This window comes from Corapipo altera, unplaced genomic scaffold (genome assembly GCF_003945725.1).
Source record: "Corapipo altera isolate COAL_440 unplaced genomic scaffold, ASM394572v1 0, whole genome shotgun sequence".
In the NCBI taxonomy this organism is placed as follows: Eukaryota; Metazoa; Chordata; class Aves; order Passeriformes; family Pipridae; genus Corapipo; species Corapipo altera.
The window spans coordinates 6,450,410-6,522,498 of NW_020884872.1; positions in this window are offsets into that span (position 1 = coordinate 6,450,410).

The window sequence follows — 72,089 nt, forward strand, 5'->3', positions numbered from 1 at the left end:
CATGACTACAAAGAGAAACTTTACCATCTTAAGTCTTTGGCCATGCTACCATCCTCCCAGTCATGTGTTCTCAAAGCACAGCTCAGAGGAGCTGCACCTCATGAGAAAAAACCCACAGTTTCCAATCCCTTACCACAGGTGACTGTGAAGGCACAACTCTGTAGCTTTCATTTGTGTGTGCATTTCCAAATCTTATTTGAAACACTGCAACCCATAAAATAAGATTTTAAAGTATCATTTGCTTTATGTTGCATTACAGGTGCCCTGATATAGAACAATGCAAGATTGTGTGCTCACCATATTTTAAAAGAGTGCACAATATCTATAAATCCCTGTAATTATCAGCTACCTCTTCTTCAGCATTTGAAATGCAGAAATCAGTATGATGAATGCAGCACAACATGAGTCATAAGAATTTATGGTAAGAATGGCCTTTCTGTTTTCTCATGTTCAAAATCATTGTTTTTGTTTTTAATCAAAGCTAGATATATATTATTTTTTCATAATAATCAATTATAAAGCTACACTTTACCTACCATAAAATATCCATTACTTAGAAGAAAACATGGGACCATCTAGCAAATAAGGTATTAAATCACTGGTAATTCAACTGGCCAAAAATTTCCAGTAATATTTTCTGACATGAAATGTCAACAGATTAAATTATAAAACCTTTTGAGGAAAACTCTTGGTTTAAATGATTTGGGCTTCAAATAAAAAAAAATCCGGTTCAAATTGACTTTGCCTTTTAAAATGTAATTGCAGTAGGGAAAAAGAAAACCAACCACCAAAATCAAATTGGTAAGACTTAAAACAAAATTGTCAGTTGACCTTAACTTCTTACTGTTTGTTTCAGATGATAAGTTACAACCAGTTTTCACTTTTCCAGTTTTCCATTATGATTCAGCATGAGAATTCTATGTGCTTCCAGAGGATAAACAAAAACCCAGGTACCTAGGCAGCCTATAAAGTTTTGTGACTATTGAACATCAACAGATTTTGAAAAAAATATTGCAAACCAGACTGAAGAAACTGATGAAGCACAGAAGGTTATTGATGAAGAGATAATGAAATCTTGGGCCCAAAAAATTGATTTTAAATGGGAATTTAATGGGACCAGAGGGAGTACACCCAAATGCTAACTTTAGCCTAGGGAACAATAAGATTCCACATTCAATCATTGTCTACAGGAGCTCAGCTGTAGCCTTTCTCTGTCCATTAACTCTAAAACATCTAAGAAGGCTGCCCTCCATCAGCAGATACCAGACCCCTTGTACTCCTCACTCATGAGGTCGGTTACAAAGGAACATGTGACTACTTACTGCATGTATGAGTTTTCACTTACAGCTTAAACTAAGGATCACTCATAAAATTAAACCTGGGATTCCTGCAGATATCAGTTCTCTTACATTCAGCCTGACAGCATGATGTCCGCCTTTTTGCTTGAATGGAGAAAGCTGACTGTCTCTAAGAATCTATGTTTCATTGTGCTTGTGGCCCCCAAATATGCCTTTTGCGAAAATGGCTGTCCTGGCACTATGAGCAGAAAGGACCAATGGGTTCACCCACTTCAGCAATTCATTTTTGGCAACAGGAGCACATCAGTAGCTTGAAGGAGTTCCTGTTGTGGCTCCTCAGATCTCTAATACAGTTGATTAATACATGTTTATTGAGGTCTGGCTGCATGTCATGTGTCTTACTAACCTAAAAGAGGAGGGATGTTGATGCACGGGGATAAAATCCATTGTGTTCCATAGAAGAAAACTTTGAAGGGATCTCAAACCTGAGCATAATTTTTTTCAGCCATACACTTTAAGTGGAGGCAAATTATTAAGCTCTGTTTATGCAAACCTTTCTTAGACAAGGCACAGACCAGCTGTAACACGCTGCTGAGCACTTCTTACACTGAAGAATCTGCGTGGTTATTAACACAACAATTCACATCTGGTGTTAAAAATTGATAAACAACTTGTCTGTCAGGGAGTGCAGGCAGGAAGACAGAAGTTAAGTGATTCTAAATCACATTACATGAAGCACAGACACTACCACAGTTCTGCTGCAAAAAACCACAGACTTAACTGCACTCACATCCCTTCCCGCCCTCCCAGTTCAGCTGCCTTCCAACCACAGTGAGCTCTAGGACATGATCACCTGCTATAAGAAGTTGCCATGCAACCTTCAAACCTTTATGAAGTTTTTCAAGCCACTTCCACGCCCCTTGGGAAAGCCCAGTCCACTTGTGTAAGTATGGAATTAAGGCATGAGCCTAATCCAAAAGATATGTATACAGAAATGTTTTGTATTTCTCCTTGAAATCTTCAAGCTTCCAACCAAATTGAAGAAGACAGCTTTTCCTACAGTGGGGGTTTTCATCTGAAGAGTAGAGTAACACAAATTCACCTTCAGCAAACGTGTATCCTGAGACAACAAAGCATCATGAAAAAAGACCTGTAGCAGAACAGACTCTGTGTGAACAAACAGAAATTCCTCTGATAGTCCTGGATAAACAGGGAAACAACTCTGAGATTTCAGACACAGTCCATAAAGAGCTCCAACAACACCCATATGAAAACCAAGGCACCTCAACTTCTGGTCATGCTCTTTCCAGAGGGTTTAAATTCTTAGAAATGCACACAAGCACAGTGTAACCTACACATTAAAAAAAGAGTAACCTCTGTATTGTTTTTTTATAAAATCTAGAGAGGCAGAGCCTATTTCTAGGCCTGTCTGGACTTTCTCCCAGGACCAAGAGACTCTCAAGAGCAACTTACCTCCAAACACTGCTTCAGCAGCTGGAATGTGCTGGTGGTGTTGCTGTGCTGCCAGTGATACTCTGGCACAAGCTGCCCAGGGGCAAGGCTTGTGAGGAGGGGTACTGGAGGAAAGGTGCAAAAGTGCAAGTTCATAGTGTGAGTCAGTGGGTGTCAGCCCTGATTTTAGTAGACCTGGACCTGGACTACCTCAGATGTGGAGGCAGTCAGATCAACCGGAGGAGTCCCTGGAGAGGCACTGCAGGGTCTAGAAAAGCTCAGGTGTACCCAGGTTCCCCAGCATGGCTGGATGTCATGGGCAGAGATCTGAGCCCCCAAGGGGACACTGGCCTCATTCCCACTGGGCGGGTGGCCAAGCCACTCTAGCAACCCCACTTTGGCTCCCAGAGGAAGGTGTCTCATAACCAAGTATGCCCATTCCTACCCCTGAAAGGCTATTCCTAATCTGCTCCTTGCAATTCAGATGTTAATGTCTTAAAACACATGAATGGTAGTTATTGTAAGTCTGAAGAGCCTTCTTACCAGACAGAACTCCTGTCAGTGCCTGACCTTCCTGGCACCTTGCAGCAAAGAGTTCCATGGTTTAATTATCTCCCTTGTGAAAAGTTTTATTTGATCAGACTTGAAATTGCTGCTTTTCAATTTACTTGAATTTTTTCAGCCACCAGTGTTACACTAGAGAGCATTTAATATATCTTTATCATACTCTCCTTCATTGGTTTCCTTTCTAAGGTGAACAGTCCCAGCACCACCTTTTTCATATGAAAGGTTTTCCATACCTCAAATAATTTTCTTTGCCCTTCTACGAACCTCTTCTAGTTTTATTTAAGATAGAGCAGCTATCACTGTACATACATTTGAGGTAAGGCTGCACTGTTTTTCTTATTATTCTTTCTATTCTTCATCCATTATGTAACATTTTCTTTGTTTTTTTCTGGGCCTCAGTGGCATACTGGCAGTGCTGGTGTGGTCAGGTACATCTGTGTGCACTTGGATCAGTAAGCAGAGCTGTCCCTACTGAGCAACCCACCCAGCACAACACAAAACAGATTAAAATAAATTCCCATGAGATGCTCAAGAAGCCAAAGAATTCACTGTATGTACTCTCCCAGTCCCACCTGTTGATCCCATAGTGTTGGGTCTGCCTCAGCTCTGTTGTACTCCCCATAATGACAGCCAAGGAACAAAGAGGCCGCTCAAGAAGGTCAGAAGTTGAATTTAATATCCTGCCACCAGCCAGAGAAATTGAGTCTGGAGCCCATGGATTTTTATTCTGGACTCTAACCCTTCCTGAGTGTCTCTGATGTATCTTACATGAAGACATGAGTGGAAACAAAGGTGTTGCCCATGTGATGTAACTGAGCTGTGAGAGCATAGGATGAAAGGAAAAACATAAGTTGGATATTTTTGTATGAGTTCAAACAATATCCATCTGGAAGAAGTAGTAAGAGTTTTTCCTGGCAAATCATCTCCTCTAGAACTAGTTTGACTCTCAGCTAGCTGATCTATGAGAGCAAAGTTATTTATGGCTCTGTCATAAATGAGGTTGAAATCCTCCAATTTAGAGTATGAGCCAAGTACTGACAGTGGCACCACTTTCCACAAGTGATGTGGTTTTGCTTTACATTACCTCTATTCCTTGGGTAACAGTCAGATTGTCAATGGTATGTTAAGTAACATATTCCCTCAAGCCAAGAGAAAGGCAGCATGCAGAAATGTGGGGAGGATTTGGGTAAATATCACCACTGTTGGCAGCTCCGGGGAAGGACCCTGTCTGTGCATCTGTGAGCTGCACAGAATTCTAGAGCTGGGTGAAGCACCGAGGGATGTTTGGAGTGAGGAAAGGACAAGGCATGGGTGTCTGCCCATGTTTAGTCTCTTTGTTCACAGGCAGGTCCTGATTACAGTCCCCTGCCCATCCAGCTCAAACCATAGGAGAAAGGAAAGGGGCTCTTGGTCTGTCAGGTATCTTGTTGGTCATTCTTTGGTAAGATTCCTTTTTTTCTCCCCCTCATATTCATTCCTCAAACAGCTTGTATCTGCAAATAGTAATCTCTTGGCAGCTGATGATCTGGGCTGGAACTTTACAATGCCAGCAGGATAGAAAGAGATAAAATAGGAATTGCTGTGCATCTCTAGTACTGTAAAATGGTGCTCTGCGCTCACACATAGCCATGGGCAATATCCCCAGCCTGAGTACACTTAATAACAAACGTGGTTTGTTCTGATGAGGAGGGTGACTAGAAGTTCAACGAGTCACTTGGGAACAAAAATAAACAATTGGACCAAACCTGCACCATATTTTCCATCCCTCTGTCTGAAGGGTGAAGGGGAATCAATCACATCCTCCTTTGGATGCCCTCGTAGAGGAAATGCAGTGGCCCAAACATCCTAGTGCTGAGCCATACCCAGTCCTTTCCTGGCTGAGCAGGGGCAGGGAGGTTCTGAAGAGGAGCCAGTCCTGGAAAACTTGTCTCTCGCCATCCCTTGCTGCTAATGCTGGGATTCAGCCAGCGGGTTGAGGAAAGCAGTGGAAGGGATTTTGGGAGTTACTTTTGCTTACTCACCCCTTCAGATTATTTTTTGCTGTGTCCAGGTCGTCTTGCAGGGACAAAACTGGAACTTGCATTTGCCACCAGTGCAGATACACTACCTTTGAAAAGCAGGCTGCAGGACACTGGAGGCTGTGGTCACATTTGCCTTTCCCTTGCATGCCCTGGCTGAGTTCAGACAGCACAAGGCCCACCAGCTCTTACAGCAGGAGATACCATGATGATCCACAGCTGTCCTTGCTTTTCAGGGGGGGTTGCAGGGTTTCAGACCCCTCTCTGTGCATCACAAAGGAATCCTCTGAGATGTTACTTTGTCCCAGAGTTTAGGAACAGTATTACAGAATATATAGCAGTCTTGTATACATTTCACTGGGAAGGTGTCATTTCCTAGTCTTCCCCACTGAAGCTACAATCTCTCTGGGAAGTCTATTGTGCAGAGGAAAGAGATGGGGAGTCAGGGACCGTCTGAATATTTGTATCATGTAACCTCATGGGGAACATGTCTTCTGAGGTCTTTTTTCCCTCCCATCTTGTCATTCCAATTCCCTTTTAGGAGGGATCTCAGAGATTCTTACCTGCCTCAAATCTGTTCTGTGATATCTTCACAAGGGCATTTGAAAAAGGGTGCAAGGCACCAGATCACCATTCCCCCGTGCCTGTCCAGGCTATGGAGAAGTGCATCCTCTTGGAACCTCTGAAATGCAGCTCAAAATTCTGTTCTCTGTATTTCCACTGCTTCACTGCTCACAGGTGTATCAGCCAAAACATCTCAAAGGCAGATGTGGGGCTTTTCCTGCAGGGAAACTCCGGGTGTGGCTCTACACCCATTCTGGAGGCCACTTCTGCACAGCCCTGCAGCCCTGCCAATCTGGCCCTTAGTGTCTGGAAGACCATAAGCAATGTTACATGGCCAAATGAATCTGAAACACAGGTACTCCCTTTTCCAGAAGCATAAATTTATGCTAAAAGCCAAAGAAAATTTTCAGAGCCCAGAAAAGTAGTTTAATTTTCCACCCCATTCCTGCTCATTGTCTGAGCAAATTCAGGATTCTCCCAAAACCTGTTTATACTTACTTGTTGTAGCAAGGTTTTCACTTCTCTTGCTGTGATAATGCCTAAAATGTTGCTGCAGCATATTTGGGAGGGTATCCCCAAAGCTGCATCCCTCTGGTTGCCAGATGTTCATCTGCACGATGTTCAGCCTCAAAATAGTTTCCTGCTGCCTTCTTTGGCTCACAATTTTTTCTCTATTATGATCCATGGCTGAATCATGGAATCATTTAGGTTGGAAGAGATCCTTAAGATTCAGATGCAGTGAAGGTGGGCACTTGTTTAAATAGTCTGACATGGGGTTTGATTTCTTCCCAGCCCTTCATAGCCTTCGTCATTTACCTTACTACATTCCTACATTTTATTACCCAAGTCGAACTGCTTTAGGTTCACTCATAAAGCACCACCTATCTGATGGTTTTCAGCTTAGAGTTGTCCCTGAGAGCATGTCCTGTTGGCCTTTCATGTTGTAAAACTATTGTGTGCAATAATACTAGACCACAAAGAACCATGATGGATAACTGGCTGTTAGTTTGAGTTTTCCCAGCTAATTTAGTTCCTCCAGCAACATGAAGAAAAATGCTTTGAAGGAATGGTCTCCAAACAACTAGTGTCCCCTGTTGGCTTTCCTCAGTGCTGTAGAGACATTTATTACCCTCTCCTAGAAAAAAATACAGTGTCAAATACACAAGCAATGGTTCAAATGATCATAAAATGTATTGGGGCAAACTACAGATTTAATTGATTTCAAAGCTTAGATTTAGGAAAAAATTATAGTTAGGGACTTTATTTTTCCAAAAACTTGGCTTAGTTATTTAAAATTGATTTTAAGATTATGATAAAATACGTTCCTATTGATTTCTGTGAGGAAAAATTCATCACTACAAGAATGTCTGGTTCTGTCTATTGGGTGGGTGAAGATTTGCACAGATCTTTTTGGCTCAGGTCTTTGAAAGCTTCAGTTATGAAGGACTAGAGGAGAGTGGAGTGTGGGAGGGTGAAGTGGAACCACTGAATTCACAGGCTTCTGTCCCTCAAGACAAAGCAAAGTGATCCAGGAAAAAAAGCAGAGACCATTCTGGCGTGCTTTGGATTTTGTTAATAAAATGTGGTTGATTGGTCTCCTTTACAGCAGAACAGAGAGTCATAACCTTTACATATCTTTGCTTCAGTCAACTTACCAATCTATTTAACTATTCTACCTTAAAATATATGCTGTTACAACATTAAAAATAGTCTTATAAAAGAAGTGTCACTTAATTACTTTCCTCTGGGCTAGACTGTGATACTTTGAGTATCACAGTTGTTATTTGACATAAACTGGGACAGCAAGTTTTTGTATTTCCATTTTTTATAATACATTTTGCAGGATGCCAATTTCATCTGGATTCATGTGAAGTAACCCCTGATTATGGAAATAATTCTCCTTTAATCAGTAGACTGGCAAATGCCAGTCAACATAAGTAAAAGAAATCATTTTTCTTTCCAGACCCAAATGAGTGTAAAGTGAGTTAAACAGGGAGTACAACTGAGCAGTGACAGGCCAAGCTAAGTTAGGAGAATATTCTGTCTTCCAAAGCCAAAAACATCAATGCAAAGTAAAGATTACTTTAGAATGATGAACTATTCAAAGGGTAGAAATGTCCAGATTATGCATTCTAGCAACTTCATCTCTGCTCTGCACTATATTAATGGGCATATAGGAAAAGAGAAATTATAAGTCATGCAGGTGTTGAGCATATTGTGATAGTGCATCATGCTTTTTAGTCCATTCACTCCTTAAAGGTAAAGATTCTATTAGAATTCACTATAAACTGAGCCAAACTAGCTGAATTTATCTGACTTTAGGGATGCTTTTCTTCACCAGAGGACAAAAAATGAGCACATCCATGTTCCTACTTGTATATGTCTTTATAGAAGAACTGAGTGGACACTGCTCACATTAAATTCACCTGTTGCCTTTGGGGATTGCAGTCACAGCATTATTTTCTACTGTATTTGTAAGCTGGGAAATAAAATCAAGGTATCACCTTGTGACATGTTGGCTTGGGTATATGTTTACTGCAGTGCTTTCCTGCATATAATATATTAGACCTGCTCACGTATCCCACCATTCCCTGTGGAAGGGAAGTTAATGAAACTCTTCCATTAACCTATGAAGTACAAGTTAGAGTTTTGGAGATTTTGTTTCTCTGCCTTCCAGGCCACCCATGGTTATTTGACAGCTAGAGCAGTATCAGAGCACTGATCATTAGCACTGGCAGGTCCTCCAAAGGCTTATGTTTAGAATTACCTACTGTTCAGTGCTTTGAAGCAAATATCACTGTTACTTATATTGATTTCAAATGTCATAGAAATCTGGTCTATGACTCTTTAAGATCTGAAGGTTAAACTTTATGCCAATGTCTAGGAATCTTGATAGCAGTAGCACAAGCGTGAGCAGAATGAGTTAAGACCGTCAGGGACTCCTGAGCAAATCAGCAAGGAAGGGAGGCTCCAAGCGAACTCAGCACTCGGATAAGAAAAGGCTTAAAGAAGCCGTGTTCTCCCACAGCTCTATTTCACTTAAAAGGCTTATTAGTAATCAAAAAGCAAGGCTATCCACAGAGCTGAGGAAACTGTAAAGCTCTCCTAGTTTCTTTCTACGAGAGAAGCCCAATCCCTTGTTGCTGTCAAGGAAGGAGTTCCACAAACCTTCACGAGTTCTGGCTGACGCTGCAAATGGCTTGAGAACTCCATGGCATTAACTGCTGGGGGAAAAACATCAGTCTGTTATAGTCTGTCCTCACAAAGCCAGAAAATATCAACCAATTTACAAGTAGCTCATATCAGCATATCCTCAAAAATCCAATTAGTGACTGTAACCTTGAATTTATCCTTGTCCAAAAATACTTTTTTTTTTTTCACTGTAGGTTTGCACCCTACCCCCTCCCCAATACATGTACTTCAGTGGCTGGCTTTTCCCATCCATGCCAAATTGAAGTCTCTTTTCTGTGAAGTAATTTTGTCTGAATTGCCTGTGCACCCACCCATCCCATCCCAATTTTAGTCCATGGCATCTTGTTTTCAAATTAGTTGCTATCTTAAACAGCTTACTGCCTTCAATCTGTTCATTTCAGGATTTCGTTTACCTCCCTGACAATCTCCCATTTTACCTCATTTCTTCCTCAGGCTGCAGAGGCCAGCACAGGGTAATCCCTCCTCATAACTAAAAGTCCAAACCTCTGGAGTATATAAGATTTTCCTCCATGACACCTTTTCAATTTCAAACCTCTAAGCAATTTTACTAGTGCCCAGAATAGTACATAATATTTATATTTTTCCAAGTTTCAGTACAGAAAAATAACCTTTACTTATGGTGTATAATACCACTGATGGAGATTTGGGGTGCTTCCTTCATAGCTGCAGCTCTGTGACTCCTGTAAAAAGCATATACAGGTACCATTTTGCTACTTGCTCTTTCAATAGACCTTTTTGTCATTGCTCTGGGAAAAATCTGGTTCTCTGAGCACTCCTTCCCCCAATCTCTTCTTTTTCCTGTTTTTCACTTTTTATGTACAAATGTCTATAGCTCTTTCCAGACAACCCTGCTTTGTCCTTCACAAGCCCCAGAGACAATAAGTGCTGATTGCAAGTAAGATATCTACTTGAAATGAATCATTCGTTCTACTCATTTAGTCCTTTTCTCTTCTTAGGTGAAAAATCAAAGTCCTCTATCACATAACTCACAATGGATGAAATTCACTGCTGAGCAGGCCAACCCAAAGGCTGTGCAATGCAGAATTGCTTTAAAGTGCTGTTTTGAAGGTTTTTGAGAGCTTAGGGAAGTGAAATGTCACTGTGCCAGCCCTTCTGTTCAGGGCTGAATTTCACTCTTTGAGAACTGCCTGGGAGAACAGTTTGATTTTTATTCATGTGCTCGTTGTTTGAAATTACTTGAAACATGGTTCATGCCTATGTATTCCATAGGTACACTGCCATATCATCAGCAAAAAAATGCAGAAATACTGTTATGCTGGGCTTGTTTCCTCAAAGGACTCTGTTATTGATTTACTCGTAGATCATTACCAGAGATAGTGGTTTAAGTTGTGAATGCTGCACTTTGCTGTGGGAGCAGTAGACGCAGGTCCCTCTCTTATTTCTCTTTCCTGATGGGATGATTCCCAAATCTACTGTGGGTTTTAAAGCTGAATCCCTCTAGAAAGACATACATTTCAGAAACTTAAAGATTCTGGACATTTTTGTTGTTCCTAACATTTTTCAAGCAATTTACTTCAGTGGAATTCTGAGAAGTGAATAAAAAGGGCATAAACTTAAACCCAGAGCATTGATTCACACAAACATTTTTGATTCATCAGCGTATTTTGCATGAACAAACAGAAGATATTCTGCACAGATATAGTTGCAGGGATGATAATGGTTTGCACATTGTTGTTCCCACCCACTCCATGGATGTTTTATTGTTAAGATGACAACTGCATGAACTTTTCACTATCCTATTCAAGCTCACAACTTTCTCTTTCAGGCAAATAAATTCATTATCTAGGAACAGCGATGAAAGAAAAAGACCCCAACAGTATAACCCAGGGTTGGGACTGAGTACACAGGACAGCAGTGACAGGAGAAAACCCTGAAGATGAGGGTCACAGTGCAGGCCCCAAGTGGAAGGACAGAGGTCAGGGAGATCAGCAGCCTAAGGATTTTCTTATCATGTCCACCTAAATGTGTGGAGAATAGGTATTTTTCCTCAGGAAAAACATAGCAGGATAAAATCTAAATGGGAACAACTTTGGAGTTTTCCTGCTCCCAGCTCCCTTACAAATGTTTGCTAACACCTCACATCCATAAAACTGAGCTGTAAGGAGCACTACACAGTTCATATCATTATTATCTGTTAAGACAGCTTTCATAAATCAAGACGGACTTTCAAATTGCCCACATCCATTAAAAATATTACTAGGCCTTCCACAGAGAACAACATTAAGTATTTTTTATCTCCAGCATTCTCAAAGAGGGATGTTTGTGTTGACTGTGAGTCAGGGGTTTTCTCTCAGCCTTTTTCCTCTTCTTCAGGTCGAGAACTACTCCCAGACAGCAATTTCGCAAGGAGCTCTCCTTTTTTAAGAGCCAGAGACAGTTTATTGGTGTGGAGCAGGTCTGTCCCTACCCATAAGGCTCAGCTGCCCTTGCAGGTTCTGTGGCAGTTCCCCCTGACAGATGCTGGACTCTGGGGCAGAGTTGTCTCAACCCTGCTCATGCAGTGAATGCTCTGCCACATTTCTTGGATGGGACAAATGCTGGAGTCTGAGGTAATCTTTGCTTTTATTACCACAGTCCTGTTGTGAATGACTCATTCATAGAGTGAATCTTCCAAATAGTTTCCATGTGGCTTTCTGACGTCAGCAAACATGTAAATATGGCATTAACACACACTGCAAAACAAGGTTATCCCTGCTCTTAGTTTTGTGACAGATGACTTGGAGACTTCTCCATCCATTGCTCCATCACCCAGGTAGATACTCTGTCCTGGAGTGAACACTCCATTTGGTTATTCACTTCAGTGTCTTCTCCCTTTTGACCACTCGCTGTCTTAAACCCTGCTGCAATACGAGAGTACCGAGCACCTTCCAGTACAATGGAAATAATTTACACACACTATGTCCCTTCATCCTTAGTATCAAACTCATTGCTTCCTTCAGGGAAAAGATGCAATACACCAGTGGTGCAATGGAAGGCATTTGACATGACAACCAGAGTTCAGCAAACTAGAGTCCTACAGCAATATGGATTATTAATGCCTGGGAAACTCAGTCTGAAAATCTTTTTGCAATCAAAATCTCACACTGCTTTCATCAAACCTTGTTCTGCAGGTCCTAGACACACCACTGCTGTGGTGCAGAAGTAGGAGTGGCAGGACCCTGTCTTCCATGGCAATGGGTTCCAAAGCTGAGGGTGAGGAGCACTACAGTAAGGAACCGGTCCCACTTTTATTCCACTTAATAGCATACAGCACAAAACCACATCCACACACAGTTATAAGGACACGAATATCCCTACTATACCTCAAACTGTAAACTGAAGCCACCTTGTGGAAAGGCAGCTTCCCCATTTGAAGGGATGTGCCAGAGACTCAGACTGTCAGATCAGGAGTATTGCATAAGGATAGACAGAAAGGTTGCTTTTTCTCAGAGATGAAATGAAGGTTTACCATCCATTTTCTTAGTGAAGATTGGAGAAAATATTTTGCACAAAAGAGAACAAATGGCCTATAGCACCTCCAGCAGCCTCCCTGAGGCATATTCTTCAAGCCCTCCAGACCAAACTTGGAATGACTGCAGAACGGAGTAACAAACAATTTTCCTTTTTCCTTGTGATATTCAAACAATTTCTTATCTCTTGTGACTTTGGGGAATTTTCCCGTCTTAGAGACAAGCTGACATTCCAAAATTATCAGTGAAGCTGAAAAAATGAGCTAGTTTTACCCCTTTCTTTTTCTTTCTGGGCATCAGGTATTGCCAACCAGCAGATTCCTGGCCCATGCTGTGTCTTGGTTTGCTGTGAAGCATCAGTTCTTTGTCAGTAGTCGCAAGTAAAACTTTTAGGTAAAATCACTCATATGTAGCTAGAACTTGACCAAAACTTCCTGTAAAACCAACGAAGATTGATTTTAGACTTCAGTTGGTGTTTGTTCAATTTATCATTCTTCTTAGTGTTCACTTTGTAGCAATATTGGATATCTAAAAGCACCTAGTATGTTTTTCCTAGGTTAAATATGTATTACTGTTTGCAATATTGCAACACTTTGGAGGTTTTGATACACACTACTTTTAGACACTGTGGGGAACGACCAGAAGAATACTGAAAATATTTGTTTGTTCACTGTATTGATTTCTGCAATAAACAAGTCAGTGAAAGCTGATGAAGGAGCTCATATATGCTATGTATGAGTTATAGAACCTTCCAACATTTTTCTTTCTAAGTCACACCTCAATAACATTACAGAAAATGTATTGTGTCAGTTTCATTAGTCTTTGCCTTCTCCTTCCAGAAATATGATGCAGATATTGATTTTACCAAATTAAAATATAATCCAAATCTCTGGCTATATGAATTTATCTATATATTTTTTTAGAGTGCACTGGTTTTCTAACTATCATCAATTTTGTCCCCTGACCTGTACTTCAAACACAAGTATATAGAAATGATCTGTTGGTTTCTTATATAAGTGGTTGTTTATAGACACGTTATTGTCTCTGGAGCCTGGAGTTTGGCTAACTCTTATTAGGCTGGTTGGGCCACAGCTCCATTAGTCTGATTGAGCCTTCTGCTAAAAAGGGGGTTGTTCATTTTCTGACAGTAAATAATGAGAAGAAACAAATACAATCTATAATAGAATCAAATGTGAGTACGATGAGTCCACAATTCAATTTGGATTTAATATAGTTGCTTAATCCTGTTAAGGGGTTCCCTCATGAGAAAGATGCTTTAGCAGCCCAGAGCAGAGTTCAAAATGTGAGGAGAGGCAGCTAAAGCTGAGTTGGTGATGCAGGAGGGGGTGAGAGGGGACAATAAGCTTTTGCACCATGTCACAGAGCCAAATCTGATAGCACCTTCTGGACAGACTGGAGATTGCTGAAGGGAGTTCATGGAGAGCATGGAGAATGCAACAATTACCAGTGCAGGAGATTGTTTTATATTTTCTGCCTATTCTGAAAATTATCTTGAAAGATCCAGGGGGGCAGGAGAGTTATGGTACCCATCTCTTTGGATGCACTTCACATATTTTGTTTTGCTGTAATGAAAGGATCTTGCAAGAAGCCAAATTTATCATTATATGAAGCAAAAAAAAAAACTTCATTTGTGGGAGAAACAAGAAGAGAGAAATACCAGAAATGAGTTGTCACTATACAGAAGGAGAAACAGTCATTAATTTTTGTGGAACCATTGTTTCATCTAGGAATAATTAAGTCTTGCAAAAGACAACAGGAAACCTATGCAGTTATATAATAAATTCTATTTTTCAAGATACAGTCCTTACACGTAAGTCACAGTTTTCCTGCAGGAAAAGCACATGGGTTTTTTTATAGGCATAGGAGACCTTCCAACAGAATTCACTGTGGGGAACAGGTGGCATCTTATCACTCCAGGAAGATAAGGACTTACTGTGCCCATAAAACAGACTATGGAGCCAGCTAGGAGGAAATTATCTTGGTTATTAGCATCAGGATGTGGAAAAACACACATCTCTAGAGGTTGGCACTGCAGGAAAAAAAACTAGGTCACAAAAACCAGCCCCTTGCTATATCCTACCTCAGTTATCCTACAAAGATATTGTTTTTTCCTGTCTGTCTTCAGATTAACTCCTCATATGAGAGACATCAGCTAAGAAATATTTGCCACCAAGTCCTGGAAATGCAGGTTTCTTTCTACTCTTCGACGCTTGATGTATTCCCCACTTCCTCCATTTAGAAACAACCTCTCCTGAATAATCCAGCCAGTCACATTCTTGAAAGTTTTACTAAACTTTATTTGCAGTAAAAGACACTGACAGAACAGTCCTTGTCCAGCGTATTTGTATATTTATATCCACTTTGCTGGGGCAGTGGGTTCCAATCTTTAATTTTTTTTTTTTTTCTGAACTCTAAAACAATCCTCAGATGTGTCCAGGTTCCTCTATAGAGATCTTAAATCCATTGACAATGTCCTGGTTTTTACTTCTGTGGTCCTCTTGTAAGTAGTCTTTATGTGTCCAGAGTTTCTATGGCTCATGCACTGAAAATAACTGAGGTCTACTGACTTCTAAATCTGACTTTTTTGAAGCAGCAGTGCTTAAATGGTGTGGTTGTAAGGTAAAACTGTGAAGTGAAAGTTCATTCCCTGCTCCTTACTGTCCAAAACGGAGAAAGTTGTCTCCTCTCCATGTGAGTAGTGATGAGTAGAACATATGACCCAGTTAACAAGAACATATGACCCAGGAGCAGACTGTGGTCTTCTTTACCTGGGCACATACTCCTGAACTGTCTCAACAAGCTTGTGGCTGGTGTCCTAAGTGTTCCAAATGCAGTTCTTGAATGTGGTGCAACACTAATCATGATAAAACTGACCTTCTCACTCAGTGGACCTGCTGCTTTGAGCAGATTGCCTGGCTGTGGAGTGAGTTGGATTCCTACCTTGAATCCTGTGACTGGGGATCTCTAATGGCCCTTGACCACTCAGATGCTCAAATTAGATGCCTAATATTGGATTTGGTAAATACTTGTCCATTTCCAATGCATGTCAGGCAAACTCTCCACTGAAGGTCAGGTCTGCCTCTGTGTTAGCCTAATTTTTACCCTGTGTCTTTCTTTTGATTTTGGTGGGTGATGGTGACATATATCTAGAGTGGAAGATGACAAAACTGGTCCTCAGAATCAGAGATAAGTTACCGGGAAAGTCACAGAGTTGCAAGCATTTTAGCCCAGTTCTGCACTGAGCAATCTCTAGGGGAAGTCACTGGGTAGCGTTACCATCAAACCTCGAGAAGCCACTTCTGCAATGCCATTTTTCAGAGCAAAGTCACCCGTCAACGCCACTTAATTTTAAAATGTGTGTTGGTGAGGAGGTATAGAGGAAAGGAACTGCATCTTGCAGCCTGGAGAGGTCATGGTAGAGCTGCATTTTGGGACCTTGTGTACTCAGGTGACCATATCTTCAACCAAGTTAAGAGCTCAACAGAATTACTTGACATTATCGTTACACTGAAGTATTTAGGTAGCATCCTAAATACACATGCTGCTTTAGAGAATACAGATAGACATACTGTCTGCCCTAAAGACCTTAGAACCTGAATAATGAAGTAAAATTATAACGAGTACTTAACCTATTGAATATCTCCCACTGCACCCCAGACCCTCAGCTACTTTAATAATAGGGTTGTATAACCTAATCTCGTTCACTGAATATTTAGTGTTGAATCCAAGAATTGTAGCCATTGAATGGTTAATATAATTTCCTGTGCTTCTTCAGTGTTCCTCAGTATTCCTCTTCTTCAGATTTTGTTATTTGACTGCCACCTAGATACACCCCTACTGAGCTTGTCAGATCGTGGTCCAGGCTCCCAGCCAAGTGGAAGCAAAGATTCAATCCATGTTTCCAGTCGTCAGGGAGGGTGAATCGATCTAATTGCTCTGCTTCCTCAGTTAGAAGTGTTTTACTTCTGGGTGATTTTGAGGAGAATGTGCTGTATTATAGAACATTTAGTCCTATTACTTTCCTATGTGTCGTTTGGTATCACTGCTGGAAGAAGGTTGAACAGAAGTAAATGGATTACAAAAGGCTGGAGATTTCAATCTGTTTGATCTGAGAGAACATTAGGAAACTATCATTTGCCTTTGAGTTTTATATTTTATACATACACTGAAATAATTTCAACATATTCTTCTAGATTAAGAAATATACTTACTGTCAGACATCCTAGTACAACTTTCTTGTCTGTTATTGTGAATGAAGTACAAATATTGAGAAATACATGCAAATCATTGGTGCTTTAACCAAAGAAAGATGCTTGTGGGTTTAAGACTGCCAGAAAACAGAGAACATCATCTTTCTGACTCCTCTATCTTACTATCCAGGGGAACAAAATGCAGTTCATCTCTTCTAAGCAGCAGGACGGTGATCCTGTCCCATCCCCTTGTGTCATCTCCCTTATAGAGAACACTAAGCCCCTTCAAAAAGTCTCTTCCTTGGGGGTGAAAAAGCCAGTTCTGATGCCAACTCTGATGCTGCATTTAAGAGAGAAGATAATGTTGTTTCTGAATGATTCCAGATTGATGTAATTACTAATTGTGTTCCTGTGTGCATCGATTAAAAATATAATCATATATTTTAAAGAAGGAAATAATTAGAGTTGAAATGAAAGTCTTATATTTAGCCTACTTTGAAGGAAGAAAAACAGACCTTAAGGGTATCCCTAATTGTTACCACTAATGTAACGAGAAAAAAAAGCTGTTGTCCCAGTTTGGACATGTCATAAAATGAAACCATCAAGTCTTCTGCTGGTGAGTTTCATCTGTTGAATGGAATTTCCTCATAAAACAAGACACTGAGTAATACCTGTTTCCTCACTAGTCCTCGCTAGTCCAGTGGGAAATTTTCAATATCCTAGTGTTTCCAAAACATATCCTGAAGGACAGGTCTTTTTGACTGCTGTCAAACATCGTTTTCTGGAGATACACTAATTTGCGATTGTAGTGTGAGATGAATTTGTTGCTTCTCAGGGACACAAACAGGGTAAAAGCCTAATGGCAAAACAAAGAAAAAAAATTAAGTTAGACCTAATGCCAAGCTTTTAAAGAGAAGACTGGGAAAAACAGGTAAAGGAATAGGAGAAATGGACAAGAAATATGATCAGTGTAACTATAAACTGGAAGTTCTTTTTGCTTAGTATTTCTTCCTGAGGAATCTTGCGATCTCTAGATTTCAGAGTTCTAGGATAGTTGAAGATTTGCAGAAATACTCTCTCCCTTTTCTCTTAGGTTTGTTAGGATGCATCTGTATGGCACTTTTCCAGCTGTTATGGCACTAAGTAGTTATTTCTCCTTAGACAGCCACGTGGTATATGAACCATGAAATGCCATTCTACATGGTAGCCAGCTTTTTCTGATACCCAGATCTAAGATATTTTTTAAGATAGACTTTATTCATTCCTAGTCAGCCTATTAACCTTGCCCCTAGCCCTTTCAGAAGTGTTCCTTATTAAATATTGTTGAATATTTTGTATCACATATAGATTATACTTACTTTCTTTTGGGTTCATGGCTGCTGGCAAGCAGGGGTTTGGGGAGAAGGCAGGACACCAAAGTATCCTGTTGCTTGCTCAAGTTCCCCAGTCACACCTGACCATCCTGCTGCTGGCAGGCACTTGTCCATTTCTAATTAAAAAATGTCAGAGCCTATTCTTGCTTCAGGTAGAAACAGAAATATAGGTCAAGGCTTCCTTTTACTTCACAGAAGAGAATTATTCCTTTCTGAGCAGCCCTATTCCTGACTTAGGCTTGAATTCACCTCACTTCACTTTATGACTTTTTTTCTGAATCTACTGACTCACACAGGGGATCTGGGGACACACTGAACTGAAGGAAGGCACCTCTGTCAGATGTATAAAGCTAAGAAGGAGAGGGGGAATCCAAGTTTCTCTATTTAGAACTGCTGAGAACAAACCACGTGTAATGTGAGCTCCTGTGTAGCCAAGACACAGTTTCTCCTGGGGCCCTGTTACAGTAGCACAGAAATATTAGTGATGAAACTGTTGTCTCCACTTTACCTCTGTAGCTTCTACTGTGTAAGATACACAGATTCCTAAAAAAGAGGCCTTTATGATGCCAGCTCCAACAGGTACAACCAAAAACACCAGTCTCTGCTTCTGTTTAAGTAGAAGTGGAGATGAGAGGCAGAAGAAAGTAAAACAAAAGCTAACTCGAGTGATTAGGACATTAAGGGAGTGTGTAAGGGAGTACCTGTGGGTACCTTTACCACTCCACCTCCCTCTCTCCCATTCGAAAAGTAGAGAGTCTCGGTACTTATGTCACACCACTGGCTAAATAGTCACAATTCCACCCAGAGGAAAGCACGAGAGTACAGCTTTTTGCCAACACTGGAGTCTTGCCAAGCTCTGTGGTATTTAAGCAGTCATGACTTTGTCTTCATCTGCACAGATTAAATATGAATGTGTATATTAATTATGTAAATGTGAAACTGCAGATCTCAATCAAGCAGAGCCAAGGATACACTATCCTTTGCAAGTGCTGATTGATGCCACGCACGCAAGAAAAACAGAGACCATTCAGCTCATTGCTATGTATATTCTGGAGAGGGGAGGGAAGGAAGAAGGGAAATTTGGAAGTAAACAGTGTTTTGTAATGAGAGTGAAACCATAAATGCCACAAGCTTCTAGAATTCCTAATAGTCTCTACTCAGCAAAGCAGATGCTTACATAGCAGAAGACAGCTTTAGAAGATGGTGAAAACACATACTTAGAATGAGATGAACACTATGAGCTTTAGTCAAGACACTTGTAACCGTTTTAGTCAGGAGCTGAGACTGGGCTTTGGTGCAACCTGATTTTTCTGTAACTTCGTGTAAACAGCAAAGATTATGGCAATCAGTGGTACTGTGTCAGTGTAAGCTTGATGTTCTGGGACAGAGGATGGATAAACTTTCCAGATTTGGCTTTGCGACTGATAGCACGACAAATTTTCACCTGCTTGTCTGAATGCTTAGTTTTAAGCAAAAGAGTATGATGTGGGCTATCAAGGAAGGTGAAGTGGATTGTGCATGTGAAATTTACAAATTCCTGTCAATGCACACCAAAAAAATGGTGTGTTGTTAGAGAAATCTCACCCTGAGCCAATGACTCACACCCATCTCCATTCAGAAGAGCCAAACCCTAGCACTTCCACGTTTCCCGGACACCGCTCTCTCACCTGACCTGATTGTGGCCTTCCAGTACCTTGAAGAGAACCCCCAAGAAAGATGGAGACAGTCTGTTTTTCAAGGACATGTAGTGACAGGAAAAGGGGAAATGGTTTTATATTGAGAGTACATTTAGATTACATATTAGTAAATAGGTTTTGTGTGAACGTGTTGAGACGCTGGAAAACATTGTCCAGAGAAGCTGTGGATGCCCCATTCCTGGAGGTGTCAAGGCCAGGTTGGACAGAGCTCTGAGCAATCTGGTCTAGTGGAAGGTGTCCTGTACTTGGCAGGAAGGTTGGAACTGGATGATCTTTAAGTTCCCTTCCAACCCAGGCCATTCTATGGTTCTTCTGCCATCAAAGACTGGTATTGAGTGCTCCCTGCACAAGACCACCTACTCAGCACAGGGGGTCTACTCAGAAGTATGACATCCTCCAGAGCCATGAGTAGTTTTGATTCCTACTCATCTAACACCTCCTTCCAAGGGCTTGAGTTAATCTGATTTTAGGGTGTCCTTGCAACAACCATGAAGGCTGTATTGAATGGTTCAGATTAAGTAACACACTTATTCCTCCCTTGGTTTTTCCAACTGACTCCGTGTTTAATATATCCTGACTGCTGGCACCAAGGTGCCTGTCACTCTCTTTAGAGAGTTGTATTGGGGTTTTCTGGTGCTATGAAAGCAAGAGCAATTTTTAGATGAGATAGTTGCAATGCATCTTCTGAATAGATCAGTTAGGCAGGAGAGTGACCTGCAGGTCAGGAGTGGCATCCAGTGCTCTCTCTGCTGCTCCTGTGCTACTCTTGGAGTAATCCTGAGTAATCCAAGCCTGAAATATAAGGCTGCTCTGCCCCCACTGACTTTGATGAGTTGAGTAGGGGATTCTCTGCCTTGCTACATGTGGTTGTAGAGTTGCTCTGTGTACAATAAGTGGTGTCAGAAAGCCCAGGAATATCTAAGTAGACTGTAAGAACATAAATTCCTTTACAATAATCATAGATCTTGGACATGGAGAAAACTGTCTTTCTACACACATCTCCTTTTTGACTTCTGTTTTAGCTGACTTTATATCACAGAAATGAGATTTTCCTATTGAACTGGCTTGGGTATTGACAGCCAGCACATCTTATAACAACTCTTCTCTCCTGAGAACCTGTGAGCTTTCTGTTTCAACTTTCAAAAATTTTTCCAGGCCATATGTGAGAGTAGAGCTAAAGACAACATTACCTGGAGAAAGAGTAGGGACAGAAAGGTGATGCCTCTGTTGGCTCTGCTCTGCACATGGGCAGAGCCCATGGCCATGGGGTTGGAACTAGATGGCCTTTAAGGTCCCTTCCAACCCAAGCCATTCCCTGATTCTGTGATTCTTGTAGGCTCCCTTAAGTTACTTTGGCCATTTATCTGAAAAAGTCTATGCTGCAAAAATTGGTATTCCCGTTCTTGAAAGGAAATTTCTGTTGATTTAAATCTTATATACTACTTACTGACATTTCACTTTCCTAACTACAGAAAGCCATCCTCTACACCAGGAGCTCCAACCTTCCTGTGATTTGATATCACTATCAGAGCCTGCATTGGCAGCTCCCACATTCATTTATTTCTAGAAGGAAACATTTGGACCCTCAAGCCATCAGCTGCATGCTTCAAGAATCTTTACCAGGTATTATATTTCTGCCTTTGTTCTGGTAGGTTGTTTATATGTGCACTCATCCATTCATTTACTTGTACCTCACTGATTCATTCACATTCTTATAACTGAAAATTGGCTGGTCTTTCCTTTGGCTAAAATGGAAAATAAATCCTGACAGGCAGATTAAAAAAAAGTGGCATAGAGAGACATGAATTACTGTTAAACACATAAAGCTTTAGTGTGGGCATTTAAAAGTCTTCCTAAACCTGAATAAATTGCTTTTAAAATAATCTAAACTTGACAATGATGTTCAAATCACAGAGAAAATTAGCCTTGCAGGATTTATAGACACAGACAACAAAACACATATACGTATACATTCATTCACTTTTAAATTTACTTCCTGCCTAACTGGACCACAAGCTTTAGTCTAACTTTTACTCCTAAAGTTTGGAAAATTTGGTTTAAAGGTCAACCTAAAAAATCATTAGGAAACCTGATCAAGTGATAACCTTGAAAGAATCTGTATAGAATATCTCTTTGACCTCTGCCCATGCTTCTTGCAAACTTTAAAGCATTGTGTCAGGTTTGAGATACAAATGTAAATTGAATGAAGTGACAGTGATGAAGAACTATGTGACAGCATTCCTTACCTGTGAACTGCATTACAGATGAGGGGTTTTAGCAATCAGGTTTCCTCAAGAAAGGACAAGCTTGTTTAATGTGTTAACCACAAGCACATTTTTTGAGCCTCAGGTCTTTCATAACGTGTCTGGTTCACTGATCACAGTTCAGTTAGAATTTTTTGGACTAAGTGGACTGGTCACCTCTGCTGCATGTTTTGCATAATTAAATTCTGCCTTCTCAAACCCCATCTTTCCTGATTTAGATGTGATATTTTGACTGGAAAGTATAGGGAAAACATGACAACAAAACCAATTAGATCAAGAGTTACTTTTAATTATTTTCTGATTCCAGATTCCACCAAAAGGGTTTTGTATGTTCAAATTAAAAAATTAAGCTTAATTTTCTGCTGCCACTCTGCAGAGTCCATGTTAGGTGAGTGTCCATCTGCCCTGCCCCCATACTGTTTTAATTGCTCTCTGGTTTGGATCTGTCATCTATTCCCTTATGAAAAGATTCCCATTAACAAAAATCAAGGGAAATAAAAAAAGCAGAAACCTGTCAAATTAGTGTGACTGGGGACCTTGTTCACAGAGCAGATGAAGAAGCCAGGACACGGGGAAAGTGAAACCCTTATCTTCGTTTTTTCCTTCCAGATCAAACTGTCTTATGGGACAAATGCTGGGGAGAAATTGTGTATCCTGCTACCTCAGGCCTTCTTCTGAGGAAAATAAACACTTCAGTCTTCTGTGCTTTCAGTTTACAAAACAGCTGAAGACTTTTATCCTTGAAAGGGTTTGCAATAGCTGGAATGACCTTACAATATTTCTTATGCGTACTTATAAATATTAAATGTTTGTGTGCAATGTAGTTTGAAACTGTAGTATTGATTATTATGACATTAAGAAAGCCAAAATTGGGTTAGGAGAACACATGACCCCACACACATGCAGTTGAAATCCATGCCAAAAACAGAGCTGAAAACATTTACCTGGGAATTCTGGAGCACAAATGAGATATTGTGGCTCGTTACCATGGAGATGCAAATGTTTCTAAAGCTTTTTGCTTTCACTTAGCCATCTATATAATAAGTGTGGGAAAGGTCACAGAGATGTAGAAAAAGAGAGGGAAAAACCTATGGGGAGTGTGAGGAGTGCTAAATTGTTTGGGAAAAAAAAAGTGGATAAAAAGATTTTGTTTCCTTATAATAAACAGCAAAAAGTGATAAATGGAGATACCTCTCCTTATTTTTACGAAAATATTTTGTAGTTTTTCTTCAGAGATGTTTAAATAAATAAAAATTACCTGATACTAGGCCTTAAAAGAGACGTGAAATAGGGAGTATAAGATATAAACTATGATATTTTCAATAGGTACATGAATAGGTAAATAAATTAGAGACATAAAGGGCAAATTTTGACACGTCCTGGTAAAGACTGATATGAAAGTGACTGTTAAAATCAAGGTTATTACTGTGTATGATTGCTCAGTTTGATCAGATTTGTCTACAACTTCACACTTTCACTTGCACGTATATTTAATATGTGCATCCTGAGAAGTTTAAAATTTCCTCTCCATCACATTTTAAAAAATCTTTATAGAGAATTAAATTAAATTGTGTTGGGGTTAATCAAGAAGTTAATCAAAGATAAAATCCAATCAAGATTTACTTGGAAATTATATCTAGAATTTACCCAGTTAGACTTGGGATATTTTTCTTTATATCAATAGCTTTTTCATTCCCAAACATATTCCACAATACCTGGACACAACAAATGTTCTGGAACAATGTGATTTCATTCCTTCATTTCTAATAACACAAACAAAAACAGTAAAATGTGAATAGTAGGAGCGTCGCCTCTAAGTAATAAAATGTCTTTCTTCTGTTGTTTTCTAAATCACACTTATTTCGTTTGTTTAAAGTCACATATTGAAAGTGAAAAAGTGTCAGAAGTCTTTGCGAATTTGAAACTCAACCCAAAATCTTTTAAATACAATTGCTACTACTTACATCACTTTCTTGATTCCAGAAAATTTACTTTTCAGAACATGATAAAGCCTTGAAAACCTTTTTGTGGCAGTTTTCTGCTACTTTCACATAGCTTTCTCTTTGCAGAAAAGGGGTAAAGATAATTTGTGTAAATCAATTCATGGGAAAAAAAAAAAAAACCAGAACAAAACAAAACTCAAAAAAACCCCAAACCAAAAACCCACAAACACTATAAAGATACACCATATAATGATATCATGTCCCGCTTTTGTATAAAACAGCCTTTTCTTGACGCTATAACCAGGTCAAACACAAGTTTTACCTCTTTGGTCGTAGAACTCTACATACTGTATTTCATGCCCAACTGTTAGAAGTAAAACTCACAAAGTTCATTGTTTTGTCTTGTTCAGTCAGGCCATTGTGATCTTCTTTATTTTCACACAGAAGATGAAGTGCTTTCATCCCTACCAGACAAGGATTCACCCACCTGCCAAGCAAAGAGCTCCAGTTCATTCACTAGATACCTGTGTACTACAGTTCTGCACACAAAGCCTCCAGTGTTTAGTCTCATGCTCAAGGATTTGCCATTGTAGAACTTGTTGTTTCTTGATGTTTATTAGGTTTATTTTTTGGATTATCTTGAGGCTTATGATTTGTTTTATCTTGATAGACTTGAGACTTCAATATTAACGTAATGACTACAGGACAGGGAATTGTATTTGTAGACAGAGGAACATGTGAACTTCAACTAAGTTGCTTCAGAAATGTCTGTTGGCTGCTAACAAGTTTTACCAAATTGGTAGAACTTCAGACCTTCATATCAAGGTTTCGTGTCTTTTCAGGCATTAACAGGTTTTGCATGGCTGGATCTTCTTGCTCTACCCTTTTCTAACTCTGTGAAACTATCTGTTTACAATCTCAAATCTTCAAGTGTAGCTTAGCTCAGCGGGGCCAATAAATTCACATCTGTTTTCAGATATAATGTGCTTGAAGCTCAGATATGCTACTAAAGGCAAAGCAACTTCATCCAAGATCTCATTTCTGAGATAAAGACAGAGCAACTGGTTAAGACTGCTCTAATATACTATTAGGTAACTGAAACCTCCATATCTGCTTGTTTGCATGCTGATTAGACTAATTGGAGCATCTGCAATTAGTTCATTAAAAGCCAGATGTTTTACCTCTGTTCTCTCTCTATTATTTTTTAATGTGGCCTAAGAGCACTTTTTTTAGGAAGCTCCACATAAACTGAAATGTACTCTGATTGTATCTCTTCACCTTTTCTCATACTGTACTTAGACCTTAAATCATTGTCCTCCACAATGAGACTCTCCTGTCTAGAGTTAACATATGCTCTGTGCAAGGGTGAGAAAGGTCATCCTAATTAATATATTTCATTTTCTAATGCCCTTAATGACTAGAGTTTTGGACTCATTTGTGCTTAAAATTTCACATCTCCTGAGGAGCAGAACATCTAAAGCATTTTAGTCGAGGAACAGCTGAAGAGAAAGGTTTGCAGTCGGTGCGTGTTTTTGTTTGTGCTTGTGTGTGTGTGCACGTGTGTGTGTGTGTGCATAAAGTAAGGAAAGTTTAAGAGAAGAGTTTTGTACCACATGAGAACAATATGGGTTATTTGTTGTCAGAACAACACTAAAATGGGAGCAATATTCAATTGGGGAAGTGTGGGGAAGAACGCTTCGGTATGTGTGCGGTTAATTCATCTGTGCCAAAACTCTGCTGACATGCACTCAGATTCATACTGCTTTCAAGCTCTGTTCCCAGGTATGCCCAGAAAAAATTGTCATTTCTGGAGTTTTCTGACTACATGCAGGTTCTTGCAAGATCAATCTGGTTAAAAGCAGTTATTTCTGGGTTCTGTACCATTTTGAATTTATCCGTAACATATACTGACAAACCAATCACTGGAAGAGCATCAAATGGCCTAACAAACTACTCAAGATCTGAAATAAACAATTGCAAATCAATCCCTTTTTCTACTTTAGCTAGACAATATATCCGTTAAAAATCTGACGGCTCACTCAATTTTAAGGGGAAATAATGTTAATGATGTTTGTAAACTGCCAGGTATTGACGTGGGAAAGGCTTACTAAGCATATTTCATGATCATTTCTGAATTATTCAAATAACATTTCTTGCTTTCTTGTCCAGGGGATCTCATCTTGCTGCTGCCTTTTCTGCTATAGAGTGCCAAGGCATAGTAAGCCTGACAGTCAGCCAGTTTATACCACTCCTTGCTACTACTTTTGGTGTTTCCTACACGGAGCAGGACAGTACGCGGCAGGAGGAAATACTTCTGTGGAAGCAGAGCAAAGGTTCTTCCTGTGTGTTTTCATACTACAACATGTAGAATTCCTGGGGTAAAATTCACCACAAATTCTGTCCCAGTGAAGAAGAAATTCTGCACTAAGTAGGGCTGCTGCTGACACAGGGTGTTCAGAAGTTCTCAGTTGGCTGAGGTGTCAGATCCCAAACTGTTGCTGGAGAAGGAATTAAATTAAGGAAGCATTTATTCTCTTGAAAATGCAACACTGAGCCTGGAAGGAACTGACCAGCACACAAGGGTGGAGGAGGCCATGGATGGGAAGCTGTCTTCCTTCCCATCACCCAGCAAGGAGGGTGGAGAACAGATTCAGCAGGATGACGAGTTAGGAGCACTGCACACAGAAAGCAACCACCTTTTCAAAACCAGCAAAGCATGTCCATTTGGCTTTTAATTGACTCCCCAGTGACTGAATGATGAGAAATTCGTGTGTCTTTTCTTTAAAGCAATGCAAAGACAAAAGGGAAAGCAGGAAAGTGGGAAAAAATAATCTCACAGCTATACACATCAGACAAGGAAATGTTCCCAGGGTATTGATATTAGTGAAGAAATTCACCACATTTACACCATCCAGCTGTTATTTCCTTTTGCAATATATACATTTTGATGATGATGATGATGATGGTTATTGCTGTCATTATTATTCATTCCCAGGAAACTATTTCAGTTACTGATAATCTGTGCCAGATGTGAATATGCTTTTCATTGTTTCAGTATTGGGTATTTGGTAATTATAACATCTATATTCAGTGTTATCAACACTCTCTGGAATAGATTTCTGGTTCTTCTGTACAGTCAGACCTTCCTACAGTATGTGTCTACATTTCCACTAAATAAGAGCATTGTCAAACTAACCACTATTCTGAGTCTCTTCAGCTTAAGTTCCACAGAAATCCTGTGTGGTGTAGGAAAAACTACGTGTTCTTTCTCCCTCTGCAGAAGACAGTTTGTGCTCTTTCTCCTTTTTACCATCTCTTAAGGTTTTACTGACTAAATGGAATCCTATGATGCTTTTCCTAAGTCAGTTTCCAATTGGCTGAAAAGTCTTAAATATTTTTTTAGCTTTCTTTCCCTCTTTCCTCTTCCTTCATTTCTCTCTTTCCCTCTTCTCTCTCTCTCCCTCTTTGTCAACAGATAATAATTCATTTTCTAATAGATAAAACTTTCTTACAAGCTAAACAAAGAAAATACAGAATTTCATTTACAAATACAACAAATGTAGATTTTGAGGAATATTTCATTGTCAGCAAGAAATTCTTTGCATCTAGGATGAAGTTAATTGGGGGAAGGGAGGAAGGAAGATAAAGAAAAAAATGCAGAATGGAGACAAAACATATATAGAGCACAATTCAGTGCCTGCTTCTTAACGCTAATGTCTTTTCCTTTGTCTTTGAGAGATGCAACACACCAAGGATTTTACCAAAGCTGATGAGAATTGGCCTGCTTCAATGTTCAGGACTACATCCTACTAATTTTGTAGTGTTTTGGTTTTATTTTTGCGTCACAGAATTTGTGTGGTTTTTATGTACCTCCCACTATGAAAGTTGAGATCAATATATTGGGCTTTTTCTACAGCATAAAATGAAAAATAATACACTGATATAACAATTGTAATCTAATTATACTAACGTTTTAAAAACAGTTTGCATGGAAATTATTTTGGTTTGATACAGAGTGATTCCAAAGACTTTGTGGATCCTCTACAGAAACCCAGAGTTCCTGCCCACTTGGCTCAGTCGTTTTCCTTGGGTCACACTATGTAAGACTGTGAGCTTAATTTATTTATTATATTAAAATCATTTGTTTTCTTATTTTCCTGTCCCTGACATAGCTGAATTCCTAGGAAACATGTAGCTGTGGCTGCATCAGTTATTTTTTCAGCTGTCAGATGAATACATCTTCAGATTAATGTGGAAATTCCAGAAGATGTATTATGTATACAAATATGTTACAAACTGTGTCATGACATATAAAGAATAAGATCTGCCTGTTTGCCTGAGGTTCCCTCAGCCAAAGTTGTTTACTTCCTCCCAGCTCTGTCTGGCTCTTGCAGTGAGCTGGTCTTTAATCTACATCCAAAATACCCGTTGTTCTGGATGTCCTCATTCCCCTACCAGAGGAGGCCTCTGCACCTCCTCTCCCCGCATTTAACAGCACAGAACAACAAAGCTCATGCTCTCTGAAAACTGTGGAATTAATCTGTATGAATTTATGAATCTTTTATGAGGCCTCATAACAAGAAATGTTTATTTAGACGTATTACATTTAGTTTAATAGCTGAACAACAACAGCAAAAGAACAACCTATCACTAAAATAACTAGAAGATACTTGCTGTTGAACTCAAATGACTGGTATAGAAACCCCTGGAGATTTTCTCTCACAGACAGCAACTCAACACCTGATGACCTGAACAACACAGACTGAATCCATGAAATTGATTGCATGAGGATGTGATACAGCAGTTAATTGTAAACCTAAAAAAAGGCTGTGATGATGCATCAGCCATCAGGACTTGTGTTTTCTTCATGAAAATGAATGTGACTCTTTTACCTTGTCTATCTGAAACTATAAAAAGACCATTTTCCCAAGTTTAAATATCTTGCTAGTCAAACAAACTGAGAATGTACATTAAACATAAAAATGTTAATGAATGTTAAGAATATTTTCTGAATATACCCTTCCAAGAAGCCACCACAGTACAGACACAAACAAAAGGACTACTTTGACCTAGAATTCCTCCCAGCTTCAAGGTTATATGAAAACAAGAATAAGTTATCTGACTAATAAGTGAGAAATAGGGGGGGAAATAGAAGCAAATGGTCATTAATAGGTTTTGTAAGTTTAAGAACATAGAACTTGAGTTGTTGAGTCTGGAGAAAAGTAGTCTCAGGGGAGCCTTATTGCTCCCTACAACTACCTGGAAAGGAGGTTATAGCCAGGTGGGTGTCAGTCTCTTCTTCCAAGTAACAAGAGACAGGACAAGAGGAAATGGCCTCAAGTTCTTCCAGTGGAGGTTTAGATTGGATATTAGGAAAAATTTCTTCACCAAAAGTGTTGTCAAGCATTAGAACAGACTGCCCAGGGAAGTGGTAGGGTTACCATCCTTGGGGCAATTTAAAAGACATTTAGATGTGGCACTTGGGGACATGGTTTATTGGTGGACTTGCCAGTACTGGGTTAATAGTTGGACTCAGTGATCTTGAAGATCTTTTCCTTTAGTTCTATGAAATATAACCATCATCTCTGCTGTAAAACAGGATTCTAGTTTTGATTGATAAAGATGGCTCTGTTGATATAGTACATTTGGATTTCTTCAAGGCATTTGACTTGGTAAAACATGATACTTTGGTTAAAATGTTTGTATTATAGGGAATTAACAGAACACAGATGGCTTAAGAATTGGTCGTGACACATCTGAAAAGGTAGTTGCCAAGGCTGAGGTATCAGCAAATGAGATTGTTTCCTTCGCTGTCTTAGGAAATCAAATTTTGATCCAATACTGCTTAATATTGTCATCAGTGACTTAGATGATTGTTGTTTATTTTATTTTTTCAGACAAAGAATACACATACCCCCTAGAAAACTAAAGCTGACTGGCATTAGGACTTCTTTTCTCGTTTAATCTTTCTTTGTCCCCTGGGAAGGAGTTCACAGACTGGCAGGTTTAGGACCTTTGACTGAGACAACACTAAATCTTTCCTTGTAACATTTGTGAACAGTACCTGAACTGGTGTAATACTTAATAATGAAAACAGATCATTGGCACAGTCTAGTCAAATTTCATTGGTCAAATAACCAGGAACCACCAGAGAATATTTAATGTTAATGTAGTCAGGTGCAAGAACAGGACATGAGAACCAGAACAGAAATGACTCCTTCAAAGAGGAGACTGTTCTGGAAGAGACACCTGGGTCCCAACTTAGAAACTCATATCAGTGCTCTGTTGAAAGAGTTGACCTGTTATTTGGTTTTGTAAGGGGGCTTAGAGAGCAGCAGAAGGAGGGAGGATTCTTGTTCGACAAAATTAATTTCTGAATGAGATGTCTGACACTACTGACTGGTGCAGAAAAACCACAACGTGTCTGGCTAGTGCATTTTATTGTTGTGTTTGGGATCATACTCACTATCACATTTGGGAGGAAAAATCGTGAGTTAAAACTCTGTTTTCTCATACTGTTTTTGGTTCCTATTGTTAAATAAGCAGGCATCTGCTACAGTGCTGGCTCCCAGCCACATCTGTTCCAAGGATGATTTGCAAGTGGCAACCCCAGTTGGTGGGATAACTCCTTTATAGCAAGTCTCAGTGAGAGACAGGGAAAATGGCAACTGATACCACAGAGTGAGTGATTTATGTAGAATCTATTTCCTGTCATGAAGAATTCATCGACTTCACTGAGGTCAAAAAGACAGCTAAGTCCAACACCAGGGCACAGGGCAGGAGCCTCCAGCAGAAATGCTAAATCACTGTTCCATTTCCTCCCATCACCCAGACTGCATTTTCAAGGCCTTGTTGCGGGCTGTAGTTTTGCCAGGTTGCTCCTGAAAGCTCCTCATATGGTCCTTTCTTAGAGCCTGCTACAGCCTCTCTTCTCCTCTGGTGCTTCCTAGACCAATTATTGGTGATCAACTGCTCTCCTCCCCAGCCTGCGAAGAAAGTGAAAGCTGTCACGGTGATGAAGAACTGGCTCCCTTATAAAAAAATCTACTAAAACATAACCTAAAGCACAGCTCAGGGGAACATGGGTACCCAAATGTAACATCTGATGTGCACAGGGCTACGTTCTCAAAAGAGCCAGCAATCTCTCTCCTACCCTAAAGAACTCTTTCATCTATCTCAACCAAAGCATGATAACCAAAATTCTTTGATCTGGTTACTCATATTAAGCACTTTCTTTGATCTCTGAGAATCTTTCTCCACCTCTGCCTGCATAAGTAATTTCTGGAGAAAATTTGTTCAGAAAACAGGTCTAACAACCAGTATTATGCTCATATCATACAAAAAGAGACAGATGCACTTACCCAGGCTGCTGAGCTGCACACTGATCATTGTTTTTCACCCACTGTGTATGTCTCTGTTTGGGAAATAGATCTAGTGCATTGTAATTCCCTGTTAACAATGCTTTGTATATTAATGAGGTTAGAGTTAATCTATCATTTGCAAAGGGCCCGCTGCGAATCAATAAAGTTTTGATAGGAAATAACAATCCAGCTGAGATATTATTAGAGAAAAAGTCAGAGGCATTTTCAGGCAGAGTAGGATGATAACGCTTCTGACTCCCTTGTCACTGTCCTAGTGGCAGGGAGGTGGAAGGGAAGGTGCCAACACCCATGTCCCAAAGAAAAGGGTTTCTGTAAGTTTATCACTAAAGATCAGTGTAGTGCTAAAAGTCCGCTTGGTTTTAATCTCACTCTTAGGTATTATAGAAGTTTTGAAAATTTATTTCTTTCGAAAATCAAAATGTCATTTCATCTTCTGTCTTGTTTTCCTTTTCACAGGAATTTTTTCCTCAAAATAGTCTCATTTTAATTAGCAACATGGTCTCCAAAGGTAGGATCCCTCCTCAATTTCATGTAGTGCTGCAGCTGATTGACAGGTGTAATTCAACAGAGGAGGGAGCACCACATGGGCAAGCTGTAAATAGAGGAGACATCTCCAAGTACTTGATCCTATTGAGAAATGTTGAGCTCACCACATTTGTCTTCAATTTCCTAACTGTCATTTCCTCTCATGCCCTGACTATTAATACTGAATTGGAACTAGCTGGCTACCTGTTGTACTGAATATTAGAGACAAAAGACTGGTCTGGAGAAAGTTGCCGGTCTTTTATTCTTGTTGCAAAGGCAACCCAGCACTAAAGAAAGGCAGAAAGGGTAAGAGAACCAGGCAGGGTTGGAACAACATCACAAAGACACTGAGGCCTGTGTTACAGTTCAACCAAATAGACAGTGGTTTCACCCAGACTTGAAGTTACCCTTAAGAGTTCATTTGGTGAAACTGAAACCATCTGTTCTCTTTAACAAGGGTGCATTCAAGAACTGAGTAGCTTGAGTCAGAGTGACATGCATATTAAAAAGAAATATACTGCTTTAATATTACCAGAATTGAAAATAGTCCTGCTGAAGACTATGTGCTGAACAACGCACATGTAAATCACCTTTCCTGGTATCCTGGTATCTACTGATGCTGATCTGAATTCTGAAATCAGACTTGCTTCTGTAAGCAGTAATTAGGGTTGAACCACTTGGAAGCCTAAGAGTATGTATAAATAGGCAGGTGTAGACCAACCTTTTCCCTGTAGTCTGGTCAGTAGAGCAAAGTAGGGATCTAAAAGTTGGAAATGTCAGACTTCAAGTTGCTTGTGAGTGCTTCATCTATTCCTACATGAGTGTGTATTAAAATACAGTCTCTAATTGCAGGGTCATTTACTATTTTTTCTCTAGCCCCTTGCCTTATCCAGTACCAGAGATCGACATTGCTTATTTAACCAGCAGCTCTTCAATGTTTTACTCTTCTTTTGCCAGTCTATGCACACTGTTAGACTGTAAAACATGAACACTTTTCCAGTCCTGTCTGGAAGTTATAAACCTTAGTTTTCTAATGAGGATTTCTAATGTGCTCCTCATTTCATCTTAGTGCTCCAAAAACTTCCTTGCACTATCCCCTATTTATAAACCATGAATTGATGCAAAAACACTTGAAAATAAAAACTCTGCCTTTGGGTGTCCTTGTTTGTTATATCTACATGGTGAGGAGTGCATGTTCCACACTGGAGTCTGTTGCAGGGTTTCATCCAGATTAGGCAATCCCCTGGAGATCCCAGAAGATTCCACCAGACTGTTTTCCAGAGGAAACATCTTGCCTAAGGAGATACACCTAAGTCTTTTCCTCACAGAGGGCCAGGGCATTGCTGAAGTGCACAGCACACCTGGAGTACAGTGTTAGCCGTTATGATGTGGGGTTTCTTTACTTTTTGAGTGAGTGGACTTAAACACAGCTCCAGATACACCAGGAAGTAGCTCCCTTTGTGTTGGAGTTGTGAGTCCAAAGCTCTCCTGCAAAACTGACACCAAGGCACCAGCTAGGCAGACAGCTGGGGAAACAAAAGCTCACAGTTGATGATAATCTGTGTAAAAGCAGCTTCACAAAGTTATTTGGGCAACCAACATGCAGAAAAACACCTACCATGATTTCCAAGATCCACTTGGCAATCACTGTAAGCAACCATCTCCTCTCTGAGGTACCAAAGTACTCAGAAATCTGGTCCTACGTGGTTTGCTAGCATTGTATATGAATTCTGAAGCAGAAGAAAAAAATCTTGTTCCTTAAGACAGTGTTGAACTATTCTAGCAATAACAGACCACATAAAAAATAGGTCTGAAAGGGTCCTTGACTCGTACTCAGTTCATTCCGCTGCCTCCAGTCTTTCCTCCCACAGGGCAGGATCAGCTATTTCTAAATTGTCTCTGGTAGCTATTTTTGTGACCTGTTGTTAACACAGAATGACTGTAAAGCTGAACCATTACAAAGAACAATGAAGTTAAATAAAAGGTTTAAGAGCAGAAGCGAGAAATGTGTTTCAGGTCCAATCTTGAAGGCAGCTTGACTATGAAACATTAAATTGTTACAATTTAATGAGTACATGAAGTCCAATCTATATAGTATTCTTTCGCATTAATCAGATTTAGTAATCCGTGCTGTTGCACTGGACTTGGAGTCTGCTTTCCAGTGCCTTAAAACTATATAATACTTAATTCATATTAGCCTCTACATGGATAAGGCTTAGAGGCTGCAAAGCATTTTAAGATGTGGACTTCAGACAAATCTCATGACTGGAAGTTACCTTTGTTTAATTTAAAGTTGCTAGAGCATGAAGATTATTTTTACAACTGAGACAACAAGTTAAAGGCCTTCAAAGAAAAATCAAAATATCTGTACAGTAGGGGTTGATTAGGTTGGGAGGAAAAAGCCAGATGAGTCCCTCTATTAGCAATGTTGTGTGTGATGAAGGCCAAATAATGGGACAGTAATAGGACTGCTGAACAGCTTTTTTCCCCATCAACCCATCCAAGTCACCTGCCTCTAGTTGTGCTGCAACATCACATAGGTTTTACTTGCAGTGGTTTGACTGACTGAATTCAGAGATGCCTGCAGGGCACTTAGTTATGGGGTAGTTGTATGTAGCTGGGGAGAAAAACTGCTACAGCAGAAGTGCCAAAAATTGGCTAAATCTAAGGCTACAAAGACAAGCACCGAAGAGTTCATAGATACAGTAAGAAAAGTCATATATATATATCTATACATATGTATGGATACACACACACGGTCCTATATGTATTGATTCTATCTTATTGTCTGCAGAAGATAAATAGTGAACAGCATTTCTTCCTGCATTTTTATTCTACAAAGTGCTTTTACTGTTTCTATAGCAACTTCTGCTGTTTGTAACTTGAGGTTCATGCTAAAAATATCCTTATTTAAAAGGGAGAAAAGTCTAAAAAGTTAGAATAATTAGAAAAGATGGCAATTTTAAAATGAAATAAAGTCATAGACTATGCTTAATAAGCAGCCTGTTCACGCAAGAAGCACTGAATGTGACATCCATTATGCATCTTATAAAATAGAAATGGGGCTTTTATTAGCGTGTCTCAGGTTCTTTGTTACGACCTGAGTTACTGCCTTTGGAATGACTATGTAGTGTTCTCCATCAGAAATTCAGCCACTTGGTAATGACTAGTAAAGAGTTCCACCTCTAGACATACCTGTCTTTCTGCCATGGCACCCCATCATACAGAGTTTGGAGCAGTAAGTGCAATTAACGTGCTCCATTCCCACCCACAGAGATTGCAATAGGTGTCCCACATCACATGACACCAGATTTTGTGAAGAGGAGCTTTAGCAATGGTCAGCAAGATAAACTGTGATGGATACCACTGTTTTTCTCTTTCTTTAAATGATCAGAAAGTTTTTTTTTATGGGTCATCCTTCATCTCCAGGTGATAAAGCTCTGAAACAGTCCTTCCCCTTGCCATTAAAACTTTATGAATACACAAGAGCTTTGAAAGGCACTCAGTCTTTCTCTCCATGCTGTGTTGTTGTAGTTTGAGGAACACAGAATGTTTTACAGTATTTTGTATGCACAGAGAGACCCACATTCAATACTAAAACCAAAGTTGTGAACTTTATGGCTGCAGCATTGCACTACAATGAGCAGAGAAGGAGGAATGTCCTTACAGGGGGCTCATGGCCTTCAGTGATTTCTCTTCTCTTTCTCCGCATAATGTCCCAACAGTGGCCCAACCTTTGCAAAACAGAAAGGCTTAGTGTAGGACATGGCCAGGGAAGGTCCATCCTAACCTCTGGTCTATACCTAAGGACTTCATCCTGAGAAGGAAGAGAAGAACCGAATTGGAAGAAAAATGGGCAATCCTGGAGGTCAAATTAGTTAATAAGCAACTTCCTTTTTGTGTGCAACAGCCAAAAAAAATGGTGAATGCAAGAGTGAGCCAGTGTAACATCTTTGGTTTAAAACACGCTGAAGGAACTCTGAAAGACCTCAATTATTTTTTTTTTTCTAGCTAAACTGACTACTTGTGAGGACAGAGACCACAATGTGTTTGTTCTGAACAGACTACGGTTGTCAGCTACCAGTAAATTAAACTGTAATAAATGAAGTCATTCTGCTGCCATGCAGTTGTGCACAAACATTCTTGCTGGGACAGTTGTACACAGGTGTATGCTTCTCCTTGAACTTAATTTGTTATCTGCATCTTTCTCCAGGCTAATGATTTTCAATCATTTCCTTGTTGATCTCAGAATTTTGCCCGAGGAGGTGCAGAAGGCATCTTTCTTCCCCCCATTCCTCATCACATTTGGAGACTGCTTTGTTTTTTCTTCCTTTCTGCTGCTCCAAGCCATCTTTGCCTTTTAAAATTTTGTTAGTCCTTTCCAAGTTATTCATACCCCATTTCAGCATGAACAGATTTTTCTTGCAATGATACGTAGCTATGACAAGAGATATGAGTAGTTATCAAAAAGGTTACACAATTAAGACTTTTGGCACTCAGGAAAATGGTTTCCCTGCCTGTCCATTTGATTTTCCAAGTAAACATAAGTCATGTGAATTAACTGTGGCGAACTACAGATTAACTGTCCCTCTTGTCTTTCCTCTTTGCACAGTTTGCAGTCACCTCTGAGTCTTTCTGATGTTCTTTACACCCCCAGTCCTAAAAGAGACACGGGGAGTTAAAAGGCTGCTAAGTTTTCATCAGCTCTAGAGAGAAGAGTATCTCACTGCAAATATGTTTTTCTGACTCCTAGTCATTTTGTTCTTTCCGCATTTCAGTTTTTCATTCTGCAATGCCAGAAGCAGCTGGCTCACATTAGTTCGAATTATCCCAAGAATTATTACCTAAAGAATTAAAATCTCAGGAGGTGCCCAAAGATTCAAAGTACATTTTTCCTTCACCAGCTTTTGACCAATCCCTGTGCCAGATATTCTACAACTGATGCCAGCTTGTTTAGTCACTTGTATCTTAAATTCTTAAGTGAGACACAAGGGCTAGCAGCATTTTGTTTGCTCACAGACAGCCATTCTCAGCTGATGCCAGTGGATACAGTTCCCAAGAAGCTGATGTGCCATACATGAAGTGGTCAATGAGCTGCCATATACAAAAGTGTCCAATTCCTTCTGATGCTGGAAGATGGTTGAAAAATTCTGAAGTTTATTTGAGATGTGCATGCTGATCCTTTGGTAATGCATGGAGAAGAAAGCCAGATGCCTCTTGTTGTTTACCTGCTTGCAGTGTCATTATCTCTTTCATGGTGACAAATATATTTCATAAAATGTATTTATATTAAAGGCACATCCTGTTTCAGGAAGGTGTTCTTTCACCTTTAAAATGTTGAATTTACCAAGAAAGTAAGTTTTTTTATTCAGAATATGACCAACATTAATAGTAAGGTAGCCATTTTTTTGCTCAGGGGCATTTTTGGCATGCTGTGCAGAGCATGCTGTACTTTCCTAGAGCTGACAATAACTATTCAGAAAGGTTCTTCTACCACACCAAATTCAGTGCAGTTGCTGAGGACTGAGGCTTTGGCGGAAATACGTGATGATTTTTTCCTGTGTTTATCTCCAATTATTTTTGACCCACTTATATTCAAACTTATCTTTAAAAAAATGCCACATGCTCATCATGGAGAAAGAGTGGTGTCTGATTCCTCTCATCCTCTACCCTAAGAAAACCAAAGGTCCTTATAACTTACTCCTTGACAGACAGCAGGGGGAATTCTCCCTGCATCTGTGGAGAGATCTGAGGATGTACCACCTTGATATCTAGCCTCTCCTCTCAAAGAAATGAATCCTGGTTTCACAGTGAGCCCAGCATAAGGTGGAGCAAATTATCAGGAGCTTAAGAAGCATGGGAAACCAGGCAGTGCTCAGATATGATCGTATAGAACAGCACCAACCTTTTAACTTCTGAGAGTGCTCAGATTACATGAGCCACAATCACCTGAGCAGACAGGGAGACCCCCCCAAGAGTTTTGCAAGGAAGCAACCTTTACTGACTCCAAAATTACTCATCTTGTTAGGGAGCTTAGAGGCTTTCCAATGGAAAGGCAAACACATCTTCTGGGAATCCTTGCTTGGAAAGACAAGAGCTACTTCTGTGTCTCCAAGACAAACGTAGCATTCAAGAAGGATGTTTGTGTGCTCTGTGACACCTCTGCCTGTTCCTGCCCAAGGTGACATGCAATTTCCACACAAGGAAACCACACAAACTCAGGTTATTCAGCCATGATGGGAAAGTTCCAGGTTTGATTAGGGATGCTAGATGTACACAAGCCAGTGTTCGATGAAACCCTGCCATTTACTTAGCTGGCTATACGCTGTTATGTGGGCATTTATGCCTTGGTGATTGCAGGGTGCACTTGCTTGTAGAAAGCAGTTGGTTCCACACAGAAATAGGAGATTGTACTCAGCCATCCTCTCTGCTACATCCTTCCTGTGAGAAGTTCTACCAAATTCACTGAACGGTGGGAAGTTCTCTCTTTCCTCGACTGTCAGTAACATCCTTGTATTCATTAGCAGAGTCTTTGGCAGGGGAAGGTTCGTTTCCTTTCTTTCCCTCTACTTCAGCAAATCTTTATGCTCTTCAGTCTCTGGCAAAGAAGTGCTTTTTATGTGCAGGTTGTAATCCATCTAACTTTAGTCCTAATCAAATTCACATCTGGAAGATGTTAGGATGCACTGCAATTTTTAAAGCGTGGGTGTTAGGACTAAATTGTTTACTTTATATTTTTTAAAGTGATATCCATGCTCTGTTCGAGACCACTCCTGGTGTTTTTTGCTTGAATGTGTATTTTAATTTCTGTTCCATTATGTTGCCTTTTTCTTTTGGGAATGGTTTTCTGCTGGCCTGTGATCTGCTTCATAATTCAAGTGGAAAGATTTTGAAAATAAAAGAGACTTTAATGCAAGAGAAAAAGTGGTTGTAAGTTTAAAAAATAAAAAGTATCTGTATCTTTCACTGAAGTGCAGTGATTTAAGATTCTGAGGGAATGAGAAAGCCTGGTTATTTTAGAAGGTGAGATGGATCTTAGAAACTGCCCTCTGGTCTTCTAGAACCCTCATGAACACGCATCTTGAGGATTTGAAGGTCCTAAGTCACATTCATTTGCAGAGGAATAATATCTGAGGGCAACTTCTGACAGATCATTATGCCAAGGAGATGTGACTTCCACAGGCATCTGGCCCCTGGATTGCTTATTCTGGGAGTCACTGCTTCCTGATTCAGTAGGGTCAACCAGTCCTCATTCCCAAGTCCCTGTACTCTAAAGGATACAGGAACTGCACAACCCAAAAAGAGAACAAATATCTACTTTGGACAAATCCCAGACCTGGATAACTGAGGGACCAAGACTGCAGGGCATGCCACAAAGCACATTACTCTACAACCTATAGATGATCTCAGGCCCTTTCAGCTTCACTGGAAGTTTGAGCATAGAGTAGCAGTCTAAACAACCTGGTTTCCACCCTACTTTAGTTTTAAAGGAAAATAATGCAGAGGAAGGGCCACAACTGAGTGTACAGAGGGCACCAGGGCAGAAAAACAGAAAGCGGCTAATGTGAGCACGTGGAGGTTATCTCCAGGTGGACAGCAGTGTCCCCTTCTTTGAATCTGGGCCATGTTAATCCCCCACTACTGAATAGATTCATACAGCAAAGTTTCTTAAATCTAGAAGCTTGCTTAGCACCACTTCTAACCAGATCAGTTATTTTCATTACCATGGCTGAGGGCCGTCAGTTAGAATATTTTTTAAGTCAGAAAACAACAGGGAAAAGAGCCTCAGAAATCATGTCCTCCAAGGATGAGTGAGAGTGCTGTGTTTTTAAATTGTTGAATACTGGGTGAACTTAAAAGGAGAGACCATTTCCATTCTTCCTGAGGCAAGAATCACTGTTGGTTTCCTTTGAGCATAGTCCCTTTGCACAGAGCGTGCAAAGCAGCTGAAAGTGTCTCTGCATGACCTCAGTCAGCCTCTAAACAGACTAAGCAGGGTGTGAAAGAAGCAGCAGCCATTGGGTGTGTCTTGCCTATAAGAAATTCATAAGGCCTTTGGTTTGCAACTGCCTTTAAACCCATTATAAGAAACTACCATATCTTGTTTGGCGGCCCCCTCCTGATGCAGTAATTAAGTCCCTTTTAAAAGCACACCGACAGAAAGCACAATCAAATTCTCATTACAGCCAGTGGCAAAACTCCTGTTGAATTCACAGGACTTGCAGCAGTGGATGGTAGCATCCTCTAGGCCAGACTGGGAACAAAGAGGGAGTCTTCTCCAGCTGGAACTGCAGCCTGGTAGAACTGAAAGTGCAGGTTGGTGAGATATTTTCATCCTAAGAAACCAACTATTTTCGTATTTTCTTTTTTCTTTTAAGTTGAGCAACTTACGTAGCCTTCCTTTCCTTAAAACTTCTCCTCTCAGACAAATCCTTTCATTATTCAATATGCATGCAAGTGATGGAACACTTAGACTATGATAAGCTGGAAACTCATCTCTGTGATTTGAACACTGGCACTTCTAATCCTCTGAAACGTACAGAGTGTTGTGAATTCAGCTTCTTCTCTTTTGACTTCTACATTTGCATTTGCTAACCTTTGTATATTTTTTAATTCATGCACCACTCTGTTGGCCTCCATTCCTCATTAATGTGCTTTACCCATTTTCTTTTTGTCCAGCTGCACAGCCTTGCTTATTTGTAATGAAGGGTCTGAGGCAGAGAGTTTTAGGAGGCCTGTGTATCCCCCTTGCAGACAGGATGCCCTTAGCTCTGGCATGGGGAGGTGGTTAGTGAAGAGCCAAGTTTTGCTCTGTGTCAGTATGGTCTATGCAAGCCAGCCAATTTCCTCTAATATTTTATGAGAATATAATTTCTTTCTGGAGTGTTGAGAATACTTCCTCTCATATAGATGGTTTTAATGGATCATTTCTCCAGGAACAGTACACAATACGGCAGGGCACTTGACATTTATATCAAGGATGTAGGGCAAAATTCTATTGTACTATACAAATAGCTGTGACTATGCTGTTAGAAACCAAGGGCCAGATAACATCCACTGCCAGGGCACTTTGTCCCACGATGGTTCATAGGGTGCGATTCTCAGGAGCAAAAGTGACATCTGTAATGTTTATAAAATCTGTAAGATGTGTTTATCTCCCTCATAACACTGTGCTTTGTTGGGCTGTAAAAAACAATCTGTGAGTGTCAACCATGAAAATATCCTCCCTACGAAGCTTGAACAAAGGACAAAAGCCAATAGTTTTGAGGCCTAGGCCATTGAATTTTCCTAAGGTTTTTTCCAGCTTGCCCTTCATGTGTTTAACAGCTTATAAATTGGATTCGGTATGATTGTCCCAGAAACCAGATTCTCTTCTATTTAGGTTCTTATCTCACCATCCTTGTCTCCTAGAAGAGCCTAAAGCAATACAATTAATAGTCTACTCCTGAAACCACTGATCTCAACATCTGATTATTTTAGAAAGACAATGATACAAACGGTTTTTGAATTTGTCATCCTGTCCTTGAAAGAGTAGAAATACAATCCTAGTACACAGAGACCTTCTGTTTTAAAGAGGGCTTGAATATTCATGTGTTGTCTGAAATCCTTCTCTTACCAATAGTACAAGAGTTATATATTCAATATGTGTGGAAGATGTTTTCTTTAAAGTAAATCCTCACCTTATGCTTATAAAGTTAGTCACAGTAAAGGCTAATCATGGTTAAAAATGAATAGTGTGGAGGAAACAAGCTAGAAATAAACTGCCAGGCAGTAAACTCTACACATAGCAGAACCCTCTTGAAGAGCTGATGCAAACATCCCTAGACTCCTAATTTATCTGACTTCTCCTATTTTATTCACTTTCGTGCTTCTTATAAACATCTGTCACATATCTGCTTAGCTGCACTAAGCTGCTGTAGAAGGAAGACTTTGAAACAGAGAATTTAAAATGTTGAAGAGGCCAGTGATCACAGGACTACGTAATTAGCCAAAACAAGTAATTCTTTTCTATGGTATTACATGTAAAATAACTCCCCAATGGCATTGAAAAAAAACCAAACCAGAATACCAGCAAATGAAAACAAGGCTGGAATATTTCCATATTCTCTCAGTTCTCATTTCTTTGTGCTCTCTTGTTCAGAAGAGGCATCAGAAATGAAATCTTGCCAGAAAGGTTTCCTGCTGACCATAGGACTTGCTAACGATGACCCACTGTAGAAATGTTTTTAAACCTGTAAGTATCCAGCTGCATATGAAAATCTCCACATTTCCCACTGTTGAACATCAGAGCTCACAGAAGCTTTGGAGTCCTTAGATGATGTGTATTTTCATTATGGTTGGACTCGATGACCTTCCAGGCCTTTTCCAACCTAAGTGATTCTATACCATCACAGCTTTGAACTGAGATGTGAAATGGAAAATCATATTACCTTGGGCAGGATCTCTTACCAGCATAACACTCACATGAATTAATTTGTCATTATATCCAGTTTTTGTTGAATTTTAGACAAACAGTACTAACTCACTCTCTGTGAAGGAATCTCTTGGTAGACCTGCTGGTTGTTGTTATGTTCCTCATCTGCCATTATCCTTAGTGACTCCTGTGGCATTAAATCCTCTGAACTTCTACACTGGCCCTGTTTCCCCAAGTCCATACTGCAGAGAATCAGCCCAGGTGGCTCAGCTGCTCCTTACCACTCAGTGTCTCTGTGGACAGGCAGCAAACTATAATTTGGAAAAGGGACATCAATTTCAAAATTTCTGATTTCTCTTCAATTTCCTGAAAAGACACGATAGACTTGAGTCAGATGCTTAACAGTTGTTGCCAGGAAGGATGGAATGCTCATATCTCCCTCTGTAAGAACAGACTTTAGCAAAGCCAAAGGATTTTTCATCTGCCACCTTCCTATGTGACACAGCTTCTTAATTTTCCCTCTGGATCACCAAACAGGACAAGTGAACATTTACCTTCCTGTCTGATGCCTGGTGCTTCTGCTCTTGTCCTCAGCCCAGTCCTTTTTTAGCTCAGGCTGTATCTCTTCCTGACTGCAAAATCACTGAGGACCAAATCCAGCTAAGCCGTGGGGGTGATTCACTGACCAAAACATGTTGGCTAAAGTGGCACTGCAGAGTGACATGTGGTGTCTTCATTGGCATTACCATCATTCAGCATTCCCCAGAACTGATTTCTGAGGATGAGCCCCCAGAGCACTGGGGCTGGTGTCATGGACATTAAATGAAAATAGTGACTCTGAAGTTTTTATCTTCTCTCCATCTCAAAGCAGAGAACAGAGCCCTTCACAGCCTAGATGGAGAGGAAAGCAAAGATCACTCCTCCTATTTTATTTCCTTGAAGATGAACTTATCATGGAGAGAGATTCTATTCAGGGACAGAAGCTTCAGTTGCAGCTTTAAAGTAAACACTTGTGTTACGAGGCTTTCATTTATTTGAGAGAGGTTTGTTTTGTACTTGCAAACTCTTTAAAAGGATCTTTTAAAAGGATTTTTCAAGGGTCTTTTTTAATGGAAGATAGTCCTGCCTTAACCTCACTTTTGAAGCTGATGACGATGCAGGGGGAAAAAAAAAAAAAGAGTCCACTGACATTACACACCAAAACATGCTACATACTGTGACGGTGTTGAATTCCAAATACTCACAGAATCAATGGTAAGTGATGTCTGACAGATATGGTGGCCACTGTCACCTTTTCTATCTCAGCAATCCCTCTAGATGGTCAAACTTGTTACTGCGTAATGTTGGCATGTTGATCACTTCCATTGAGCATTGTGTCTTTTGGACCAATGCTGTTACTGAATTTCATGTGTGAGTCTGCTAAGATCAGGAATTCTCTCACCCAAGACAGAGTTTTGAAGTGACCAGAGTAGGGGTTTCAAGTCTATTCAGACACACATTAAAATGTAAAACCAATATTTCCTACCTTTCCTTTCCAAATTATTTTATGAATCCTAAGTAATGAACCCCAACAGCATGTAGCTTCATAAAGAACAGTAATTTTTGACCCAAGGGAAGAGAATTCATCCTGGCCACCAAAAAAAAAGCTAGTGTCAGAATTAGAGGCTGCAACCAGCAGTACTAGATTCTAAACCTGAGAGCAGCTCATTAGATTTTGCCTAATTGCCAGCCTAAATTAGGCATTAATGATTTCTCCAACTCCCATTTGCTTACTGCAGCAGGATGAAAATCAGAATGTGAGAGGCAAGAAAATGCCTGTGCTGGGATTCACAAAATTCAAAAAGTTATTTTCAAAAGCTTTTTTTCTTAGATGTGCTGGTGACAACTGCCCTCAGAAAAACACAGACAGACAGATGGATAAGGAATACTTTTTTTATGATCTGAACGCAACATATATCTTAATAGTCTTAAGTCACGTCTCCCACAGTAAAGGAAGATAAACAGAACAGGAGAAGATAATGAAATAATTTTTCCCAAGATCTTTCTCTTAAGGAATGTGGAGGGAAACAATGAAGGGGTTTCCACATCTCTTTGCTTAGTTGCTCTGAGAGGAGGCTCCTACCCCCATTAGCCTCCTCCAAAGCATCCATTTGGGTGTCTTTGGGGAAACAGAGAAATGGTGCCATGTGCCAGAGCCAGAACACTGTTGTCCAGCTCTCCCTGCCCTGCTATCAGCTGCAGAAATCATACAGGGATGTGACCCCACAGAGACCAGGAGGCTGGAACTGGAAGCATCTACTTTCCCACTGAGACAAAGGAGTATCCAGTCACAGATCTCTTTGCAATGGAGAGGATATCAAGGCCTCCTGCCAGCTCTTAAAGGCTAATTAGACTGGAAACTCTTGGCAGGCCTTTGCAGGGACTGTGCTCCTGAGACTCTTCAGTCATTTCAGTGCTTCTAATAAGAGGACTTGACGTATAGTACCTGCAGAATTCTTTATGGCATTTCCCTGGATCCCTTTCTTTCCTCCCTCCTTGCATGGCAACCTCACTATTGCATGCAATATTTATTCTGGTTTTCAGACTTCTGCTGCACCTGAGCACAAAGAAGACAGATCTGCTCCCATACATCTGCTGCTTTGCAACTCTGCCATGGGCAAGTTTAGCTTGCTAAGTTAGGGAGCATACTTTAGTTCCTATGTGCTCACAGATGGGCCAGCAAACATAATGGGAGCTGAAAGAAAATATCTCAATTCATTGTGCCAGGCAAGAGTTGCTGCAGCAGATTTTTAGGGTGACTGTTTGTATTCATGTGCAGGCTCCCAAAGCATTGCTGAAGTGACAGCCTGTTTCTTTAAGAACTGCTGCTACAGAATGTTCCAATACACTGATACAAGGAAATTGCTGCAACTCCCTTCGTGTTTGATTTCTTGAACTATCAGTAGAAATACTCCATCTGTGCCTTCCCATCTGTACTGCACGTTTTGGCAAGACAACAAGCCAAAACTTCTCCTTTCCCCTATCTCCCTCCTCCCCCCTAGGTCCTTATCACTCCTCCTCCTCCAGCTCTCTGTTTTTTAAGAAACACAGTGGAGAAAACCAAGTCCAATACAGGGTTGTTTCTTCTGTCTCTTGTCTTCTGATTACTCTGGAGGAAGAAGACAAACCTTGTCATCTCCCCACTCTGCCCTGGAAGGGCTTCATAGGCTACAAAATCCAAAGGATCTGGCCCTGGGAAAAACCTGTGATGGAGATAGGATGACTCTCAAAGAGAAAGATTATGTTGTCTTTTAGCTGCAGAGATTCCCAGAGAAGAAAACCAGAGTTACTGCAGGAGGAGACACGGGGCACGAGGCCAGAGGGAGAGGAGATTGCATGGAGCTGAGCCCAGGAAGCAAGAGGAAGCCCTGCAGGGCCAGTCTCGTACTGCCAGGGGAGAGACAGGGTCAGCACTGCTGCCCTTTGCCTGCCCCAGAACCGCTGGTCCCCCCAGGCATCCCAGCCCGCTGTGCTCCCTCAGCCAGCAGCCTGAATTTGCATGGCTGTGCCACGGGCAGACAAAGCCCACGGCTGGTTGGATGCTCCCAAAATCTGCTGCTGGGGGTATGTTTACTTTGTCCCTGTGATGGCTGTCCAAATGAATTCCTCTAGTCTGGATATTCAAGGATTCCTTTGGGGTTTTATTCTCACACTGTCTTCTGACTACTGCATGCTAGTAGATGCGTCTGCTAATCCTGGAGTTATAACTTATTTTATCACAAGTGGGTTTGTTTGTCTGGATTATTTTGGCCTGACAAGCAGAGGAGAGGATTAGACTAAGTTTTCTAAAAATTTGTGAATGTTTTTGAAAAATACTGGAGACACACTGTGTTTGTATTTTTTGTTTTTTACACAACTCAGCCACCTGGCAGAGAGCACTAAAAAGAAAAAAGAAAAAAAAGATAAAGTGTGTTTGCTTGCCACAGACATCAAACAAATAATGAACAATCAAAGAAAAGCGATTACAAGCAACCCAGAGGCAGAAAACAATTCAGTACAGCAGCTCAGATGAACTGTCACAAGCAAGGAGAGCAGTCACCGACAAAGCACTAAACCCTCAAAAATGGCCCAGTGGCACACATCAGGTAATCCTGAAGGGAGTCTGACCTGTAAAGGCTTTTAAAGCTCCTTCCTCTCCCAGACTGACATCTAATAAATCTTTTGAGAACATTGGTATATGTGAATGGGAGTAGCTGTAATGGAAACTCTCATATGCTTGCAGCTAGCATGTGCTAAATTACTTCACCGGACCAACTATGTAAACGTGAGCAAGACAGTATTTTGCACAAGGTAGATACAAGCAGTAAAATGAGCAGGAGGCACAAATTTCTTTTCCCTGGGATTCCTGAAGCATGCATGGTATTTAATTGATGGTTACGGTTTTTCATTCCTACTTCACTCTCTCACCCTCCCTTCTTCCTTCTTCCTCTGTCAGCATGAAAAATTCACACAGTTACACACACAGAGAATCTCACAGTGTCCTGATCTGACCCCACCACTAGAAGCAATATGGGACAGCATTTAGCTATGAAAAAACCTATAAAGCGATGTGAAAACATCCGCAGCAGGCTTTTTGTTAGGAATTGACAGATCTTCCTCTCAGAAGAGCAAGTCACTGTGTTTAACACAGGTCTGGCACCATCTTCCCTGACGGGGCACCTTGGTGCATCTCCCCACAGGCAGCCTAGATAGATGCAGGGCACCTGGGTCTCAGTTCAGGAGTGGGAGCAGCCACCACATCATGCAGAATGCTGCTCCCATGAGAAGGTTCTTGGGCTGTTTCTCCACCAGTGGGTTGCCCCTGGGGTTATTCCTTAGCAGCAGCCTGTGCACCATAAGGTGTCGTTTTCATGTATGAGTAAGTAACAAGTCACTAGTCAGTCTTGCTACACCAGTGTTTAACAGCCTGCTGATGCTATAAATAAGTTCCCCTCTCGCACTTGCTCCCTGGCATATTCACACCCTGGTTAAGATACTAGTGTCCAGCAGTATTGCTTGGCTCTCTGAACCCAGCAATTTTTGAGTCTGGCACATCAGACTGTTTATCATCCTAAATCAGGAAAAAATTATAACTTATGGCATTTGCTTAGGGCTTGACTGCGCATGTCTTTAGTGTGCTGTTTTGAACATGATCCTCTTGGAGATGCCCGGCACATGTTCCTACAATTTCACAGCTGCATTTTCATCACAAGAACTCCTCCTTGCATGAAGCACTCACCGGTCTTTTAAGGCACTGCCCTTTGCCCTCTAATAGTTATTGATTCCCTGAATGCAGGGGAATATGGGTTCAATTAGCTGGTCATAGCACTGTAGTTCAGAGCTACTCAGCATTTCCAGTGTATAAGCTTCTGTTTTCAAGGTTTATATAACATAACCATAAAAATTCAGTCTCCATTAAAGGTCTTTTTTCAGATAATTAGTTCATAATGTGCACTAATTACTCTCATTATTTTACAACCATCACTTAATGCAGTGAGTTTCCATCAAAAGTTTCTTAAAGATGGGCACTTCCAATCGAGGTAGTGCTAGGCAGCCATATTTAGAAGGATTTATTTTTTTGATTGGATGAAAAATTGCTCACAGAGACTTCTGCAGGCACTGCAGACTGCCACACCAAAGCACAAAGCTTCCCCTTTGTACAGAATGGAAATAATCTAATCGCTTCTGAAATCAATACCCCTTTAATACAGATCATTACTTACCACGTTGTTTTCTGATCAAGCTACTTACTGCTATGTCTTTTCTCCAGAAACATCAGTTTTTCAGCTTTCCTCTTCATTCTCAAACAACAGTTGGACACTATTGTTTTAGCAAAATCCTTAGGCAGTTCTTACCCATATCCTTACCTCAGCTCTAAGAACATGGACATCTCCCCATCTGAGGAAAGGACTCCCCTCCCCACATTGTCAGGTGTGACTACACTGCAGCCTGTGCTCATGTCACTGCCAGCTCTGCAGTGTCCCTGCCTCCTGAACCCACAGCTCTGTATTTCTGCCCCCTTTGCACCAGCAACACTTCGCAGACAGGTCTAGGGAAGGGTCAGGCCTCAGCCACTGACAGCTGCACTGGCTAATGCAGTGGCCTCCTCCATGGCAATAATACACACAGTTCAAAAAGCCAGCTCATCCAGCACATTCTCACATTTGCAAGGTAACTTGGATCCCAGTGGTATCTTTCCAGCAAAAGCAAGGACTTCTGGATGGAAGTTCCTCCTGAACTGGGGCTCAGGAGTAACTGTGTGATGCTGGTGCTCAACATCATGCTTGGAATTCAGTGGGATCCGTGATTCAAAAACCTTTGGCTCTCAGTGAAGCAAGACACTGCCAAGCATCTCACTGGTGATACTGCAGCACTGTGAGAGCCAGTCAGCCCCAGTTTTCCTTCTCCAGCTGAGCCAGGAATTCAGCAGAACTGCTGTTCCTCATCATGGCAGGATAATGCTCTTGTAGGAGATGCTTTCTCCTGCTTCTGTGGTCCCAGGTCAGAGCAGACAGGATCCTCCATGTCTTGCTGTGGTGGGCTCTTGTCCACATGAGGGGCAGCTGCTCTTCTCTCCCAGCTCATTTGGAGCTCAGTGGCAACCTGGTGAATCTCAAACTATAACCCCTGCCCTTTCTTTTCCTCCTTTTCTGGATTTAATGGTGCAATGTTTGAAAATGAGGAGTTCCTACTATCTTCTAGAATCTCTTAGTTGGAGGTTTTTTTGCTCCCTTAGCTCTAAACCTTCCTCATCTTCCTCCCACACCTTGTCATTACCAGAGCAACACTTGTCCTATCCCTCAGAGGTATTCCCTCACTCTGTTCCTCCTCCTACCCTCCGACAGACAGCTGAAGTACACTCAGTATTTCAGTGCTTGGTATTCTCAGTGCACACCATCGAGTTGCCCTGTGTGGAAGGTGCAAGTTTAACATTCAGGACAGTTCAACCCAAGACCACTTCCCGTCATCCAGTCTGCTCTGCCTGGGTGCATGTCTTCACCACACCCTGGCAGAAAGCCAGGTTGAGATGTGGGTGGGAGGAGTGGACACAATTCCCTTTATCCACGCTATGTCCTGTTTGGTTTCCACCGGAGGAAATCCCACTGAATGAGTAGGATAGGTTGCAGCTGCTGGGCAGCACAGGGGCAGGATGATATCACCCTCAGAGCATGGGCTTTTGAGGACAGGTGCCTATATTTAGGACATTTAATTTTTTTTATCTTTTCCCTTTCTATAGTCTAATATTCTTTTTCTAGCTGCAGCATATCTCTTACTGCAAGTATTCCAAAATACCTAAAATAGCACAAATGTTTATAATATACTTAGTATAAGGATGGCATATTAAAACTTATTTACATCTCAGAAATTCTAACCTGAAGCAGACTTGATATTATCTAAATAATTTGCTAAAGAGGACATAAAATAATCTCCCCCTCTTCTAGGGGAGATATAATATTTACAGAATCTTATCTTCACAAACAGAATTTGTATTTTAAGCTTGCAAATTACAATTGGCATGTTAAGAGGAGTCAAGCTGAAAAGGAATTAGGAATATGTGAACAGCAAAATAAGAAAAAAATTATATGTCACCATTTCTACGTTAATATATGGTAATCTTATGACAGGTAAATGTATAAAGACCTATTTGCCAATGCAAAACACTCTCTATGGAACATTGCTTTAAATATAGCTGTGTCTTCCTCTCTTCAGTGTGTCATAATGTAGTAGTAGTAGTAGTATGTCCTCTGATGTCCTCTATTTTCACAGTTGATGCAGGAACCAGCTAGAAAGATGAGAGAAAATGGGTGGGAAGTATAGTAGCAGACTGCAGCCATTGCCTTGATGAATGCACTGGAGTAGAACCAGTGCATTTCCGAAACTAGTAAGAATTGTTATTAACATCATGCTAGAAATATGCATCCCCTAGTCGCTCAGCTATGGATTAAGGTGACATGCATTGCAGCAGCACAAATTGACAGGTATCATTAAGGCTGAGATGCCATTTCTATGCCATGGATGGTATCCTCTCCCCTCCTTTTCTTGTATGTGTGTCTGTATAGGAACTAACATAATGACAACTCTGTATTCAGATTGTCACAGTATGAGCAACAGTAATGTCCATAAAGGACCTCTAATGCTGTGTCAATTAAACAATATGCATTTTAAATGTGCTTAAGTCTGAAGCCACATAATAGCTTGCAATCATTCAGAAGAGCTTTTAATAGCATATTACTTAAATCAATCCATGTCAGTTGTCCTCAGACCACTGTAGGGCGAAGGTCTTTTCTGCAGTCTTCCTGGCTGGATGTGCACTCTATTTGGTTACTGCAGATTGCTAAGAACAGGATGACTTTCTACTCCAGGACTTCCTCAAGTGCTCTTTCCCAATTGAAATGCAGGCTCACCCCCTGTTTACTATACTTTGACCTTCACTGGTATTTATTACTTTCAAACCATTTTTAAAAGCTGCCCAGGTAAATATAAAGAGGCTTCAAAAGCTGCCATAGCTGCAATATATTCCCTGTAGGTTAGATGACATTTTAATTCATTGGAAGTTGTGTGCTTGTAACCAATCTGTCACTGGGCCACCCCTTCTTCTTACCCCAACCCTGTGAGGAGAGGTCGGACCTTCCATCTTAACAGCTTATCTTTGCCTGCCCGTGGCCAGACAGTGAGCTACACTGCTCCTGTCCAAGCTGTCTGAGTCAGGTTGCTGGAAGTAGATTAAGCCTTTGGTCTAAGATGACACCTAAAGATTTGCCTGAGACTTTGCCTACGAGCGCCACAGAAAACATTTGTGCCTGGATCCAAGATGGCAGTGCCATGATCAGGAGGCCTCCTTGGCCTCACACTGGAGCTGTCCCTGCCTGTGGGACTCGGGTGCCACCCTCACTCACTGGATTTTGTAAAAGTTGTGTAAAAGAGGCCTGTGAAACCTCTGGCATTTTCTCACAGCTGTGGAGGGGAGCACCCTCTGAGGCACAAGGACACCCTGCCCAGGGCAGCAGCTTCTCCAGTAGCTACAGGGGCTCTGGGGGTTTCTTTGTCCTTTTTTCTGCAACATTTTATTGAAATGATAATGGCGAGGTGTCAGACTTTTCTGAGTGCTCAGAACAAGGTCCTTTCTGGATCTTCTGTCTAGTCCGCCTGTCACTCCAGGGTGTTACAGAGAAGGTGAGAAGAGGCAGCAGCAGCTGTCACACACAGTGTTTTATGAGGTCCATGGTTTCTAGTTCCAGCAAAAAAACCTAAAGTGACTGAATTTGGGCTCCTCCTCAGCCAGGGCAAAGGCAGCAGCTCCGCTAGTGCTTTTGCCATGCCAGACTCGATGCTCTTCTCACAACTCCCAGAAAGCACATCCCTCTCCGACTGCAAACATTGACCATCCCGGAGCAGGGAGGGAACTGTGTTTTGTAGCATAAGGAGGTAAGCCAAGCTTGACTTTTCTTTCATGGGTTACATTTCTGTGGTATTTCTTTTCTTCATGTCAGGCAGTATGTGCTACACAGTTAAATTCGGAGAAACTGCAGAGGAGGCTTGGCATTGATGTTCCTCAGCCTGAGCCCAAGCTGATCCACAAAATGCTGGAAAGGGGCTGATGGCAAAGTGTGTTTCCAGTCAGAGTTCATGAAACCCACAGAAAGGCACCACTGTTTTTAGTTAAGTACTAGATTTGCAGTGCCTTGCATCTAATCAGTGGGCTATCCCTAAAACACTGAGGACTGGAAAATATGTGGGCACCTGAAGTGCAGCCCAACATCTGAGTTGCTCAATATCAGCAACATTTTGTATAATTAAATTATTCCATCATAGAATCACAGAATTGCTTCAGTGTGAAGAGTAACTGCTAGAACCATAAAAATATATGTTTGGTTGGATCAAAACCAAACAGTGTAGGTTTTGGACTTTCTAGACTTGAAAGTTCACTGCATGGGACTGGTTCTTATTGTGCCAGGAGACATGTCCCTGGCCTTGCATCCTTCCAGCACTGGAACTTCTGAAACATTGTGACTGATTTAGGGAATTACAGAGAACAAGGAAGAGTCCCAGGTGAACATGAGTCACTACTTTCATTCCTTTCATTTAACTCATGGGAATATTTTCTTAATCTTCACTCATCCTACCTTTTCTTTTTTTTCCTATCTTCATTTTTGTTTTCTACCTCTCTGGTTTGTTTCCATGATAAGTTTTTCTCAATTTTCTGCTGTTTACTACCTTTCGTGTTCCCTTTCAAAAGATTTCCCAGCATTCTTTAGATTTGCTGTTGTGAACTTTCATCTGGCAAATCCCACCCTCCATTTTGTCTCCCCAGAGGCACATTTATATGCTAAATTGGTTCAGTTCTCCTACAGAAAATGGGAGTTCAGGCACAGAGGGATGTGAAAGGCATCTAGTACGTGGCTCGGCTCCATGGTCTCTCCCACAGCGCAAATGCAGAGAGTGTGAAGTAGTCATTACAGGAGTGTGTCATGGTGAATACTGTGTGGCATGTCCTCACCTTCCTCTGGTCCAAGCAGCATCTGGAGGAAGACAACCCACTCAGCTGATGTACATGAGTCTCCTGCTAGCACCCCAACCAAGGAATGACACTGAGAGAATCAGGATTTTCCTTTACGTGGCCCAGTTAGATGCCACCTAGATACTGTAGCATGGCAACAGACTGCTTGGGAGCTGTGCTGCAGATGAAGCACTAACCATTTCTCTGTGTTGCTGTCTCCAAGGAGAAGTTCAGTATAAGTCAGTCCTGTAACATCAGCTTGACATCAGCCTATGTCTTTGCCACATTAATTCAATTTATTACCCGGGTTGATCGACACTTTGCATTCTATTTAGGATGCCAGGGGACCTGTTCATCCCTAATGACTGAAGAAGCATTTGTGTTTTATAAGCTATTTGGGACACACCATAAGGAACTAAAAGTGTCTGGTTTACTTTCATTGTTAAATTTACCGTGTACCCAATTCAGATGCTGTTGAAATTGATAGTAAACTTGCCAGGGACCACTGCAACTGAAATGCTTTCCGAAATTTAAGGAGCCCCATCAAAGATGTTCTCCCCCAAAAAAGGCATACTGGTCTCTTCATAAATAATGAATGAAAAATGTTGTCAGGGGTGGGATGGAAATTACAAAATGATAGTTTGTTGTTCTGTCTTTTATCTCTAGATAAACTTTGATCTCTAGAAAGTGTTTCTACCATCGTTTGTAAGACTTCGCTTAGTCTTTACTTGGTAGCATATTAAAATTCAGCTGACTAATTTCACTGGATTTCTTTGATCTTTTTCCTTCAATGTGAATCACTCTAGCTGAAGAGTTTGTATTCATCTGAACAACATTCATCTTCCTTTTTCTGCACATTCAGGCATTTGGGAGTTTCCCTGCACTGCATTTTTTTCTACCTATCCTTACTTATTCCAGTGTATTGCTCCTTTTCTTTGCTTATGTTCTTCTTTTCATGTGGTCTGTTTCTGTCTCAAGTATTCAGATTTCTGCAAGTGATAAACCTCTGGAGCACTTTCCAATCCCTCACCCCAGCTGCCCCTATGGATTACAAAGCTGTATAGGTAGCTATCAGTACACTGCCCATCAGTGCTGCTGAAGTCCATACTCCTTTTTAAAACAATGTATTTGTTTAGGAATGGGAGTTGTGGATTTGGGAGCATGGCGTAGGGGACCAGTAGCATCTGTTAGAGCACAACAGTAAAATAAGTTCTGCAACAAACCAAGAAAAATTATATCTGGTTGTTAGCTTCTTGCATTCTTCTACTTTGGACTCTGTACTCTGGATCCCTTTCCCCACCCACGACGTGGGGCGGCCCAGTTCTAGTTCCATCTCCATCTGAGGAACCATTCTGATGCCTTGAAGGATGGGGAAAGGGAACTCCAGGGGTTTCTTCAGGGGTCTCTTCTGGCCCTGAGCCTGGAGGGGAGAGGTGCTCTCCCTTTCCAACCCGCACGTGGCCCCATGGCCGGCACGGAGACAGGGTACCGGGTGTGGAGAGGAGGCAAGAGAGGGTTTATTGTTGGGGATGTTACATTTATAGGGTTTAGGAGGATTCACAGAGTAACCAATTAGAAGTCTCAAGGGGCTTACAGGAACACCCAACCACAGGAAGGGGTTAACAAGGACCAACAAGAAACACCTCAGGACACCTTCCCAGAGTATTCTTGAGATAACACTACCGTGGGGGGTGTTGGGAAGAAGAAGCATGTGTTTGCAAAGAGAGCACAAAAAGCCATTTTAAGACATGTTTAAACAACAGTTTTCCCATATAATGCAGGTTTAGTGCCACACTGTACTGTTGCAGTGCCTGGACCATACACCTTTCCCAGCCCCACCCCAGGAAAAAATGGACAGGCCTTGGATGGAGATGCACCAGGGACAGTTTGTCTGGGAAGTGCAACACAACACACACATGCCTGGCCACAGAAGCAGCAGCATCCCTCTCAGCACACTCCCTCAGCCACCCCGCACGCGGATGATTAGAGACAGAAGCACTCCCCACATCTCCCACCCACTCATTGCTCATTTGCTCCTGAAGGGAGCAAAGAAAATATATTTTCCTTGTCCCCATATTAACAGACCCCATTGCTGTCAAACCCCCAACCCATGAGCACCAGGCACATATGCTTGTGCACACACACTCATACTCCACCTGCTTCTTTCTACACAAGATCCAAGTTAACCCCCTGCAGAACAAAAAAACATTTTAAGAAATCCTTAGAGTTGAAAAAAGAATTGGTTTGAACACTGTTTGCTTGTTTCAGAGTTGTGAAATCAAACTACATACTATGGTCCACACTTCTTTTCCTATAGGGGTATGCTGCCCATCCTCAGGACAGGAAGTTGTTTTTTTACAGGCCAATACAGAACTTGGAGCACAGGGATTTATCCAGGAGGACCCTAACCATATGGTACTTTCACCTGTCATGAATGCCAGAGGATATTTGACGCTTAGCTAGAATTAACTTTAGGAGTTTACATTTACAGATAAACAGTTTTTTGCACTATATTCTAGTAATGTGGTGATTTGACATAAATCAATGCAAATTAAAGGAGGAATGATTCTGCAGGGCTCTGTGCTGGTAAGGTGATGGGCTGGAGAAGAAGAAACTGAAGACTTTCCTTTGCAAACAGACCTTGATGTCTTGGGGCAAACCCATTAACTAGTATTCTTCTACTCAAATTATTTTCATTCAGATCCAGATTTTGTCCATTGTCATCAAACCCTTGATAACATGTGGAGCTCAAACTGTAGAAGAGTTATCCAGTTAACCCAACTGAATTTTTGTGACATACTTATCCAAGGTGTCTGGGCAGCTAAGAAGAGGGTCTCTCCTCTAATTGTGCCCCACCAAGACTCCTGCAATAGAAGAGCCATTTGTGGTGCAAATAGAATAGTGTATTATTCGTTTGATGTGCCATTTCACCACCTATAGCTAGCTATGAGCCAGGCCCAATAAATACCAGTCAGGGCTACCTGATGCTGATGCTGAAAAGTGTGATGCTCTGCCCTGCAAAACACTGGATTGGCTTCACCTATTGTGTACTGACAGTTTAGCTTTGCAGATCTTCATATTATGAGCTACCTTGCTCCTCTTCCTCTCCTTTTCCAGCTCAGGGCATCTCTGACCATACTGAATCTCAAAATTTTGTCTGAGGGAGACAGGTTTCAGACAAATGCTGTGTATGAGACCACAACAGCTCTCACCCACAGGGTTATTCTGAGCTCAGCAAATCAATGCTGTCTCTGCTGAGAAGCAGGAAAAAAGTCTCCACCGACAGAGGAGGGGGTGAAACACTCACTAACTTGTCAGATCACATCATCTCGTGAATGCATCATGCAAGGCAGTGCCTCAGAAAAAGCAGTTTGACTCTCTGCTTCACCATCATGCTGATGATGAGTTGGTAATTTAGCATATCTGCATTCTTTCCCTATTCAAGCTATTGGTCCTTTAGGCCAGATGTAGCTGACTGTTGGCTGGTGTCATTTCATGATTTACCATGTAAGTGACAGCCATTTAACTTTGTTACTTTGTGCTGTGCCTTTTCTCTTGATACACTTTACAATGAAACTGCAACTCTATTGTTTGCTCCACTAGCAGGCAGACACCACAATCCAGGTCACAGGCTGCTTTAGGACAAATGTGGGGAGCAATTAGAATTATTTTTGCCTTAACTCCCTGCGTGTATGGTGTGAACCAGAAGCAGAAGATATCAGTCCTCTCTGCTCCAAATTTACCTTCTTTCCATATATTTCCTCTTGGTTCTGACATGCAAGCCCTTCCAGCTTTGCTTCTGGAGATTAAGAGAGCTCTGAAGATCAGTAATTTTTTCACGGCTCTGTAAGTATTGACAGATGTTTTCTCCTGTTGATTGTAAAGGATGTGTGCATCCAAAATCTTATATTTATTGTAAGACTTCTTGTTCACTTTTATAACACTGGCCACATAAATCCACTGAGGACAACCAGAAAAGCGGATGCTTGCTGGCCTCAAATTTCCTGAGTTGCTCCCAGGGCATGGAAAGCATGCTCATTGATATTTATAGTATGTCATTAATATATAGGAATGAAATACAAAAATAACCCAAAAATAAGCCCAAGGGGTTGCAGCTGCTTTTAGGTGTATCCACCTGCTAGCACGGGGTTTTCCACAGGCTGCAGGTACATCTCTGCTCCACCATGAACTTCCATGGCATAAGGAGCACTGAGCATCCATATCTCACCAATATAAATGATAGAGAGAAAGACTTTGTTGTAGACTCTTGGAGGTGAATTTCTTCCCAGCAAAAGCAAAGGGTGGGACAGTTTGGGCTGCAGCTATGTAAAATCATTCACAAATCAGAAGACAGTGAAAATTCCAGTGATTAATTTGCTTCATCTATAACCTGAGTAACGTTTTTGGGCACACTTTTTCTTTCACTGATTTTAAAGGAATTTTAAGCCTTATATACATGCCTAAAGTTAGGCAGGGTAAATCCAGATTCTGGATTCTGATCCATAAGGAGCTCCATGTGATCAGATCCTTTGTCTGATTAGATCTTCACTTCAGTCTAGGTCAACACAAATGTGAATTTCCACTTTTCGTATTTTAGAGCCTCACTGGCGCAAGATTCCAAAAATTCTTGAAATACACTTCCTTGCCTCTTGGAAGAAATAGTGCCAGTTTTAGTCAGTTCTTCCCCTGCTTTAGTAGAAGCCAGCAGCTGTTGCACATGATGTGGTGTAAAGGGTAGGATGGGACAGATCAGGTGACTCCATTTAATGAGTTTTGAAACAACTCTGCTGGGACTTCTGGTATCTTCACCAACACCACCAAAGTCTTACTTGACTTTTAATTCTGAAAGTAGCATCAGTCTTGTAAGAAAGCGTATAGTGTATAAAGCCTTCTGGTGGGACAGAAGACCCATCTTTGCTGCTGTGTACTCACATATTAGTTCCTGTGATTGAGCACTGACTACTTGTAGGTCAGAAAGGAAGGAAGGAACCAAACTCACGGGCAAGTTCTGTCTCTCTTTTTCTCACTGTTTGCCAGCCCATTCCAAGTGCTGCACAGCTCAAGAAAAGGTTCCACTAAATCATTTGCATCCTTTAAGAAGAAAACCACTGAGATATGAATGAGTTTTAGGCATCTTAAGCTCTGTCTTGTCAATCTGTAAGGAATAAGGAAGAGAAGTAGGTAACACAGGGATCTTCGAAAGTTCATTGAAGCACAAATGCTGAGCTATCCTCTATAAATGTATTTTGTTCCTAACTGACAGATACAGTGGCTAAATATGAAAGATCCAGTGATTTTAAATTATCCCAAGCTTACAGATATATAAAAAATGGATAGAAAGGTTTAAATAAGTTTAATGTAGGAGACATGAACAAGGGCATTCACATGTAAGACAAAGGTAACATCCTCAGCAATTCGTCCTCGTAAAAAAAGTCACTCCATACGCAGCAAATAGAACTGAACCTGCTTTCAGGTACATCATCCTATTACATTGTTCTCAGCTGCACTCATAATTTTTATATTATATCTTATTACAGTACCCTCACGGCTGACTATGTCACGTTTTTCACCTAAGTTTGCCAAGGGCCAGAGGCAGTCAGCCTTGGCTCTCACAGTCACAGTGCTGGATCCATCAGGAAATGCTGCCTGGCTAAGGGGCTGCCACTATCACTGCCAAATAATCACTGAAATCTCACAGTCTCTTTCCTGGACAGTATTTTCACAGGAAATCAGACCTGGATCCGAAGAAGGTATCACAAAGCTAAGGATGGAGGATGGATGACAGGAAAGGTTTTGCATTTTGCCCAATGTTTGTCAATTTGTATTTTGTACAAATGAAGGGATCCACTTTTCATGGTTCTGTTTTGCCTTTTTCCTCCTTTTCTAAGAAGCAGAAGATTACTTTGTGCAAGGTAGTATCACATTCAGCTCCCTTTGAAGGACATTTGTGCTTTTGTTCTATTAGCAAAGTACTTAGAAACTCTTCCTCCACAAACTTTATGTAGTGTTATGAATTTTAATAGGATGGAAAAACAAGTTGCTTTGCAAAAGCTCTAACCTGCAAATAAAGGGACTCTATGTGCCCCACTGACCTCAAGAGGTGACACCAAATCAGACCTGTGGAGAATCTGACTCAACAATTTCAATGTAAATCACCACAGTCACAAGTTAATTCCTATCTTGGTATGTCTCTCAGGTACAAATCCCATGTCAGAGAGGCATTCAAGAGCTATCCTGATAACACCGTGTAGGCAGACTACAGTGTAAGTTTATTGTTTCGCACTTAAGTGAGGGTTTAAGAATCTTAATTCTTCACCAATCTGCTTAAATTCCCTGTAAAAGATGACCTATAGCCAGACCAGCTTGATTGTGATCCCACTGGCTCTTAAGGGGTCGGGCAGGTGAGGTGCAAGGGGAGCAGAGGGATGCAGGAGTGAAAGAAGAGGCCCAGGCATAGTAAAAAGAGTGTTATCAGTTTACTATATGGTCTGACTGCTTTGGACTTTACAACTCAGTAATCCAACTCTGTTCTTAAGGAAAGGTTAGTTTCGTGAAAAATACCAAACTTCCTTAAGCACAGTCTTCAGTCCCTGAAGATACCCAGACTCAGTTTATAATAGCACACTTCCTGGAGCTGACTTACCATGAAGGCTTTAATACTGATAGAAGTTCCAGAACTGTGCAGAAAGCAAGAGTTTCCTTCTCTGCTGTGCCATGAATCATGCCTTTCTAGAGAATGTGTGTCATCTTTTCCCACAAAGGCGTCTGCAATTGATTTTCAAGTGATCACTTAGCAGAATGGAGGCCTGGTCTACAACACAAATAATAAAAGGCAGGCTTCCAAACCCTTCCTAAAGCACGCAGATATAATCCAGTCTTCTAAAAATTTTGACCAGATTGTCAACTGGAACACTCCACGCTGTCTCTTTCTAGTCCTTTAAATGCACATTTAAGAAGGAAAGAAAGATAATCCTGTGATTAATCCCAAGAAATGGGTTCAAAGGAAATCTCAGGCCAGTAGCAGAGTTGGAGATTGGATTACTGAGTCAGTTAATATGGCTTAACTTGTCAGTGTCTCCATTCTCCAAAAGGGCAAACAAGAATTCACATCCTTGGTACTGTCTTAAAGGTTTCATGTTTTTGAAGGGCTTTAGGACTGCCAGATAGAGATTGTATATTGCACAGTCTGTACAGCCCTTATGGTCTTTTGCTTAAAGTTTAAATAGTCCCTTTGGTGAACACATCTACAGAAGTGCCACCTGTCAAAAACATAGAAAACTGTGATTATTCTAGGGACATTAAGAGTGAACATACAGCAAATGCTCCTCAAAATAAAATACTGGAGATATACAGAATCAAAACATTTATTTCTGTGGATGAATCCTCAGTAGTTCTATGCTCATTTGAAAATAGCAAACTGTTATTTTTTCAGTGATTTAGTTTACATGTTTTTTTCACTGTTTCTAGACAAAGACAATGAGGCTTAAATTTTCAGAAGCCGTCAAGGAAAATCGCTTTGGGCAACTCCCAGTAACATCAAGGAGAATTACAAAGCTAAAACCTGAACACTGGAAAGTCCTGAAAATCTAGCTTAGTTATATGCCATAAAAATAAGGGCTTTAATGAAAATCTTGTTAAATGCAGTAGCATGAATGTAGAACTAAAAATATGAACTATACAGAAACTAAGGGGAGACAGTGTCTATCATTTTGTAAGCAAACTGTTTTCATAGCTAAACCTGTTTGTGCCTGCTGGATGATAAATGCGTTGTGCTTTCAAGGAGTCCTTAGGAAAAAAAAAAGACTTTTTAAGAGATGCCTACCAACTCTGTTGCCATGACAGCTGCAAGCATCGATAACCCAGAATTTCTAGGTTATAATGTGCATGCATTCCCATTAACAAGTTCCACAAAGTAGTCCACATTATTGATAGAGGAGGTTGTCTGGTGGCCCAATGTCAAAACTTGGAACTCAACCAGAGAAAATCTAGATCCAAGTAAGGTCTGTTTCTGATACACCGTATTCCCATATGCTAATGATGCACAATGTGAAAGACTCATAATATCTTTCAAGCAAAAATTTCACCTGAAGTTTGAAGGCTGCCTGTGTTAGTGCAGTCTGCACTTCAAAGGTAGGAAGGGAAGCATGGAGAAATCAGAAAGCTGGGCACAGAGATCACATGCTAGGAATCAAGAATAAGTGCTGTTCTTTTGCTGCCTCTCAGCTGGGTGAATGTTGTTTTCATTACTTGAGTGTCAGCTTTTCTAAAAAAAGTCACTGACAGATTCTTGTTTCCTTTCACTTCAAATCTGGGACATGCCCGTCCTTTTTAAGGCCTCTCTGGAATCCGAGGAGACAAGGACAAAGCACAGAAGGGCAAAAGTTGGGATTTGTCTTACTGCTTAGCCTCAGATTCACCACTGTGATGGAATTTCCTACCAGTCATTGGTGTCTAATGCTGTGCTGCCCTATGTCACTGAAGGAAAAGATGCATGCTTGCTAACGATTTCCTCCTACCAAAAACCTGCAGAGCACCTGTGGTGTCTCTGGGGCAATTGTGGTTCTGGGGAAGAAGAGCTGCCATCCTGCCCCAGGACACTGAAAGAACTCTAGTTCCCTGGAGTTTCCTTGTCTGTGCATCATCCTTGCCCGTTCGGAAAAGGGAGATGATATTTCCTTTTTTGCCCTTGCTGTGTGTTCCCTGTCCTTGACCTGTCAGCTCCCTCAAGCAGGAACTGTCTGCTATGCCAGGTGTTCCTGGCACTCAGCTGAGGCATCTCCTGGGGATGATAGTGATGTGACACCTGGAAATAAATAATTGCATGAAGCTGTTACCTCCCAGTTTTGGGAGGTAACAAAATCTCTCTCCCATGAGATTTTGCCTTCTTTTCCCTCGCACACCTGAATAAAAGGGAGAATTTCTGCCAGAGGTAAATGAGTTCTGGTTCTAACTCTAGAACCATTAGTACACTGCATGTGCAACTTAGCATTCTCTTTAGATGGCTTTGATTTTCTGTTGTTTCCCAGGTCCTTTATTTTCCTAAATCTTTTCAGACTCAAGGAAGTAATTTATTGTTATGTCAGATAGTGCTTAAAGAAAATGAAAGGATTAATATTCCTCCTTTTGTTTAAGACATCTGGAAATGAAGGTTCCGTTTGTTTGAGGGAGGAGAATTCCTACTTTATCCTCAACTTTCTATAAATTTCAAACATCTTGAAATATATACCACTGAAATATATTAAGACACTCAGTGTACCTCAATACAATTTTTCTCTTCTTATAATGAAGATTTCCACCAATGGACCGATCATCTTAACTACGAAACTAGAGAAACCTGTTTATTTCATGTATTTTATTATTCAGTTATTTTTAGAGGGGGTTTTGTGGAGAAATGTCATAGGGAAATCTGTTTCTATTGCAAATAATGGAATCTAATTTGTATTTTATCCAACCTAAACCAGTCAGTTTTGTTTTTCACAGGTCGGTCTTTAAGGGAAACTAAACAACTGATGTTCATCTTTATTTCAGAATTCTCTAATTGATATTGAGTTCTGTCACTGAAATATTGCACTAATGATAAAGCAACACTCATGTATTTTTTTGAAGCCATGTCACTATAGTCCCACTATCATTAATACTGGATCTGTGCAGCTCTGGATCTTCCAGGACCACAAATTGGACCCAGAGCAGGCTTGAGTATAAAGCTAAATCTCTGACACATTAACTATAGTACAATGGGCTGATACATATATGATCATTTTATGCTAGCTGTGAGAATATAGATGATATCTGGTTTGTTATAAAGACTGCCACTGCAATATTAACCCATGAAACCCATAAGAAAACCTGAATCAGGAGAGAGAGTCCTATCTGGACAAGTGCTTTGTACTATATACCTGCATCATTTTTTACTTTGTATCAGAAGCCCTACAGCTGGACTTAGAGAATATTGCAACCTCAGTGCAAATAACCGTCTTAAATTCACTCACAGGCTTAATAGTCTATATCTTTCCCTCTGTGATCTTACTCAGGATAGCAAACAAACCTATAATAAAAATGCATAATATATGCAGAAATGCGAAGGCACGCAAGCACTTTTTGGAAACAGATCCAAGATTCCATTTTGGTTAAGATGAGAGGAAGAAACGTCAGTCATTCTGTATTGCCTCAAGGCAGAGTTTAAGAATAAAAAAAAAAAAAAAAAGATGACTGCTGAAATGCATGGGCGGGCAACGATGATTTCAGTTCCTCAAATAGCTGCACTGTAGAACAGGGCAGGATAAAGATAGAGTGCTCTGAGATCCCCTGGTAAAAGGTATTAGCAGTGGGATGAGTATTTTAATTGCTTTTATACTGTTGATTTCGAACTTGAAACCACGGAAGTTGCATCACTCTTGATATGGCAGAAAGTTCCTGCAGAGAAGAGGAAAATAGAAAAAATACGCTTCATATTTGCTGTTATTTTCAAACCCTTTTCTTTAAAACCCTTCTTTCCTGCTGCAATTCTCTTTCTTGTCCTTATTTCCATTGAGTAAACTAAAAAAGAAAAAACACCTAATTTAAGCCTTTGCATAGAATGAGTGGAACAGGTTCAAGGCAAAATAAATACCCAGTTGGGCTTGTTTTCTTCCTACCACTAAATAATACAGCACATAAACCATTTAAACAGTTCAAAAACCTTCTCTTCCTAATTATTATTTTCATGTTCAATTCAGTGAGGTGAAGAGCATAAAATTTCAACAGGCTGCAGTGCTTTTCTATAGAACAACTGGTAAATTTTATGCAGGTAACAGACTTAAAGCGCTCTTTCCAAGGAGGAAGGATAGATATTTCTGGTAGAGCTTTTGAATGTTTTCATTGGATAGCTCTTCTGTTTTACCAGTGAAACCTGGGAACACCTGGACCTGCAGAATCCAGGGCTGATTTTGCAAACTGGGCACCTTCTCCTTCCCCATCCCTCACACAGACTAGGAAAACCAAGCAAGTTTTAATTCTGTGCCAGAGAATACATCAAACACACACACACTCCCTCAGATGCTGCTTGCTAAAAAATACTTATACTAGTAGGATTAAACTTTAAATATCTCCGATGAAGACCCTGCTTAATCATCCAGTTGTACTGTGTTCAGCTGCCTGGATTTCCTTCCCTTCAGAGCACTCTGTTGTTACTTAACCTGCATTTTCCAGGAGCAGTTTAAATTTATTGTGTCACGCTTTGCTTTTGATACCTAATGAGAATAATGGTTTCCAGTATGCAAGGAAGACAAGCCTGGTGTTGAGCAAGGCCTAAAGGCTGCTCCTGGGAGCACAGACACAGATATTATCTTTCCTGTGAAGGCATCACTGTTCCATAGCTCCAGGAAACATGCAGTAAAATGTTCAATTAAAGTGGATTACATGTTCTTAGCTGGTCAGTTGTAATACCTAGGCTTGAAAATGTATTAGGGGATCCAAAAAAGAACACTACTTCTTTGCTAACCTCAGAGTGTTGCCCTTTATGCTTGTAGATGCATTTTGCTCTCATATTCCTTTGCAAATTTTCCTGGAAGCAATCCAGCTTTATAGAATGTCTGCTTTTACTACAAACGTTATATCCTGCACAAAATCTGGTCCGAATACCTTTGCATTGCAATAGCTTTAAATGAAAAGGGAGGGTTATTTACTTCTATAGTCTTCTACATTACTTCATTGCAATTCATTTTTTATTATTTACATCCTCTTCTTTCGTTGCTGCAGTCCTGCCCCTGCAAATATTTAGGCCTTAAAACCTTCCAAGAGCAAGTTATCCAGGTAGCTCAGTTTCTTCTGTTCTCATCCAAGACAGATTCAGTTCTGACACGACATGAAAGATGTAAGATAAATGAACACCACTGTGGCCCATGCCTTTATTTCCTACTGTAGCTACATGACAGTCTGTTTGGGTTGCAAATGTCATGCCTTGTTATATGGTAGATATTGCTTTCCTCTGGCTCCTGCAGCAAGTGTTACTGGAGGGAAAGAACATGGAGAATGTTAGAGTGGAAGAAATAAAGCTCTATTGGAGCAAGTCCCTGAGAGCCCTTTTATTTATTCAAATTCAGTGTTTTAGGAAGTCATTACAATGAGCCATCCCAAAAAACAGCTCAGCAGAAAAATGTATTTAACTGAAAGCCATTGTATTCAGCTCTCAGGGCAGACACAGCACACTGTGTTAATTCAAGAATTAGAGCTCTTTGTTTAATCCCCTTATTTCCTCCTTTCAGCCTGGCATTGTTCCTTCTCTCACTCCCAGACACACAGGGAGAGGCAGGTCCATCACATTTACTCCAAGCCCCAGCAGAAACCTGCCAGCATATCCCTGACTTGTCCTTCCACTGCTTCAAGCTTTCTAAATGCAACAAGTGACTGCAGCTCTTGTCTCTAGAGGAGCTGCTTAGAAAAACATCTCCTTGCTTTACTTTATCACCATCTGCAAAGCCCTCCTTGATTCACAAGCTGACATGAAAGTTGAATTGAATTTTTACCCACTCTCTCTCTTAATCATTTTTAGCCCAAACCCCCTGAGGAATAAGTGTCCTCACACTAAAGTAAATCTATCAGCCAGTGTTGCTGTGTCTTGGTGTGGAGTGATATACAGAGCTGTCTCCACTTCCTCCTGCTGACTGGAATCTCAGCTGGATACAGGAAGGTATGAGGTTTTTTAAAATTCCCTCAGCATCCATTTATATGGAATTGGCAGCCACTCCTGTACGAAAACTTAAACATTTTAAGGTATCCTTTGAATGGTAGAAAAGGTGGAAAAAAGCCCACAGGTGATAATTAAACCAAGGGTTCTCAACACACCCACTGTAATCTGTTGCAACACCCATCTATTCAAATGGATGCACCACCTTCCATTATAAACCAGCAGCTGGAAGTATGAGGATGCAACTTAAAAGACCAGCAAACAATATGTAACTGATTATGGCTTCACTTAATGTAATGGTGGTTACAAAAAGCTCTTTGTTTTTCAGATCAGGGCTGGAGACACATGTTAACTAAACAAACTTGGGTAAGTGTGTCGGTGTGTTTAAGTGTGTATGTGTGTGTAGGAACGCAGAGGATTCATCTCACAGGAGGCAAATGGTAGGTGTCCTGCTTATTTTTAAGTATTTTTTCTATGAGTAACAGTTCTCAAGTTGTTTAGAATTATTTTATCAAAGCTTAATGGAGAGTAATTAAAGGAAATATTTTCCGTTTACGTTCTTTCTTATACTCCAGTACATCTTACTCTTACTCTTTCAGACTGATCTTTCTGCATATGCAAAAGTAGCAAATAACTGAATTACGCAGTGGTCAGTAGTTGACACAGCTATTTTTAGTTCCAAATAGAAGAAGAAGATATGTTGGCTCCCAGTAATTACTGGCTAGCTTCTTGAAAAAGTATGAATTGTAAAGATGAGTAGCATGATCCATAAAATCAGAAAATGTTATCACATTTAGGAAAAGAAACAGGAACTGATGAAAATGGTTTCTGCTTTTTTTCTTCATCAAAAGTCAGCTTGTGACAGCTGTAAGTGTTTGGACTGATGTAACTACAGTGATGGTGTTGCACAGCCAGGAAGCCTCTCTGGTAAAGATATGACTGAGCATGGTCTTCAATGCTGTGAGTTCTACTGAGTTTATGGAAGCCATGTATCCCCTTGGATTTGTGGAAGTGGAAGGGAATTATACTTCATGTGATGGTTCAAGCTAATAAAATATCTCTGAGAGATCCTACGGAGTTCCAGAAAGATATATCAGCTCGGGATTTCCAGAGTCACTATTTTGCTAAAGAATGATGTGGTGTTGTCATTACTGGCCTTAATACGACTTGAGAATTACATGCCCACAAGTCACACTGCCAGGGTCAGTTCCCAGGGGAGATGAACCACTTTTTTGAGGGAAGAGGTAGCTGAAACATGGAGTGCACATATCCAGAACAGACTACATTTGCATAAACTGTGCTGGCATTTAGTTCAGTAAGGAGTTCTTGATAACACTACAGTGAGATGTTATTGTAGCTTTAGTTAAATGCTGCATTTTCTCTTAGCATGAGTTATCACATCATCAAAACATTGGTATTAGTTAATGGAAACCAAGCATTACGGCACCACAAGCTATCATAACATTTCCTGGAGAACATATATGATATTTCCAGAAGGCATCCTAAACCACTTTTTTAACTGCTTTGCATTCCAGGAAAGAAACACCACAAGCAATAAACCCTTGTAAACATTTTTTTAATAGCTATCATTTCAGAATTAGGAGAATAAAAATAAAAATAAAGAAAAGAAAGGCTGAGTTTTCTCTCGGGCTGAGATTTGCTGGAGAGCATAATGTCTCAGAGCTCTGTATGAATATTTAGGACTTCTCTCTTTGTAAGCAATGTAGATTAAAGGTGGAAGACAGGAGAGGCGTGGAAGAGGCTTTTACTGGGCACTATGTAGTTCCAGCATCTTTGTAAATTGCTTATCTACAAAATAGCCATTTCAGTTTTATAAACCCTGAGTGATTTCAAACTTTTACCCAGCATCTGGCATTTGCAATGCACTGTCTTACTACCCACAGCCAGGAGAGAGGATGAGTAATAGGTGGACAAAGTGATATCTAAGAGCAGAGTTAACAGGGGACATGGTAGATCTTGGACTACCCCACAAGTTTCCCAGGAAACAAAAATATTCCCACAAATCTAGAAGCTTGAGTAAGGAGAACCAAATCTATGTACAGAGGAAAGCTGGAGAAGTTAGGTTGAGGGTAGAGAGTCCTTAGAATCTCATAGCAGGTGGACACAAGGGATTGAGGAACTAGAGACATAGGTGTCAGGAATAACTGGAAAATCATATCAGCTTTTAAAGGTATGTGATGGATCTGGTTCACTCATATAAAGAATATCTTTAAAGACTTGGGTAGGGCATCTGTCTTCTCTTCGAAAGAAACTACACATAGATGTTATGAATCCTTCTAAGAAAAAGGCATTCTGCTTGAAAAACGTAAATGTTTTTCAGCAGAGGAGTCAGATATGGAGAGAAAGTCTGGCACCTCACTTAAATGTAGGATGCTTTAGAAGGTATTTAGGAAAACCCACATAATAGTCGTGATCTAGTGTGGCCTGGAAAGGAGAAATGGGCAGAGAGATGGATGGATGAATGGATGGATGGATGTTGGTCCTCTTTTGGTTGACAAACCTTGCTTCTTTTGTTTGTATCAGAAGTAGAGTCAGGGTAGGGGACTCCATCAGTCCATACCCACAGAAATCAAAACCTGAATAGAACCTGTTCAGATTTTGTAACTGCCCCCTGACAGCAGAATGATAGAATGGTTTGGTTTGGAAGAGACCTCAAACATCATCTCATTCCAACCACACTGCCATGAGCAGGGCTGTTATTCATTGCACCAGGTTGCTCAGAGCTCCATCCAACCTGGCCTTGAACACTTCCAGGGATAGGGCATCCACAATTTTTTGGGCAACCTGTTCCAGTGCCTCACTACCCTTTGAGGAAATTATTTATTCCTAACACCTAATACACACCTGTCCTCTTCCAGTTTAAAACGATTGTCCTTGTGCTGTCACTAACTGCCCATATAAAAAGTCCCTCTCCCTCCCTTTTAAAAGCCCCCTCAAGGTACTGAAAGGCCGCAGAGGTCTCCCTGAAGCCATCTTTTCTCCAAGCTGAACATCCCCAGCTCTCTCAGCCTGTCTTCATAGGATGGGTGCTCCAGATCTCACAGCTCTCCTCCGGACCTGCTCTAGCAGGTTCCACATCTTTCCTGTGCTGGGGCCCCCAAAGGTGGATGTAACACTGCAGGTGGGGTCTTACAAGGGCAGAGCAGAGGGGCAGAATCCCCCTCCTACGCTGCTTTGGATGCAGCCCAGGACATGGTTGGCCTTCTGAGCTGGGAGCACACACTTTTGGCTCATGTCCAGCTTTTCATCCAGGAGAACCCCCAAGTCCTTCTCAGCGGGGCTGCTCTCAATGACTTCTTCTCCCAGTCTGTGCTCATATCTGGGAGGCCTTGAGGGACTGTGATGTGAGACGATGCCTAAGGAAGCCTCAGGTTACATGAAGTATTTTAAAGTGTTGCTTACTGAAAGCATCAACATCATCATTGTGAACCGTCTGGTTCAGGCTTTCTGGATAGGTTGCTGAGAAAGGGAGACTTGGCCCTGAGAAATAATTCTGCATAGCAGGGACTCCTGAGGAAAGGATCAAGAGAAGTCAGCAGGGGTTGATTTTGAAGCTGTGGGGGAATAGATGTGTCTAGTTACTCTGAGAACAGTAAATCCTAGCAGTCATGAACACTGGTAAAAAAATGACAAAAAGAGAGAAAACAGTTAAGGAGGTTGCAAGTTTAATGGCAAACCAGCAACCTACACTCATAAAATATCAGCTTTTAAAAAGGATGGTTGCTCCAAAGCCACTGTGACACAGGAGGGTAATAAAGCCTTATCCAGAGTGGTAGGAAGAATTCAAATTCCTGTTAATGCCCAGCAAGTGCACACTGGCACCGAAATAACCAAAGGTATCTGGGGAATGTTGGCAGGCTGACCTGAAGCAGCTGGGACCTCCAGGTTAGCAGAGACTCTCTGCTGTCCTCAGCACTGAATTTGGAAGAGATGACGAGTATGAGTGACATAGAGGGCCAACATCATCCCAAAGATGAAATATGATGCAATGGTAGTCTCTGGTCCCCAGCAGCCAGCAAATGATTGCAAAAGTATGCAACACAAATAGAAATGGTTAAAGACAAGATTCAGCAACCTGTGCCAAACTTGGCAGGAGATGGTTTGCAAAAGTGTTGAGAAAAGATACTGGGAACGGAGTTTACATAGTCACAGCATTTCAATAAAGACTCAGCTTCCTTTCAAAATGGAGTGATCTCATTAGTTTGTGAGCTGTTTTTCTGAAGCATAATAGCTCTATTCCAAAAATCTGATGCAGCACTGAACAAGGTCCTTTCCTTCTGCAGGAGTCTCCTACCCCCACCACATTTTGTCCAACACCCCCACACAGTTTGCAGGCTCTTTGGGCGAGGATTGTCTGTTGCTACATGACCAGTGACGTCCTTGTCAAAACTGTTTTCCAGGCACCAGCCTCCTACAGATAACAGTGCACAGAACAGCAGAGTGCAGTGACAAAGCTGTGCTCTGTGCAAAGAGCTTATGCTAAGCCCTGTAATTAAGACATATGGGGCCTTATCCACAGCTTAGAGAAGTCAGTGGAAACACTGTCTCGTAGGCTGGATGACAAGATGGTGATGAAGCAGATTTTATTTTAGGGAATAATTTTTTTTTCTATTTGGGGATATTCTGAGGCCTTTGAGAAGAACTCTGCTACTAAAATGCATGAAAAAGAAAAAGAGGAAAAAATTAATAATGTTAAAAAAATATATCAAGTTATAAATGGGCTTCAACTGAGATATGGAAAAAATTCACAAACAGAACAAATGAGATTTATGTTAGTGGGTCACTTCTTTGGGGGTTTTTCTGGCTTTTTTAAGGATTTACTCAAAATATATATAACTCCTCTACTTTGCACATGGTTATAAATTATTTTATGGAAGAGAGATTACCAATGAATGAAAGGAAAAAAGAACCTGACTCTAGATAATTTACTTTTAAGTGAATTATTAGAAATGTTTAAAATATTGAGTAGGTTTGAAGGTAGGTATTTTTTAACAGTAGAGAAAAATGCCAGTATGCCTGTAGAATGAGTATCTGGCTGGACCACTAAATGCAGATATTTGGTAGATTACTTTGTGTGACGCTTTGCCTGTAAAGAGGAAAATATTGATTCCTCTTTGGCTTTGCAAATCAGTGCCCTTAAGTGCTCTGGCCAGAAATTCACAACACAGCAATACAACAAGGAAGTTTTCAAGGAATGAATCTGGCCCTAAATGTTCATGAGGCAGAAGGAAGCATTTTTCTTGCTCACTAAATGACATTCAGGCTCTCAGTTTCCTGTCTTGCAAGGTATATTGTAGAGGGTCTGAAAATAAAACATACAGTAAGCATGGTCTGCTGTAACCCAAACAATTACAGGCATCACAATAATAAATTTTTAAACAGTTAGGTAATATATAATGCATAAAAGATGAACAGGAAAGCACTCACAGCTACTCCCCTAATGCATCTGGAAAGTAATTAACTTTTTTTTTCCTCTTTTAAGTATGTAATGTATTATACTCTCACAAAGGAAGAGCTTGGCCATGCATCCCCGATGAGGATTTATCTGAGGTCGGAATCAGGGGGAGCAGGCCTGTCGTCCATCCTACCAGAGCACAACATCTCTCTGTCACTGTGCCTCTCCCCCTCGAGTGCTGCCCCTTCCCCTCTCAGCAGCAGGGGCAAGGGAAGACGCTGGGATGGGTACGGGGTGGGAGGGCAGCTCTGCCCAGTCAAGGGACACACCAGGCCCCCGCCACATGACTGAGGCTCGGGGTAATGCTTACAATCACCTGACAAGGACTAATGAGAAAATTATAACGGCAGAAAGGGAATTACAGACACATTTGGAGGCCAACATGCCTCTCCTGGGGCTCTTGGCATGTGGCAAAGCCTAAATCTTCTTATTGCAGGGCCTGATACAGCTGCCTAGTCACTAGAACACAGGACTGCCATCCCTCTGAGTGCCTTGTTTGGCTCTAACATTTCCAACTATTGTGAGGGTGCAGCCAGGCTGGCAGCTCCTGTGAATGGGAGCACTGGGGGATTCCAATGACAGGGGCAGCAGGGTATGTGCTGGCAGCCCGGGTCTATCCCAGCCCCAACCAGGGGCACCATGGCAGCCCCGGACATGGGGCAGGGCCAAGGCCAGGCTGGGATGTGAGCTCGTGGGTGGGCACAGCTCAGCTGGGCAGGGCTGTGGGGAGCTGGAGACCAGCCCTGCTGCAGCGTCCCTGGGGCAGGGACTGAAGGCCCTGGGTGCTGACATGGGTTCCAGGGCCATAGGCAGGTGGGGGAGCCCCGGGGGGCTGTTGAGGGCCAGTCAGGGCTGCTGTGAGGTTCATTCATGTTCTTGATCCTCTGGCTGCCTGAGCTGTTGGCCCCACTGAACGATGGAGTGTGAGTCTGTTCAAGGTTTTCTGAGGTGAAGCAGTTGCAAACCACTGGGTCATTGTGTGTTTTTTCCGGTTGGAGCAGGAACAACTCCTCAAGTGTGTTGCCAGAGCCAAGTTCAGTGG